Source organism: Stenella coeruleoalba, assembly GCF_951394435.1.
Source record: "Stenella coeruleoalba genome assembly, chromosome: 4".
Taxonomy (NCBI): domain Eukaryota; kingdom Metazoa; phylum Chordata; class Mammalia; order Artiodactyla; family Delphinidae; genus Stenella; species Stenella coeruleoalba.
Genome location: NC_137149.1, coordinates 20,014,491 through 20,086,579, shown reverse-complemented (window position 1 = coordinate 20,086,579; position 72,089 = coordinate 20,014,491). Strand labels below are relative to the sequence as shown.

The 72,089-nt window shown below is 39.4% G+C and overlaps 1 protein-coding gene and 1 pseudogene across 2 annotated transcripts; both read right to left on the bottom strand.

Annotated features, from left to right (window-relative positions):
- Nucleotides 1–28,327: 28,327 nt before the first annotated feature.
- On the bottom strand, nucleotides 28,328–51,813 carry QRFPR (pyroglutamylated RFamide peptide receptor; the record flags this gene model as incomplete). The annotated part of the gene is made up of 3 exons (XM_079920778.1): nucleotides 51,119–51,813; nucleotides 32,400–32,492; nucleotides 28,328–28,573 (listed from the first exon to the last, which is right to left on the bottom strand). Exons 1-3 carry the CDS (start codon nucleotides 51,569–51,571, stop codon nucleotides 28,328–28,330), a joined length of 792 nt encoding a protein of 263 aa, XP_079776904.1. The 5' UTR covers nucleotides 51,572–51,813.
- A 14,569-nt stretch (nucleotides 51,814–66,382) lies between these two features.
- LOC307185857 (large ribosomal subunit protein uL22-like) lies at nucleotides 66,383–67,021 on the bottom strand (annotated as a pseudogene). The gene has a single exon. The product of its transcript is annotated as a large ribosomal subunit protein uL22-like (transcript).
- Between the last annotated feature and the right edge of the window lie 5,068 nt (nucleotides 67,022–72,089).

Genomic DNA, 72,089 nt, shown 5'->3' with positions numbered 1-72,089 from the left:
CCATAAGTTGAATAGAAACAAAAACTTACTACTTAATAAATATGCAAAAATGTGGCACTCTTCAAGTAGCAAAAAATGAGCTATTTTTATCTCTTGTTATGAGTATTTCTTAAACCCAGTTCCACAGATAAAATGTCAAATGACTAACCTAGGTTACTCATAATCATAATTAAATAATGATGAAAACCAATTTCCCTAGAGGAGAAAATGTTTGAAAGTTTTACAGGATGCAGAACCAATCTATTGGAACGGGCTGCTCTGGGGTTGGTTGGTAGGTTGTCATGATCTAGAGAAAGGATTTGGCAGGATTTTCACTTTCAAATCTTTATCCTGTTGCCTACAAATATACCAGCTTCCTGAGAAGTAGTACACGGTTAGAATATATGCTAAACAAATGCCCTTGCTTGATTACTAGCTGGCATGGGTCCTTAATCACTATCTTCATGCCAGTCCTAGTGACACGTTCCTGTGCGAGCATGGGGACAGCGCCAGGTTACTCAGTCCGTGGCTGCATTTCCCCGATTCCATCTTAGGCCCCTCTTGGTCTTCCAAAGACCAAGCCAGCAACATAGTGGAGCTATCTGAAGGAGCATAAGTCCCTGCATGGAAGGGATTTCCAAAGGAGTGGGATTTGTCTTAGTCCAGTTTCATAAAACAACAAGTTCTGTCTCCTTATGTGGTTATCTAATTGAGAGTCCCTGAAAATTCTATTTTCTTTCACTTGGTTTTAGAGAGCATCCAACTGTGTGACGTGGACAGGTTTGGAAGGCTAAAGTGTGCCTCACACATGCCGCCAGAAGAACCTGGTTACAGCATCTGCCAGCTCGTCTGTTTACAGCATGACCCTGATAAGGGTAAGTAACAATAATGTTTAGATTCCTTATGCAACTGGTGAATTGAATGGGTTTATCTTGGGGAACAGTTGGGAATTGACTGCATTTTCCTCTCATCATGGCCTGTAGGCATCTCCATTGTCAGACATTCCTTCGAAATCATCTTAGGTCCTGTAGCTTTTAGTTATGCCTCTTTCCAGTAATTAGGACTTGCTTTCAGGCTTTAATCCAGCCCAGTCCAAAGCAAAACTTCAATCTTTTACTCTTACAGTCAATATAATAATCTTACAATGGCTTGGGAACTACAGTGGGGAGGAGGGATGGCCCGTTTTTCCTACTGCCTTTCCATCTCTGCTATTTGCTTGTCTTGCTTCTTTCTCTGGTGTGATGCAGCCAGAAGGTAGGAGGAGGGGAAAGACACAAACCTGAGTTTCTTCTGACTGGTGCAGTCATGGTCCGACGGCAGGTGCCTATGTGAGGCAGGAGAGCTAGATGCCCCTTGAGCACATTGTGAGTGTCTATGGGAGGCTCCCTCTGTAGTTTTCTGAAATGGTGAGTGACTCTTGGTTAATTTCCAAACATGGCAAAGCATTGGGTTGGCTAGAAACTTCTTTCAGGTTTTTCCGTAAGATGTTATGGAAAAACCTGAGTGAACTTTCTGACCAATCCAATACAATTCTTCCCTTTATTTATTCAGTAGCTGCATTCCTGAAATATCAGAGTATGTCAAAAAGGCACCAAAAATACTGGGTGTTTATGTGTGCAATGGAGTTAAGTTCTGGGTTCAGAGAAGTATAAAGAGGCTTTTCCCCAGTGGGACATTTGAAGGTTATGGGGGAAGTGGAACAATTCTCTGCTGTGTGGGATAGGCCGATGCACTGCAGAATGTCAGGCATCCCTATCTCCGCCCACTAAGCATCAAAGGCAGCACCCAGCCCCCCAGCATTGTGACAGACAAAACTACCTCTTCAAATTTCCAGAAACACCCCAACGGGGAATTGTATTGCCCTCATTGAGACGTCTAGCAGCTACTTTTTGAGCATGGGGACATATTACTGCCTGTTCTCAACTCTGAGCCTTTAGCTGAATCTTGAAGACAAAGGTCCTGATTCAGGAAACCACTACTAGGAGTTTGAGATTAAACTACACTTACTGTGCTATGCACTGAGAATACTGATTCTCACAAAATTGTGATAGGTTAAACTTTTGCAAGTGAGAAAACTCAGGGGAGTTCAATGATTTATCTGAGGTCGTTCAGCTAACAAATGGCCACATCAGAATTTGAATCACAGTCTCCTTTTTTTTTTTTTAACAGCTTTATGGGAGTATAATTGCTTTATAACGGCGTGCTAGCTTCTGCTGTGTAACAAAGTGAATCAGCTATACATATACTTATATGAATCACAGTCTTCTGACTCCAATGCATTAAAATAACTAAATTGGACTTATGTGAGAAAGAGCAAAGAAAAAACACAAATCACACTATAAAATGGAGCCAGGGATAAAGTTTATATTCATAAAATGCCTGCCGTAAAGTTCAATAGACTGCCTAAGGCTGGACCACAAATTTTGCCCTGAAATAAAAAGAGGGAAACATTTTCAGCTACATGATTCACAAAATCTAAAAGATAAACTAAAGAGAATCAGTATCCTTAATTTTCCTCTTACTTTTCTTTCTAACTTTTGTGGTCCTAATTATCTACTGCCCTCACTGAGCATTTAGTATGTTGTAGTTTGTACAGTTATTTACCTCTCTATGCATGTTTTCTCTCCCCACCTAATAATTGTAGACTCTTCAGAGCAGAGACTATTCCTTACTGCTTTGTATATTTTAGTGCACACATCATACAAGGTCTGTAATCCAATGAGTCTTTGTTTTTCATTTTGTTGTTGTTATCAGAAACTCTAATATAGAGCATAGAAAATAGAGCTGTCCTAATTGAAGCAGAGGTAGAGGTCCAAGCCCTTTTTCTTACCTTCCCCTCCACCTACCTGCATACACGCGCACACACAGGCACACACACGTCCCTTCCCCAGCCCACCCCTGCTGCAAACGCACCAAGCTCCATGGAGCACACTTTTAGGAGGGGAGAACTGGCAGTTTTAGCAGGATGAAGAGCAGCGGCGTTCCTTGGGCAGCCTCTTTTCCTGAACCCCAGGAATTCCTCCCTCCCCTGTCTTTTCTGGCTACAGGAAAAGCATTTTTCTTGTCTCTTGCTGTTTCATCAGACCTTGTTGGTTTGAACTCAGCCAGCTCCTCTCTAAATTGTCCCTTCATTAACTTCCCAACAGTCTTACCCCATGACTGTGCTATCTGCTTCCCGAGGGGCTCCATCTGACAAACAGCAATTCACCAAAAATCAATGAAAACCCGTTTGCCAAAAGCTAACTTGCTGACTTATAGAGGTTGTTATCTGCAAGATTTTCTCTTTGCTGTAGTTCCCCTACCTCTCCTCCCCAGTCCCCACTCCAACCCCTGCATCTGCCCAGCCTCTCTCTCTTCTGCATCTTCACACTGTCTTAGACTCACTTTACATTATCATCTGGTAGTTTGGGTGGAAACTAACTTTTAGTCAGCTGGCTTTAAATTTGCCTTTGGCTAATTGATTTTCAGTGAACTGGTAATTCGGAGGCTTGCTCTTTCTGAAAATTAGCTGTCTGTAAATTTGACTTATTGAGGACTTCCTCTGAGCTCGTTTTGAAGAGTATTGTAGAAGGTTGATTTTGTGAAGCGTGATGGTGCTGTTGATGACACTCTTAACTTCCTAACTTCTCTAGAGCCTGCATTCTCCTCTCCATCCTCAGCATTGCTCACTGGTATCCTGACCTATCTCTTGCCTGGCTCCAAACCATCTGCCACATGCTGCTAACTTCTTCTTTCTAAATGCAGATCTAACTATATCTCCTATCTGCTTAGACTAGTCCAACGGGTTCTTAATACCTAGAGGATCGATGCTAAATGCTCATATTTGGCAATAAACTCTTTTTTGACACTCTGGTTCCTGATTATTCCAGTCTAATCCCGTGCTGTACTCACACCCTGCATTACCACCTATTGAACAACTTGCAGTGCACAGCAACCTTTCTAGGCTTGGAGGAACTTGTTCATGCTGTTCTTCCTGCTTGGAATACCCTTTATACCCCATCCTCCTGTTACGTATGTCTTCCTTGTTTTGATCAGGGATCATTGTATTAGAGAGGTTTCAGTTGCTATAGGCTAGGTGATAAATAATCCCCAAATTTTGGTTGATAACAGCCATAATCACTTATCTCATGCTCTCAAGTCTGCAGGTCAGCTGGGGCAGCTCTGTTTCAGGCTGTGGCTTAAGTTTACATCCATTCCTCCTGTCTCTCATGATGGGATCTATGGCTACCCGGGGCCTAGTTTTCTCCTGGTGGATCGCAGGTCAAGAGAAGCACTCAATCAGTAAAGTACATTTAAAGGTCTTTAACATTCCAGTTTTCAGTGTGAGGCATATTGCCAAGCACAAAGTCAATGGAATGGAAAAGTTTACTTTGTCTGTTTGACAGTCAGAGTCACAGTTACGTCTCATGGAAAATGGTGTAGATGCATAATTCTGTTATAGAGAGGTAGTGAAGACCTGGGAACTATAATTCAATTGGTCCTAATCATCTTCTCCATGGAGCTTCCCCTAACTACCCCAGGCCCTCAATGGAAGAGCTGCTTCTTTCTCTGTGGATCCACTCCACAACAGACATAATTCTATGATAGCATCTTAACAGTAAATATCTGTCCTCTTCTATCAGATGGTAAATTCTTGCTTTATTCATCTTTGTGTTTTTAAGGTTTATCACAAACACTGGCAGACATTAATAAATCATTGTTGAATCAGTTATTTAATTTTGTCACTAGGTACATTGAGCAAAAGAGCACACATGAGTGTAAAGACTCTAAATGAACCATGTAAACCTTTGACCACAGAGAGAAAAACAAGCTGTAGGTCATTTAATCAAGTTCATAAAGAGAGGAGGGCCTCTTTTTACCCATCTGTCTTTGAGTACATGCAATGAAGATAGCCAAAGCAAAGAGGAGACTTTGGGGACAATGTACGTGGTTTCTTGTGAGCACGTGGGGCAAATGCTCAAGACTGGTTTAATCCAGACATGGGTGGACATGGTGGGAGAGAGGGACAGGGAAAGTGTGGTGAGGGGCTGTCAGGAGGAGGAAACCTCAGCTGAGAAAATAGTCTTGAGACCGTATTTATGAGAACATTTTGTGGAGCTCTTTAAATGGGGAAGTAGCTACTTTATAAGCAAAAATCAGGCCTCTGAAAAAAGAAAAAGGTTCATTGGTTATACGTTTTTTGTAGTTAGTGCAACAAACAAAAATATCTCGGAAATATTGTATAGTGTGTACTTGTAAGATGAGATTAAATAAATTTGTGAAACCTCATTTTAATTAATATAATTGATTATGTTTTAGAGAGGCCATAACATATATTCACATGAATGCAATTTCCAATGTTTACTCAAGCTCTTTTCTATGAGTATCGATTATAATTTCTGGTTTTTTACCAAGTAATCACTTATTATGTTTCATTTAGTTAAAGTGGATTGTGCAAGATGGGGGAAAGATGATTGAATCAAAAAGAAACTAAAAATTTTAAAATTAAAATATCAAACTCTTCTAATTACTTTATTCTCCACGATACTATTTTTTCACTCTCTGCCCCCCAGGTCCAGGAAAGGAGGCATAAGAGTGGGGAGAAATAACTTACTGTAATTCTCTGGATTTGGGGGTTTTTTTCATCATTTTTAAACTTGCAAGTTTTCTCTGTGGAGTTAGGTTAGAAGCCAAGAAAGACCTCAAAGTAAGAGTTCAGATTGCCTAACAAAAATCTATTTTCCTTTGGGCATTAGTTTTTAATCGTTTCTATTGGAAGACAAAAGCTCTCTTAACTTGCCCTAAAGTCCCAAACTTCTGGGAAGAGTTTGCTTGCTTTTAGTGTCTTTTCTTCCTGGCCTCAACCCATCTGGATCCCATTTCTACCACCTTCACTTGGCTGAATCTGCTGTCATCAGAATCACCACAAACCTCCTTGTCACTCTCCGGGGTCAGCACTTAAAACTCAGCGTTCCTCATCCACCTGGCTTAGCGTTGTTTTCTCCTCTACAGACTCTTTTTTCCATGACTTATCTGGACTCCCAACCCTACCGGCATGGCTTCAGTTTCCATTAAGACACCCTCACCCCTGGCTGCCCAGTCTCCCAGCCCCCCAGCTCCAGGTCAGTGTAGTCACAGGCAACCAGTCATATTCACGTAGTGGTTTTCAATGAGACTCAAATTCAGTTTGTTCCACACATAGTGATATCACCATCCACACATCTAACCAAATCAGAAATGTGGAAATCTTTCTTGACTCCTTTTTCTCCTTTGTCCATTACTTCCAATCAGTGATTAATGGATTTTCTTTCCTTAACATCTCTTGAATCAACCTGTATCTTTTTGTCTTAACTGCCTTTGCCTAAGGTCAGACTCTCATTATGTCTCACCTGACTTACTGCTACAGGCTTGTAACTGATCAGCTCACCCCCAGTCTCAGCAGCCCCCAAACCATGGTCTATGCTGCAACTAGGATTTTTTTTCTTTAATACAAACATGATTTTATTACATCCCTGCTTTAAGCCTTTCCATAGTTCCCTACTGTCCTCATAATAATTCTTAACTTCGTATAAAAGACCCTCATGATAACAACTCAAATATGTCCCTGGTCCCATCAGGTATTATGCCCTCCAAGCCATTTCCCACAAAAAATTAACTTCTCCAGACATACTGAATGGCTTCCATTTCCTAAAATGCATCATACTTTCTCTTGCCAGGCGTTAAATGTGCTGCTTCCTTTGTCCTCCACACACACCCCTCCCTGCATCAACTCAAACATCACCTCCTTAGGCTCTCCTTCCTGACTCCCACCCCCAAGGACAGCCCACCCTGAGCACCCTGCCTGATTATTTGTTATTATTCCTGTTACTCTGTAATTTCGGGCGAGGCAAGGAGGGTATCTTATTCATCACTGAATCTCTGGTGCTTGTTAAATATTTGATGAGTGAACATAAACTTGAGGATAGAAGAACAAGTTCGATATGAAGCTAGATGTATGAGGATGACGTTAAGCTATTTTGATTATCCTCTGAGAAGGAGAACATAGTGTTCAATAGCTTGATGGCTTCTATAAATGCTCTTTACCTTACCACTTGCAAAAGGTAGCTTAAAGAAGTCAATCTACCATTGCTTAAACAACACACGTGGTAAGCTGCTCTTAATGCATCCCTTTACTTTGTCTGGCTCTCTGTAAAATTTTTGCTTTCATTCCAGAGGTTAGATTAATCTTGTGCATTTATCTGTAGTACCTAAGTTTTGCTATTGTCCACTCTGAACTCCTGTGGTCCTCATGCATAATGGCTGTACGATGTAGTTAGTTAGGAGCACAGACCCTGGAATGGGGGTCTTGCCTTCTCCACTTATTGCTGTGTGACTTTTACCAAGTTACTTAAATTCCTGTGCCTAGTGTCCTCACCTGTGAAATGGAGATAATAGGATTGTTTGAGAGGTTTAAGTGAGTTACTAGATGTAAAGTACTAAGAACAGGATCTGGTACCTAGTAACACTATACACGCATTATTATTATTTATGTACAATTAATGCTGTCAATACAGTCTCTTATTCTTTAACTGTATTGCCTCTCTCATATTCAGCAGTAACTCCTTGTGGACAGGTACCATGGTTTAAACTTCTTTATACTCCTGAAAGCACCTAGACTAGGACGAGGTTCATAGTAGTTCACTAAATTTTGATTATGCTTTGATTAGTAACCTGGGTATACTCATTCACCAACTCAGGATACAAGTCTATTCCCACTTCTTAGCTGCATGCAGTTAATCCAGGCTCTTCTGTTTGCCCTCCGGGACTTATGTTATCCCAAAAGAGTCAGCTCCACTTCTAAACACAAGGCAGTGGCTACCCTGTGTCTACTCAGATCCTGTACACTCTGGCGGCTGGAATTGCATTAGCACAGGATGTCCTCGCTGGCCCAGATCCCTAGGCAAGCCTTGGTGGAGCCCATGCTGTGCCCCAAGGTCAGGCCTACACGCTCAGTTATTGTTCCCAAGGACTACGCTCTGGACAAGTCCGCAAGGGCTTCCTATGATGAACAAGCCTTGTTTAAGAATCAGCCCCAGGCCATGACCTTTGGTCCTCAGCTTAAATCATTCCTCTTTCCCTTAAGGACTCATAGATTTTTTTTTTTTTTTCTGCCCTCAGGTTCTGGTTAGGGCCACCTTGTTCCATCGTGGCCTATTTCCCTAACTTCAGTTTTTAAGGGAGTCAGGGTGATGGGACAGGGGAGGGAAGTTGACGCTGTCCTTTCCTTCCCCAAAGATTTTTGGGCTCATTATGCAAATTCATTCACCCCTTCCCTAAGCTTTGCACACAGAAGGTCGGGGCCACATTAAAAAATCAAATAAACAAAAAATCAGAACCTCCAAAAAACCAAAATTACTCAAAAGTTGAAAGACTCTGAATCTGAATCATACACTCGAGGGGCAAGGCATGTCTCTTGGCCATTCAGAATCTTCTCAACTCTCCCTCCCAGCAACCCTCCATCAGAGAAGTTCTGGTCAAGGTGACTTGGTAGATTCTGGAGTCAGTGAATGAATAGGTGGCTGCTAGACCTCCATTCAAGGTTATTTTTAACAGCCACCTTTTGAAAGACACAATCGTTCTGATTCTTTCCTTCTTTTTCCTCATTTAGTCTTTAATGCAACACAAAAGCAAGAGAATTAGAAGACTCTATAAAATGCTAAAAAGCAAAACGGTAAAACTCTGTTAGGACAAGTTGGACCTAGCAGGGACCATTCTAGTTTTAACAGTGTGAAATTAAAATGTAATTTTATTTCAGTTCTGGGTTTTTTTTTTTTTGTTTTTTTTTTTGCGGTACACGGACCTCTCACTGTTGTGGCCTCTCCCGTTGCAGAGCACAGGCTCACGGGCCCAGCAGCTCCGTGGCATGTGGGATCTTCCCGGACCGGGGCACGAACCCGTGTCCCCTGCATCGGCAGGCAGACTCTCAACCACTGTGCCACCAGGGAAGCCCCTGTTCTGGGTTTTGAATTAGTCATGATGTATACAAATGAGTATTGTGGGGAAAATATGCAAAGCAAGGATGCTGCCTCAAGCAGCTCTTCATCTGGGAGAGTCAGTGCCATCGTTCACCAAGAAAAGATACTGAACTACATTCACTCTATTCACTTAGGAGAATTGTAATTATTAGCATTGTTATTATTATTTGTATATCACTCACCTCTATCGAGCTGCACAGAAAACACTGGAATGTCTGAATATCAGTAAGAAATGAGTTTACAATATCAAGTTCCAGATTTGATGACAGAGGTAAGAAAAGTATGGAAAGGCTCTGTTGCCTGTTTCCACTTGCATGCAAGAAGAAGTAGGAAGTTTTCCTACTAGAGAAAGAAGGGCTTATAAGACAGTGCTGTGTGTGTATGCCTTTCCCCCTGTTAGTCACAGTTACGATGCTTCTGAGGTTGTCTCTGGAAAACCACATCATCATTTATTCTTCCCACTCACATGCTCATCTCCTCACTCCTGGAATTAATGTTGAAGCCAGGTTTTATGGGGGCCTTGTAAGTCCCCTGAGGAAGCCAGGGAAAGAGGAGGGGGGTGTCTGTGGACCCTGAGAGGGCCTGACTGAGCCTGGAGAGAGTGAAGGAGGGCACAGAGGAGATATCGGCAGTTACGTCCCACTCTTAGAACTGGGATAGTATTTTTAGAAAAATAGAATGATGTATTTCATTTCCTCCTTTGAATCCTGTTCCCTTGAAGTCCCTCAACTGAGTTCTGAAGCTCTGTAGGAAAGGAGAGGACAGATCCCTCCAAGAGCAGGAGGTCTGCCATCAGCCTTGCCTCTTAAAGGTGGATTCCTTCTGGCTAGAGCAAGACAACAGCGCTGAAGCACAGTCTTTATGAAAATGCAAAAAGATACTTTAACTCACTCACCTTATTTATTAAACATTTCAAAATCCTGGCCTGGTAGATCTGATCCTCCAGTTTTGGGGAAGGGAATTCTTCACCTGAGAGGAAGAGTGGGAACGTCTGACCCTTCCAGGGAAAGTCTGGCTTGTGGGAGAAAGATGAACAGAGAAGACTAGAAATGGGTAAAATGACACCGTTTCCAGGTGTCCTGTCTCTGAGCAAAAGTCCTGGGTGTAGAAAGAATGCTGAATAATTTAAAGGCAGTGCAACACACACACAGGCGCGCACACACACACACACACACACACACACACCACCACCACCACCACCACCACCACCACCACCACCAACAACAACAACAAATAGAGACTTTTGCACCTCTCTTCTTTGAGGAGCCACAAACTGGGTGACCATAGGGTCGGAGTGGAGGGTCTGAGTCCAACTTGCCAGAGTCCGCATCAAACTCATGGCATGGATGTATTTAAATCACCTTGAGTTCCCTGGGAGGGATGGGGAAGGTAGGCAGTGGTCCTGGTCGACCAGCTCAGGTGAAGGAGGGGTGTCACTGCAGGACAGGCAAAATGCTGCTGGATCCAAGGCCACAAACTTCACTCAAGTGGGAGTTACCGCCCGACCTCAGGAACAGAAATGGAACCAGTAAGAGTTGAGATAGGGCCCAGTGAGCAGGGAGAAGCGCTGAGGAAGCTCAGTTCATTACCTGAAGAATTTAGCTTCCTATTCCCGTAGGTTGTACAGTAATCAGGCGGAAGGGACACCATGTGGAAACCAGAAGAGCTGAGGGCCTTGCTAGTGTCTGTGCAGAGACCCTCCCATAACCCCCTTATCTGTTGCTATAAGGTTATGCAAGCTTTCCATTGCCCACTGTACGGGGTGGGGAGTCTGTCTGCCTGGTGGGGTCCATCTGTCTAGAGCCCTCGAGTGGGGGAGGAGGCCATTCCTGAAAGACAGTTATGTAAGAAAATATTGGTATTGTTAGATCAAGTTTGGCTTTCCAAGTGGGGCTCAACGTTTTTCCCTACAGCTCCGCTAAGTAGGAGCTCATGAGAAAGATCCGATGAGTTCTAGAAAAGGAAGAGATTCTATTGTGCTTGACTATCTTCATGAATCTGCACCTCTGCTACACGTCTCTGAAATACCCAGAAGGCAGTTTCTACGCTCTCTTAAAGTGATTGACCCTCCGCAGGTAACGGAATTTGCCTCCAAAAATGTCAGCTGGTGGATGGGTGTGCACAGTTTCCTCCAGGGAAGATAACTTCCTGATTGGCTGCTTTTCACTTCATATGCTCTAAATGTCTCTCCCTCTCAGACGCATCCTGTTTGCTAAAGGAGCTAGCTGTACTAGGGAGAAAAGGATTGCTACTAGTTCCACTGTTTCTTCAGTCAAAACAATGCAAAAGTCTTTAAAAAATAGTCTTTGGCCACTTCTCTGGCGGGAACTGATCGTGCTGGCAGGGAGGTAGCCCGGGTGGGGCTGGGGAGTCAGCGGCCCAGGCTTGTGCAGTCTGTGCTGGCTGCAGCCCGCCTGCAGCTCTGCTACTTGGGGAACTTTAGGGCTGTGGCTCGATTCCTCCTTAGTGACACCTGCTTCCTGCTGCTGTGACTTAATAACTTCTGCAGTTTAGTTACATTGCCCGTGTGTGCTTTCCTTTTAGATTTTTATTTTGTTTCATTAAGATTCAGCTCCTTCAGGCAGGTTTCATTTGACTTTGGTTAGTTGAGGAGTGAAACAAGATCAAGGGAATAGATTAAATACAGACCTATAATGGTCTTCATTTCTGTTTTTTTTTTTTTTTTTTTTTTTGCGGTACGTGGGCCTCTCACTGCTGTGGCCTCTCCCATTGCAGAGCACAAGCTCCGGACGCGCAGGCTCAGCGGCCATGGCTCACGGGCCCAGCCGCTCTGCGGCATGTGGGATCTTCCCGGACCAGGGCACGAACCCGTGTCCCCTGCATTGGCAGGCGGACTCTCAACCACTGCGCCACCAGGGAAGCCCTCTGTATTTGGTTTTTACAAAGTGTAGAGAAGTTGGGTCATGAAAAAAGCTCACGTTTGGAAAATTATTTGGGGGTAGGACATGCCCCAGTAATTGCCTGGTTATCACACTTTATCAGGGCTTGTTGTAAAATTGTGTGTATAAACGGTAATATGTCACTTTCTTTCCCTTCCTCGTCCCAATAATAAATAACAAGTTCTCCTTTGAATAAGATGCTCTAAGCGATTCAGCATACTAAGTCATGTATGAGTGACTGCTATTCACTCACCCCTCCCTCATGGACTCAAAAAGCATTTACTGAGCACCCACTATGTTCCAGGTATGTCATAGGTAATGGACCTGCAGAGGTCAGCGAAATCTAATTCTAGGCTTCAAAGAGTTCACAGTCTCATTAAGGAGAAAAGTGTTCCAGGAAAGATAATGAACATCGTGACTATCTCGCTACAGCCAAATGGTAAGACACATGTAAGCAATACAGCAGCCTACGTTACGTGCCATCTGCGTCTGTGAGCTGGAAATTTTCATTCTGGACAAGTTGTACATAAAATACAGAGGCCAGATCTGGATCCATGTCATAATGCCACTCCCTAACTTACGGACACCAAGACAAACCTTTTTGACTAATCTACAAGACGTTTTTAGATTACACAGAAGAAAACGTTGTAGGTGCCGGGGAACAAAGAATGTCAGGGAAGTTCCTCTAAAATATCATTGTCCAGGAAACGATCCAGGTGACCGTGATGCATGGCAAGAGTGACCCTAGTTGGTGACAAGTGACATGTGTTTGTTGCCTTTAGAGCTTCTTCTCAATTTTGTCCCCCTAATCCTCACTGTTGTCTGCCCCTTCCTTCCTATCTGTCTTTACTTCCTAATGACATGCTTTCTTCTTCCACTTCTAAACTTTCATCTAACTCCATTTTCCAAATTTGAAAATACATTTTTTATCTACCTCACTATCACCCACTTTTTAAATACCAGATTAATTTTTCCCCTAAACACTTCTGCCTCACCCTCCCTCCACTGCCTTGAATAGGGAGTCAGGAGAATTGAGTTTTAACATCAGTTCTGCTGCTGCCTAGCAATGCGACAGCTTTGGATAACTTCCTAACCTTGTGTGGTCTCATTAGCCCAATCTGTCAAAGAAGGGGACCTGCATCACTGGTCTCTAGGCTCTTTTCTGGGTCTATGATCTCATGGTTTCATGAATTTTCCTAGAAAAGTCCCAGAAGCTTTGTTAATGTTTTTTCAGTCATTCTTTGAAGTCCCTAAGCACATTTTCCTCTCTTTCTTTGGGTAAAACTTGCAAACACAGAACCACATGGATCTCTATGACCATTAATCTTTTGGGGATGTTGGCGCCCCAGAGCTAAAAAAGAGGAATGAGGGGTTTCCTAGATATTTTCAGATACACGGAAATATTCAGTACTGAAGTCTATGCTTTTTTTCACGGTCATACTTACTGCCATTCTCTCTGGCATTTTCTTTCTTTTTTTTTTTTTAACATCTTTATTGGAGTATAATTGCTTTACAGTGGTGTGTTAGTTTCTGCTTTATAACAAAGTGAATCAGTTATACATATGTCCCCATATCTCTTCCCTCTTGCATCTTCCTCCCACCCTCCCTATCCCACCCCTCCAGGCGGTCACAAAGCACCGAGCTGATCTCCCTGTGCTATGCAGCTGCTTCCCACTAGCTATCTATTTTACTTTTGGTAGTGTATGTATGTCGATGCCAACTCTCTCACTTTGTCCCAGCTTACCCTTCCCCCTCATGTTTTGTTTGCAAAAGAACACAACGATGTCATGAAAGATATGGCCATGTATTGTATTGGAAAAATCATTGCCATCATATTGATAATGCTAATAATAAAGCTAAAATTGATTAAGTTTCCTGAGTGCAGGGCATCACACTAAGCACTTTATGTGTAGTACTTCAGTTAATCCCGCAGCAGCCCTGCATCAGATGTGCTCGAGGGACATTGTAGGATCATATTTGTGGGAGGTCTCAATCTATCTACCAATGATACATTCTAATGATTTTTTCATGAATTTTCCAGTGATATACTTGAATGAGTCTCTGTTTCAGTGCTAGAAAATATTCTCATGAGTGTGGGTTACTGTATGTGGAGATTATAAATTATTGGTATCAGTCAGAAGGTAGATAGATGGAGTGATAATAGGTAGGATATATTAAAGACTCTCTCTATAAACCCTAAAAGATAAAGAGGAAAGGTTGCTAATTAAAAATTTTGTGAATCTTAATCTGATGACTGAAATATCAATCAGAGGAAAACTGTGTATAGTGTTAAATGAGAATTATATGTCAAGGCAGGGAACCAGAGTTTAAGAAGGTGAGTGGGTATTACTGGAAACCATTGGAAAAATCCCCTACATGGGTCTGAGGCCCTCTTGGCACTACTGTGTCCAACTTTTCCTTCTAAAGTAACAAGTTGGTTTCAAAAGGCTATGACTTTATCTATTATTAAACAAGTTGTGCCAAAGGTATCCATATTATTTCAAGAGCAAAGCTAAACCACACCAACCTTCTTTTATTACATATAAGTTTTATATTTATATAATATATATATATATTGTATTTTTCCCTGTGTAGTCCAAATATGACAGAAAAAAATTGCTTGGCTATCACCATGGGTTCACAACATGGCAAAGGTAATCAAGAGGGTTAGAAGACTACCATCTCCAACCATGTGTAAGAACAGATCCCTGGGACTTCCCTGGTGGTGCTGTGGTTGGGAATCTGCCTGCCAATGCAGGGGACATGAGTTCGAGCCCTGGTCTGGGAAGATCCCACATGCTGCGGAGCAACTGAGCCCATGAGCCACAACTACTGAGCCTGTGTGCCACAACCACTGAAGCCCGTGTGCCTAGAGGCCGTGCTCTGCAGCAAGAGAAGCCACTACAATGAGAAGCCCACGTACCACAACTAGAGAAAGCCTGCACGCAGCAACAAAAACCCAACCTAACCAAAACTAAATGAATGAATTAATTAAAAAAAAAAAAAAGAACAGATCCCCAGTTATCCTCACAGTGGATTGGCCTCAGTCTGTATTAGGGTGAAGGACCCATCTAGGTTCACACCTACTGACAAGTGAGTGATGCCACCTGAGGGCCTAGAAATGTTAGCATCAAAAAAGAATCCTCTCCATTTGTATGGCATTACATACAAAGGAGTAATGTAGGAATAAAAGGAAAATGAAACCTTTTTTTTTTTTAAAGATTTTTTTTGATGTGGACAATTTTAAAAATCTTTATTGAATTTGTTACAATATTGCTTCTGTTTTATGTTTTGGTTTTTTGGCTGTGAGGTGTGTGGGATCTTAGCTCCCCAACCAGGGATTGAACCTGCATCCCCTGCATTGGAAGGCGAAGTCTTAACCACTGGACCGCCAGGGAAGTCCCAAGAATCAAACCTTTTAACGAACCCCTTGGTATCTTACATTTTCTAAAATATGGCAATTGAAAATATCAACAGCCAATATAGCCCATAGGGTAGAGGCATCCTTAATTTTGGCAGTCTCTAAAACCGTGGGGCAGCTCCACAGCCCAGACAGAAGGTAAGACCCATCCTAGCCTAAGAGTCTAACACCTGGGATACAAGGTAGATACTATAAGCTACCACTATTTGACAATCTGACTGCACCCAATTGCGAGGCTAAATGTTTTGTGCAACACTTCACAATGGAAGAGTCAAATTACAACTTTTATCCTGAAATCCCAAGAATTTTCTCTGTCATCTTCTTGTTCATGGAGCTCAGAGATGGCCATAGACTCATTTCTCACCAAAGCATAAATGAGTATATGTAGCCCTCTCCCTCCTCTATACCTTTGGTTCTCTGGGTTCAAATGGACACCGAAGGAATAGGAAGAGGATATAATCAAGTCACTTAGAAATGAAAAACCCCAGTCCATTTTTCTTTTAGGTTTTCACCTTGACTAAGTTCTAGGTAAAAATCAAAATTAAGGAGGAATTCTAGGGAAATGTAATAAATACTGGTAGCTTAAAGTATCTACCTTGTATCCCAGGTGTTAGACTCGGGCTAGGATGGGCCCTACCTTCTGTCAGGGCTGTGGAACTGCCCTACTGTTTTAGAGACTGCCCAAATTAAGGATTCCTCCACCCTATGGGCTATATTGGCTGTTGACCTTTAGTTGACTAAAGCTCTATTCAAATTCAATGTAAAAAAAGATTATCACTCCTATTTTAGTTATGAGAAATCTGAAGCTTATAATTAAATTAATTTGCTAATCCAGACTTTAACCAAGGGTCTGTATTTATTCTAAAGTGAGTCCTCCAAACCACCCAAATTTTTGGCTCTTTTAGGGTGTATTTATCCCTTCAGCCTTGATGGTGATTTTGGCACAGAGTAAACATGGCAAATCGCTCTTTCATTGCCTCATCTACAGAACCGGGATAACACTCCATGTACAAGCTAAAGGCTGGGATTTGGCAAGTCCTTTTCTTGAGCACAAAGGCTAATATCACGAAGGATACCTTTTCCAGTACTTAGCTCCTAGATGCTAATCATCTAAAAGGCTCATCATCTAAAGCAAATTTATATTAGTACATATAACCTAAAAGGGCTCTAAAGAATAAATAAATCTGGGGTTATCATCTCCCGGAAGTTGAAAAGAATACTTATAGAAGAGAGGGTGCCTGTATAGTGAAGGCATATTCCTTTATGAGTCATTCCTAATAGTAAAGGTTTCATACTATATGATGGAAACAAAGAAAATGAATTGATTTTAAAATGTATGAGGCTGGTTTAAAATGGGTTCCAGTATTGCACTCTCTTGAATACTTTAGATTTATCTCCCTTTCTGCCCTAGAATTAAGATCGCCTCAGTGTTTGATTGAGGCTCTTCAAGTACAAAGCACATGTAACATATTCATGTCTCCGAAGGAAATTCAGCTCATAGCTAAATAACCGTTCTGGCATCAGCCTATAAATAAATAATATTGGTGTATCTCATATGGCTATGAAGTAGTTAAATAATAAAAAGTTATACTTGCAACAGAAGAAGTGGAGTTGATAAATTTGGGAAGAAAAGTATTCTATGTGAGCTATAATTTTTTGAGAGAAAATTAGAATCCTTTTCATGTTGGAACAAATCTAGAAGCTTTTCTTCCCTTTTTTGAAAGTACACAGTAAAATAAATACTCTTCTTGCCACTAGTAATAATAACGTCACAGAGAGAAATGTAGGCATGGATAAATGAAGCTACTCCTGACTAATAAGCTGCAGACAGCATTTGCAGGATATATTAAGCAAGAACAATCCTTAGATTCCAGCATTTCATCTTCCAAGCAGTGGCCAGACACAGAAATACAGTGTCTTAAAACACTATTCTTAAGGTGTGACTTTTCGTCAACTTTCTAATACAAAGAACTTAGAATTCTCTGCAATTGGTATTGAAAGCTATGTTACAAAAAAAAGTTTTCTTCCAACACAGACCTCATAAGAAACAAACGGTATAGGAAGCAAAAGAGAACCCAAAATACTATAAAAACACAAAATAAAGTGGTGGATCCAAAAGAGACATGAGATAAAGTAGCCAGTAGACACAAGCTTTAAAAGAATCCAGAGGTTGTATTTAGCAGGTAAAACTTTAAGTAAATATGCTTAATAAGTTAAAAAACAGAATGTAGAGGGAAATATGAACAAAATGGATGAAAAGATGGAGGGTTACAATAGAGAATTAGAATCCATGAAAAACAATAAAAAAAATTCTAGAAATGCAAAATACAGAGCAGGCTGAACATAGAAGACAGTATTTATACTGTCAAAATGGGTCAATAGAAAATATTCAAGAAGCACAGACAGAAGAAAGAAGGAAGGAACAAAATAAAACATATAGGAGATATGAGACATGATTAAAATGCCTAACTGACATATAACTGGAGTCTCAAAAGGAGAGGAGAGAGATTGGGACAAAAGAACTACTTGAAGACATTTTGGCCGAAAGCTTTTCAAATCTGACAAAAAATTACCCACAGATTCAAGAAATTCAGTGGACTCCAAGCAAGATAAATACAAAGAAAACTTCAGCTCTTATTATTTTAAAAAATAATAATGAGAAAATCTTTAAAACATAGGAAAAAACACACCACCATCAGAAAAATAACAGTAAGAAATACCACTGATCAAATCTAGATACTAGAAGATTTTATTAAAGAACTGAAAACCTAAACAAAATAATGCCTTCTAACCCAGGATTCTACACAGAGTGAAAACATCCTTCAAAAAAACGAAGAAGAAACTTTTTCAGATAACCAAAACTGAGAGAATCGTTGCTAGTAGATCTACAATAGAAGAAATACTGAAGAACATTTTTGACGTCGAAGGATAATGGTCCCAGATAATGGAATAGATGTTCAAGTGTTTATGACTTGGGTAGAAGAAAAAAATGTGACAGCAATAGCAAAAAATGATAGTAAGGGGATAAAAGGAGTTAAACTATTATAATCTCCTTGTAGTATTTAGGAAATAGTAAAAGTAGCCTGCAGTCATGGTTGCATTTTGTAATTGCAGGGTAATCTCTAAAATAGTGTTACAAAAATGTATAGCAAAAAAAGCTAATAAAGAAGATAAAATTCAATAATAAAATGTAATTTATTAATGCAGAAAGTAGTATCCTTAGTCAGGAAAGAACGAAAGAATCACATGACTCTGACTTTTTTTAAAATACAAGATTGAACTATTTGAACTAAGAGCTTCCGCTTTGGATGTTTTTATGTTATTTTAATACTGTTAGAAGCAACACTTACTTACTGCAGTGTTTATTTTCTGTCCCACTCCATATCAGTATGCACACAACCTGGGACTATTGGTCTCTTTCAGTCAGTTTAAATTATACACTCATGTGCATTTAGCTTCCACCACCTTCTCAATTCACTTGACACTTTATGTATTACCTAGTTTACAACACCAAGATGCGTAAGATAAGTATGCGGCACCTCCAATAGCCAAAGAGACAAGCTTATAAAGAATCTGGCCAGCACAAAATTTACTATTTGTTTTACCAAAATTATATCCTATTCCTCTACTAGATATCATCAGAAGGTGAGTATTATTCCTCTCTTAATATATTAAAAAGAACTTGAGAAAGTAATGTTGATCGAGGGACCATCGGAAGGCAGTAAAAGGATTTAAATTCCAGAGCTTTGAAATCCAAATCTCTACTTCTCACCCTAGCTCTTCCTTTTATTCATTTCCAAGTTTGTAAATGCAGAGGTTTTTAAATTGTATCCTAAATACTGGGAGTGTAGCCATGCTCTTTCTGGTTTCTAGCATCAATTTTCTTATTCCTTTTGTACAGGCCAAGACTTACCAAATTCTTGGAGGGATTTATAGAGCATTTATGAATATAGATTTTCAAGTCTTGTCTCAGAGCTAACTGCATCATAATCTTTGTGGGTGTGTTCAGTAATTTTTGTTTTGAGATACAGAAATCACTCTTTCAGGCTATGTTGTTTTTTAAAAAAAACACAAACAAGCAAATGTTTCTACCTACTGAAAATGTACTTGTGCTGTACAAACAATTTTCTTTGAAGCACATAGCAGATCATACTGTTGGAAAGACAATAGACTTCCGGCCCATAGAGTCATCACTGGGTGAGTCTCTACTAAGTGTGTCTGTTTGATAGGCCCAGTTATCTATCTATCTGAGTATGTTATTAAGGTGACTGCATACTTTCACAAATATGTGACTCAAACTGATTTCTAAGTTACTGGGGTTTTCTAGGAATTACTATTCTTGTACCTATTTTCAAATTTGCTGGAGGATTTGAAGAGTTGAAAGGAATGCAGTTACATTGTCTGGCTTTCTGAATAGGTCAACGAGTCTCAGAATTTATCTTTATTTGGGCTTTATTGCTCACATTCATAATCTAATTTTTCTTCCAAAAATAAAGTTTGGAGGGAATAATTTATTCCATGAAGCAAAAGTCAGAAAGAGACACAATGTTTTGTTACTAAGGTGAGAAAGGTCATCTGGGGCTTCCCTGGTGGCGCAGTGGTTGAGAGTCTGCCTGCTGATGCAGGGGACGCGGGTTCGTGCCCTGGTCCGGGAAGATCACACATGCCGCGGAGCGGCTGGGCCCGTGAGCCATGGCCACTGAGCCGGCGCGTCCGTGAGCCTGTGCTCCGCAACGGGAGAGGCCACAACAGCGAGAGGCCCGCGTACCGCAAAAAAAAAAAAAAAAAAAAAAAAAAAGAAAGGTCATCTGGACAAGAGGAAGAAAGATGATGTGTTTTTATGAAAATGAAAAACATCTCCTTCACTGTCAAGTCTTCCTTTCTCAGGCAGCTGTCCTCGCCCACCTTCCCACAGGTGAAGATAGACTCTTGAGTAGGGTGGCATGTTTTTATACCAGCCCAGGTGAGCCCTGAAAGGAGTGAAACAAGACATGAACGGGGCTGTCACGAGTATCCCACTGAACTGCACCGTGTCTCTTGCTAACAAATCCACTTGTGGATCGTGACCTCCAAGCTTGTTTTAACCTTTACTTCCCTGACAGTAGAGGCAACTTGCCGACATCTAAGCACAGACCAAACTTGAAAATACTTAGCTCTGACCCAGCCATAAGCCAGAGTTCCAGAGGGATCCTTAAAATTATACAACTGACCTGGCGCTGTGAAGCAATGGCGCCATCTACAGAGAAATGTGTGAAAAAAACCCCACACTTCCAGAGCTGGAAGTCTGATTTAGCAGGGAGGGAGAGGTATAATAATTTTTTTTTAAGTGTAACACTTTACAGTATATTTTATATGTGCATTTGGTAAGCTAATGGTACCATTACATTTAAAGGGAATCTGTGTATTTTTCATCATTGATAGTGTGTTTTAAAATGTGAAAAAGAGGTGTACAAAAATAAAATAGAAAAGATAATGAAGTTGGAATGAACACATCACAATCCATGTAGCACGTGGATCATGATAAATGAAATGGGGTCCTGAAGCCAGCAATGGTGTCGTTGGTCTCCTGAGTCCTCATCTTCCAGATTGTAGCAGAGGAAGCAGTTTCTAGTCAGGCCATTTATATCTTATGAGAGTAATCCCTGCAAATTCAGGCCACAGCCTCTTCCTCCAGCCTTTCCAAAATTGTTGGGAGTCACCCCAGAACTTCTAATTGACCTCTTTTTTTACATAAACTGACTAGAGGCTGTTTTGTTGCCTTCAACCTTACCCTAACTCTGTGTGACGACACACAGAGGTGAAATAGGTTACTGATGGAGTGAGGCCCGGGTCAAGGGGGCCTCTGCTGCAGCTACCACAGAAAACCAAATGCTCCCATGGCCCAGAATCCCTGAAGAGGCAGCAGCACTTTCCTGCAAAGGCAGCACAAGCAGCAGAAGTAGGGCCTCCTCTTCGGTTTCATTTATGCTCTTAGATGATTATAAAGTGACAGGAAGGTAGATAAATAGGTGTGATAGGTGTGTCTCCCACATCCCAGGCTGACGCGAGATCATGATGGGGCCTGACCTCAAAGGTGTGTGGGAAATGTAGTCTTTAGCTTCCAGACTACCGTGTGCAGTAAGGTCTCTTCCCTGTCGGTGGGAATGCAGGTAGTGAGCCAGTCTTCAGTGCTGGCCTCATGTGGTTTCAGCCTAAAACTTCTCTTTAGGCTTCGCCAAACTCCTCTTTGTTCTCATTTCAGAGGCAATTTTGTTTAGCAAGGGCAGCTGGTGATGTACCATGTTTTCCAAGCTTCACTCATTCTTGCACCACAGTCAGGCCTAATACTTGTTTAATGTTTTTAAAAGTCTCTGAATATTTTAACTTAAGCATTTTCCTACGCAAGTATTCTGAGAAATCACGAGCTTGACGTAACCATTATATTGTTTCTAGGACCCATTAAGATAAACCGCCCCAGATTCATTTTGTGTGCTACTGCTGAGCACCCTGGTGCATGGAAAGAGTGCAGACTCTAGAGCTAGGGCTTATCCTGCTCTACCTCTGTTAACCTCTCTAAGCTTTGGCCTCCACCTTCCCAGGAGGATCCAGTCAGAACACTTGTAAATGCTTGCCAGATCAGTCAGCCCGTGGCTCTGAAAATGATACTGTTAGGTATTTTCTAATTTTTCAAAGGCTCTACTATAGTCATTGATCTCTCCGGAAATGCAAAAAATAATCAAGTTTTGAGGTATTTAAATATATTCTATTTGACAGTTATTTTCTATACGATATCGTAGGATGTCACTCAGTAAGGAAACATGGGGCGTAGTTTATAATAAAGCCAACATGGTGTCAGAATAAAACATGCTAAGGGCTTCTCTTGTGGTGAAGTGATTAAGAATCCGCCTGCCAATGTAGGGGACACAGGTTCAACCCCTGGTCGGGGAAGATCCCACATGCCACGGAGCAACTAAGTCCGTGCGCCACAGCTACTGAGCCTGCGCTGTAGGGCCTGCGAGCCACAACTACTGAAGCCCATGCACTACAACTACTGGAGCCCGTGCTCTGCAACAAGAGAAGCCACTGCAATGAGAAGTTCATGCACCACAATGAAGAGTAGCCCCCGTTCGCTGCAACTAGAGAAAGCCCACGCAGCAACGAAGACCCAACACAGCCAAAAATAAATAAATGAAAAACAAACAAACAAAAAACACGCTAAAATCACTTTCATTCATCTAGCTTCATGCTTACAGCTGTGTACATTTCTCTATGTACCTTGGACACCAAAAAGAGTTTATAATAAAAGGAGAGAACTGACAAGACATTTCATACTTGGACATAGGTGGATTAAGCTAGAGAAATGACATATTTTACTGAAAGAATGCACAACAAATGCAGAGTAGATATCTAGGTAGAATGAAGAGAGCAAGAAAAAGATTTATACAATACTGTGTTCTGTGAATCTCCTTATAGAACATTATCTTCCAAATTCAAGAGTCTTTTATTTTGTACCATAACACAAACGGAAAATTACCCTTCATTCAAGGTTCTCAGTTGGCAGTTTTCCCCACTGATTTAAGTAAAGAGTATAGTTTTTGATTATAGATTTTTCCCCTTGTCACATGATTTTTTTTCTTTCCTTTTGGCTTCATGTAAATATTTGCTTCTCTAACATTATATCATCATAGACACAGACATTTTAAATGTAGACATTCTTCTTTCAAATACCTGGAAAATATAAGTACTTTGCATCTCAGAAATATGTAATGATGATGTAGAGAGGGAATTGAAGTAAACTTTAACTCAAGGAAGAAAATATGCAAACATTAGCAGTTATGTATACAAGAGTTATGTGAAAAGGAGTACAATAGAAAGTCTCTAAAAATATATAAAAGCTGAAAGAAACAAAGGACACATTTAAAAAGGTACCACTGGAGACAGATCTTTCCATCTAAAGAGAAACTTACTCTTAAAGTTTGTTTACATTTCTAAGTGGCTCAAAGTGGTGACTAAATAAATTATAATGAAAACACTAAGAAACCTGAGTGTGTCCCAGCAGTATCGCCTTGAGAATGAATAAAGGTAGGGTGGGCAAAAACCTGGATCCTGCTGGTAAAGATAGTCACAGAGGCATTTGGCTTTTCTGTGGCAGCTCTTACAGGGGTTCCACAGCTGAGTTCCTCATTCTCCAGTGTTAAACATAGGACATCCATTTTCATGGAATGGATCATGGTGGAAGTGGTGTGCTCCTGGAGCCAGCAGTGGGGGTTGGCTTCCCAATTCCCTACCCATCAATGTTAGGTGCCAAATATCTGGCTTTAAAAAAAAAAAGACTTATTTTGCTTAAACATACTAGGCTAGAGTCTATGTGTTCTGCATCTGGTAACTGAATCCCAACTGATACAGGATGACAGTGCAATAAATCAGATTAATAATAGGAAATGTGAGTAATTTAAAAAAATTTTTCTTGAGGAAGAATTGTGGTTCATTTCCAGAAAATTTAGAATAAAATCAACAACGATGTGCTTTTATGTTTTAGTGGATTCCTGCCTAGCACTGGGAAACTGAAGAAAATATAACTGTATTTAGTTCTAGAGGTGTATGTAGTAGAATAGACAGTGGAATATTACTGAGAATTTACAGAAATAAAAAGAATCATAAGAGAATACCATAAAAAGGGTATGCCCCAACATTAGCTAACTTGGTCAGAATTAACAAATTCCTAGAAAGACACAAAACTACTGCAACTGATTTAAGAAGAAATAGAAAAACGGAATAGACCTAATATAAGTGAACAGATTGAATTAATAATCAAAGAAAAGTCCAGGCCCAGATGGCTTCATTGGTGAGTTCTACTAAACGTTTAAAGAGAAATTAACATATTTGCAAATGCTCCTCAAAACAAAACAAAACAAAAACATAAGAGGAGGCACAACTTCCCAATGCATTCATGAGGCCAGTATTACCCTGATACCAAAAGCAGACAAAGACGTCACAGGAAAAGAAAATTACAGACCAATATCTCTTATGAATGCATATGCAAAAATCTTCAACAAAACACTAGCAAACTAAATTCAGCAGCATATAAGGATTATTTAATTATGGTAAGTGAGATATATTCCAGGAATGCAAGATTAATTCAGCACATGAAAATCATTCAATGTAAAACCTCATATTATTTGAATAAAGGACAAAAACCACATGAACATGTCAATAGATGTTACAGGAATAGAAGGGGACTTATCTAACCTGATAAAGGACATTAATGTAAAACCTACAATTAATATCATACTTTATGGTGAAATACTGAAAGCTTTCCCCCCAAATCAGGAACAAGACAAGCCGTCCATTCTTATTACTTCTATTCAACATTGTTCTAGAGGTTCTAGCCAAGACAATTAGACAAGAAAAAGAAAAGTCATCTAGATGGGAAATGAAAAAGTAAAACTACTTCTATTTACAGAAAACACAATCTTATACATAATACGTCCTAGGAATCCACAAAAAATATTTTGAGCTAATAATTCAACAAGATAGCAGGGTGCAAGATCAATATACAAAAATCAGTTGAATTTCTGTACAACAGCCATGATCAATTAGAAAAGAAATTTTTTTAAAATTTCATTTATAGTCACATCAAAAAGGATAAAATATTTAAGAATAAATTTTGTAAAAAAAGTACAAGAATAGTACACTGAAAACTATATACCGAAATAAATTAAGGAAGATATTAAATAAATAGAAAGGCATCCTGCGCTCATGAACCTGAAAGACTATTGTTAAGATGGCAATACTACCCAAGTTGATGTACATATTCAATGCAATCTTCATCAAAATTCCAATTACATTTTTTACAGACATTGACAAACAATCTAAAATTTATATGGAAATGTAAGGGACCCAGAATAGCCAAAATAATCTTGAAAAGAAAGAACAAAGTAGGAGTGTTCATGCTTTCAGATATCAAAACATATTACAAAGCTACATTAATCAAGATAGTGTGGTATGGGCATTAAAATTAACACATATATCAATGGAAGAAAATTGTGGGTCAAGAAATAAACCTAAACATCCTGGTCAGTTGATTATTGGTCAATGTGCTTAATCCATTCAATGGGGGGAAGAATCATCTTTTCAATAAAAGGCACTGAGACAACTGTGCAATTCCTTGCACAATTTCTTCATGTGCAATCTATATGCAAATGAAGGAATTTGGACTCATACCTCAAAATGGATTGAAGATCTAAATGTAGGAGCTAAAACTCTAAAACTCTTGGAAGAAAACTTAGATGTAATTCTGTTACATTGGATTAGGTGATTTTTTTTTAATATTATCACATAAAACACAAAGTAACCCAAGAAAATACAGATTAATTTGACTTCATCAAATGAAAAAAGACTTTTGTCTATCAAAGGACTCTATCAAGAAAGAGAAAAGATAACCTCAAAATGAGTTGAAGATTTGTAAATCATAAATCTGTTAAGGAGCTATATCCAGAATATATAATGAATTACTTCAGCTCAAAAATAAGAAGATAAATAATCTAAGTAAAATATGGACAAAAGATTTGAATAGACGTTTCTCTAAAGGAGATATACAAGTTGACAAAAAGCATATGAAAAGATGCACAATATCATTAGTCATCAGTGAAATGCAAATCAAAAGTACAAGGAAACACCACTTCATACTCACTAGGGTGTTTATCATTAAAACAAATTAGAAAGTAACATGTACTGGTGAAATTATAGAGAAATTACAACTCTTGAACATTGTTGGTGGGAGTGTAAAATGGTTCAGTTACTGTAGAAAATATCAATAGTTTGGCAGTTCTTCAAAAAGTTAAATGTAAAGTTACTTTATGACCCAGCAATTCCATCCTATGTATATATATCCAAGAGAATTGAAAATATATGTTCAAACAGAAACTTATATAGGGATGTTCATAGCAGCATCATTCATAATAGAAGAAAACCCGAATGTCCATCAACAGATAAATTGAAAAACAAGATGTGGTATATCCAGTCAATGGAATATTGTTTATCCATAAAAAGGGATGAACTAACATGTGACAACATGATGATACTTATAAACATTATACTATGTGAAAGAAACCAGACACAAAGGCCACATATTGTACGGCTTCATTTTTATGAAATGTCCAGAAAAGGCAAACCTATAGAGACAGAATATAGATTAGAGGTTTCCAGAGGCTGGAAGAAGGTCACAGTGGAGAATGACTGCTAATAAGTACAGTATTTTTAACTCAGGGCCATGAAAATATTCTGAAATTAGTTTGTGGCAATAATTGCATAACTTTGTGAATATATTGGAAACTACTAAATTTCATACCTTTAAGTGGTAAATTTTATGGTATGTGAAATACATTGCAATAAAAAAAAAAATCCAGGTCTCCTTTAAAAGCAAAGGCAAAACTTTTTGCTAAGCATTAAGAAAAATAGTTTTTCCTTACTGAAACGGAGTTTTCTCCATTAGTCCTGTAAAGGAGATTAATGTCTGCAAGAGATTTACACATTTTCAAGTTTACAAGGAGTCATATTCATTATTTATTATCTCAGCATAGTAGTCCTTTCTTCTGAGGAAGTGAGAGCTAAATCTGCAGTATGTCCCAAGGTGCTGAACAGTCCAGCACCCTGTACGTCTAGAGGGAGGAGTTCTTTATATAAACACTAGAGGTCGCTGTACACTTGTAGAAATGATAAACTTCATCAAACCACTAGACTGCTAAGATTTTGGTGTTTTTTAAAAAAATTTATTTATTTAATTTATTTATTTTTGGCTGTGTTGGCTCTTTGTTGCTGCGCGCGGTCTTTCTCTGGTTGCTGTGAGCCGGGCTACTCTTCGTTGAGGTGCTCAGGCTTTTCATTGCAGTGGCTTCTCTTGTTGTGGAGCACGGGCTCTAGGGGCACTGGCTTCAGTAGTTGTGGCTTGTGGGCTCTAGAGAACAGGCTCAGTAGTTGTGGCGCACGGGCCTAGCTGCTTCGCAGCATGTGGGACCTTCCCGGACCAGGGCTCGAACCCGCGTCCCCTGCACTGGCAGGCGGATTCTTAACCACTGTGCCACCAGGGAAGCCCCTAAGATTTTGTTTTTAATGGCCATTCAGTGTAGATTATAAAATAAACCATACGGCCCATGAGTATCATAGCAGTAAATTGTGTTTTTAAATTTCTATTAATCAATATGATCAGAAAGTAAAGCTTTTAGGTAAAAATAAAAATATATCAATAATAATAATTTTAAATAAAGAACATACTCTCATTTCCAAAGGATTTTCATACATATCATCTCACTTTTTTTTTTTTTTTTTTTTTTTTTTTTTGCGGTACGCGAGCCTCTCACTGTTGTGGCCTCTCCTGTTGCGGAGCACAGGCTCCGGACGCGCAGGCCCAGCGGCCATGGCTCACGGGCCCAGCCGCTCCGCGGCATGTGGGATCCTCCCGAACCGGGGCACGAACTCGCGTCCCCTGCATCGGCAGGTGGACTCTCAACCACTGCGCCACTAGGGAAGCCCCTCATCTCACATTTTTTAGCATCATCCTTGGGTGGGAGGAAGCAAGGATGGATATTATCATGCTTCCTGGTACACATGAGGAAAGCAGGGGCCTTGGGAGTAAGGAGACTTATCCACATCACGTGGCTGGTGAGGAGTGGCAGAGAGAGGAGAGTGCCACAGCCATTCCTACTGCGTCATATTGACATGCAGAAGAAAATATAACGATTTTCAAAATTCCGAGTAACTATTTATAACAGTGACTTCCTCTTTGATTTGGGAGCTGGTAATCACCCTTTCTTCCTGCCATACGTAAAATCTCAAAAGTTTAAAATCAGTCCATGTGTTAAATGTGAATTACAAATGACACTTTGACCAAATTACCCAGGAATTCTGAGATCTCTGGCAATGGTCTCTTCCAGCACAAATAATTAAAAAATATATATATATTTTTAATACAGCAGGTTCTTATTAGTTACCTATTTTATGCATATTTGTGTATATATATCAAACTAAAAATATTTTAAACAGCGGTGAATATTCCATTAAACAGACTTGGCAATTTTTGACATTTCTTTTCCATGAATAGTTTGAAGCACGGAGCCATCCCCCACTCTTTTCTTTATCCAAAGTTCATAGCCGATCTTACTGTACAGGATAAGCATCACCATAAGAGGCAGGAGGAAGAGGATGACAAGGATGAAGGTAGTATAGATTTTCTGGTGCCCAGGGCTGGTCCACTCTTCCAAGCAGCAGATGTGTTCTTTTTCATATAAGAAGTTATACTTAATCTTTAAAATAAACACAATTCAGTTAGAAGAGCCAGAGGCAGCATCAAAAGAACACAAAGCAGGGCTTCCCTGGTGGCGCAGTGGTTGAGAGTCCGCCTGACGATGCGGGAGACGTGGGTTCGTGCCCCGGTCCGGGAAGATCCCACATGCCGCGGAGCAGCTGGGCCCGTGAGCCATGGCCGCTGAGCCTGCACGTCCGGAGCCTGTGCTCCGCAACGGGAGAGGCCATAACAGTGAGAGGCCCGCGTACCACAAAAAAAAAAAAAAAAAAAAAAAAGAACAAAAAGCAGCCAAATACTACTGTAATGCAGCATTTTTCAGATCCTTACATATTTACCGTGGGTACATATTTCAAGTGAGATACAATTTTGATTGTTCTTTTGTTGGGAGGTGTGGGGTTTTTTCCACTCCACTGCTTAAATTCTTAAGAGGTTCATATTTCCTTTTTTATTTTAAATGGAATTGAGGTCCATAGCCTGTTCACTTTTTTTTATCTTTCTCATCTTTTTACATGATAGTCGTTAAGTTTTTAGTTGGGTGAAAGAAAGAACACTACAATGACCAAAGTATGTATGAAAAGAATACTTTGTACTAGCATGCCAGCTAATTTACTGTTACATTATTTTGCTCCCTCAGTTGTTGAAGAGACCAATTCTGACATGGCATCAGACTTCTTCCCATTGAATTCGTACTGCAAGTCTGTATTTTGTTACTGCTATTTCAGATTGCAATGATCAGGTTGCTTGCAAAGATTTCAGAGAGGCAAGTGGTAGCTTGTAGATTCTGAGATGAATGAGAAACTGGGATTCAAACTATTGCCAATGTATGAATATTCAGACCAAATTATAAGCCTTTGAGCTATATATTTTACAGAAAGGCAATTTCTAATTATTAATACTATTTCTAACAGACTGATCTCATGGGTTCAAAAAATTAATAATAACAGTATTAATACAGAAACTAACACAGCATTGTAAAGCAATTATACTCCAATAAAGATGTTTAAAAAATATTAATAGTAATAGAAAATGCTAATAAGGGACAAACCAAACATTTAAAGCATATTCAAAAGTCACACATCTGGATAATAGGAATTAAAGTTAGAGAATTTATGGAAACTGTTGTAGTTTGAGTCACTCTGGAGCTTTCCAGGTGAAGAATACTTAGGTCTTAAGACATATTTCTGCCTCCATTCCCAGAGGATTCTCACCAATCTTCAAAGTCAATTGAATGGGGGAAACAAGCTTTCTGGTATAGTTATCAAAAGTATGAAAATTCAAGTTCTGATCTAGGTGTTATTTTTCAAATACAACTAAGAATGAAAACACTTACTGAACAATAATTTCAAGATCCACGCTCTCTGAGAAGAGGATATTATGGTGAAACTCATTCTGACTCCATGTAGGCAGAGCCCACCGGGCCAACAACCATGGGGGCCACGTATTGACACATTCTAAAGCACAAGGCGAGACTGACAGTCTCTGAACAGGTGCACGTTCCCCTGGGGACAAGCAAAGGCCTTCTGAGGGCACGCTCAGGTGGTTTCATGGGAACCAATCTCAGATCTTCTATTTCCAAGCACATACTTCTCTAAAACTCCACTGCCAAAGAGAAGGCCTGGGGTTGAAGTGTCATGCTGAGTGTACATTCTCAGTTCCTCTTTCATAATCACCCTTCCTTCAATTTTCACAAGTCATATCTCTCACCCAACCCCAATCTCACTATGGGCCCACCAAAGCAAGACGTGGTTCAAACCATTTGATGTCAGTGAAGCCACCTTGATCGAGGCACCATAAATCCATGACGGGGCTTTGTGCCTCTCCCTGTATTTCTATTCAGGGGAAAACTTGGCATTGGAAAAAAGGTATTTTGACAGGTGATGACATGTTGTGAATTCCCATTTTCTGTACAGTGAAGGGGCTGAAGTAATGGGGCAACTTTAACCTAACCACCTCATTGCTTCCATTCCCTGAAAGTTGTCAAATACATCACTCCGGAGAGAGAGCCAGTGACAGCAAAGCAAAGAGAACATCAGTGGAAATGGTGAAGTTAGTGGTGCTTCATTTCATCCAACTGAGGGATTAAGGCTTTTTGTATGCTCGCACTCTCGCTAATAGGACTTAGGAATGAGAAGGTGGCTGTGGGAAAGCATGTTAATACGTTTATTTGATTTGCAAAATGAAATCGTACTTTTTCTTGACAGAAAGCAAATCTGATTAGGCTGATCTGTGACAGAGAGGACTGGCTTTGCCAATTAGATTTTATGCATTTTCTACAAATGAAATGATTTATATATTTAAAATATATAAATATATAAATTTTATATATTTTTATATAAAATTATTTATATATATGATAACATAATTTTATTTAAAAAATGGACACATCTCCTTGTGTTCTATGGGTCAGAAATGGACCCCACGTGGGAACTGGGTTGGGTCATTTATAAAAGGGCTTCATTGGTGTGGGTTTCCTGCTGGAGATAAGGGCAGCCTCAGAGAAAGGAGCTGGTCACGTCCAGTTGTGTGTGGAAGCTGAAAGGTCTTCACTAGCAGCTGGCTAAAGGGAGTAGCCGTTGGAAGCCTCAGGGTTGTTATTTGTGAGAAACCCATGAAGTAAAGAATCAGTCGTGGGAAACGGTCATATGCAGAATAAGGGGACAGTATCCCCTCTGCATACTGTAGGATTCTAGGCCTAAAGATGGCTCAAACTGGGGGAAGGAAGACGTTTTAAATTGATTGAGGGTATGGACTTTTGTGATTGTGACACTGGACTAGACATTTTGATAAGGGAACTAACTCTATTCAGTGACCCGTCACTGTTCTTATGACTGAAAGTGACCAGAGGAATTTTATTCTCTGAATGACCGCAAGAGTTACAGGGCCCGCTCAAGGCTTCATCCACCATATTTCATCTGAGGACTGGAAAGACTGCATTTTTGTAGGTGGCAAGGGATAGAATAGAACTGCCTTCTGCTCTTACCTGTGGAGTCCAGCTCATTCAATATACCAGTTGCATCAAACGTCAAGCCACTTTTTAAATGTACCCTTGCCTGAGGGCTCATTTCATACCCTTGCCAGTGGATACTGAGTGCCCAGTAAAGTTTCACATTTGCTTATGTCAATTTAAAAGGTACAAAAGACACGTAGTTTCAAAAATTATCTTAGAGGGTATGTGAGCAACCCCCTAGTGTCCTTAATGACTACTGTCCACGCTAGATCTTCCAGGCAGGACGCATTCAAGTACACCCCAATGGAGAGACCGGGTCACCAAAAATGGTGCAGTGCTTCCTTCACTGTGAATTACCAGAAGCCTGGGCCCATCTGACAAAGATGTTGGGGAAGCAGAGAGGTTGGAACATCCTTTTACATGTTCCAGTTCAGATTTCAATTTGTCAATGAATAGGCAGGCAGGTGAGAAACGGCTTACGAAGGAGAATCAACCAATAAGTAGATAAGAGGTTACAAATTTTTCATGTGTCTTAAAAATAAAAGAAAAGTCTAGAGCGAACATTGAACTCTTAAAACATAACAAGACACTGAAGAACACTAGGAAAGCCATGTTCTGCTGGCAGGAAAATGTAGAATGTGTCCCTGGTACATTTTATTTTAAACAATAAAGTCTTAACGATGTAAGATCTGGATAAAGCAGAGGAAAAAATCTTAAAGCAAATTATTTTATTCCACTTGAGAAACCTCCAGTGAAATAACTGAGATCATACAAATTTGCTGTAACACTCTTGCAGGAAGGAAAATGATTATAATTAAGAGGGGAGGGAAGACATTTCAATTGTGTGATTGATTACCAATCCCAGCCCCGAATCTACCTCAAGTCGTTGCACATGCCACATGGGGGAGCCTATGATGACTGCCACCAGCCAGACCATATGTGCAAAAACGTTAAAATCATCAGAATACAACTCGGCAAAGCCAAATACATCTGTGCTTAATTCTCTAACCATAAAGACTCCTTATGTTCAATGCACCCCATCACCTGTACCCTGGAGCAGTGCAATCGTTTCCTCATACATTCTCACCTCCACTCCTTCACTACCCTCAAAATTGCTGCTGGAATAGTCTTCCTGAAATACATTTTAAATGTTAAAATGTGCCTAAAAGATAAAGCCCAAGTGCCTTAAAATGGTCCCCGTGGTTCTCTGCACTCTCACTTGCCTGTCTGTCTTTAACATTTCTGCCCGTGTTCTTCATGCCCGAGTCCTCTGCTGAGGAATTTACAGAGTTGCTTTCGGTTCCCATTTCCCAGAATACATTGTGCTGCTCCACGCCTGGATGCTGTCACCCTGGATTGGCACCCTATCCCCACTATCGAACTGTGGACCCATTTTCTAGGACTTGACTCAGAAGTCATCTTCTTTTGGAAACCTTTGAAGGCCACCACCATTTTCAGATAGAACTGACCACTGTTGTCTCCATGTGCCCTCCAGAGTAGCACCTTTGTTGCCCTTCCTGGTTTCTTCTCAACTTCCTCTGAGCAAGGACAATGCCATTTATTTTTTTGTGTTTGTTTCCCCAGATAAAATTCCCAGGGAAATTCCTGGCCCTCAGTAGCTGTCGATCAAGCACCTACTGCTTCTTTGTTGAATGGATGAATAACTTAAGCATGGTATAGAGAACCTTCTACAGCATCTTAAAATTGAAAGCACATTTATCTTAAGCATAATTATGGGAGCATTATTTTATTGTTTACAAAACAAACACTTGTAACATCAGAAACCAGGGTGCTCTTTCCAGATTTCCTGTCTTCCATGAGTTTGTTGAGAGGATTACTTTAATGATGCATCCCTGAGCAAGGAACAAAAGAGAATCTCAATGGATTAGGGAAAGGCCAGAACCAAGAGCCCCAACATGGATTTTGAAGAAAATTTCCCAGCTCAAGCACTGCTTGTTCTTTCTATTTTGAGTGGAAGCATTAAGAAAACACTGTATTAAAAAAGAACAGGGCTTCCCTGGTGGCGCAGTGGTTGAGAGTCCGCCTGCCGATGCAGGGGACATGGGTTTGTGCCCCGGTCTGGGAAGATCCCACATGCCGTGGAGCAGCTGGGCCAGTGAGCCATGGCCGCTGAGCCTGCGCGTCCAGAGCCTGTGCTCCGCAACGGGAGAGGCCACAGCAGTGAGAGGCCTGTGTACCTCAAAAAATAAATAAATAAATAAAATAAATAAAAAGAACAAAATAATGCCATTTGCAGCAGCATGGATGGACCTAGAGATTGTCATAGTGAAGTAAGTCAGAGACAGACAAATATCATATATCACTTATATGTGGTATCTAAAAAAAAGGGTACAGATGAACTTATCTACAAAACAGAAATAGAGTTACAGATGTAGAAAACAAACTTATGGTAACCACGGGGTAAGAGGGGGAGAGATATATACAATGGAATATTACTCAGCCATATAAAAGAACAAAATAATGCCATTTGTGGCAACATGGATGGACCCAGAGATTGTCATATGGAGTGAAGTAAGTCAGACAGAGAAAGACAGATATATGATATCACTTATACACAGAATCTAAAAAAATGGTACAAATGGACTTATTTAACAGAAATAGAGTCACAGATATAGAAAACAAACTTATGGTTACCACAGGGAAAGGCTGGGGGACGGATAAATTGGGAGATTGGGACTGACATATACACGCTACTATATATCAGATAGATAACTAATAAGGACCTACTGTATAGCACAGGGAACTCTACTCAGTACTCTGTAATGACCTATATGGGAAAAGGATCTAAAAAAGAGTGGATATATGTATATGTATAACTGATTTACTTTGCTGTACACCTGAAACTAACACAACATTGTAAATCAACTATACTCCAATAAAAATTAAAACAAAGAAAAGAAAAGAAAACACTGTACTGCCATGGGTTTCAAGGAACTGAGACTCAGTCCCAAATTGGGGTTTATGATAAAGATACAAATGAACTGACACCACCTATAGAAAGTCATTATGAATCAATAATTCAAGATAGTACTATGGCTCACAAATCAATGTCTCTGTCTCTGTCCCTCTCTCTCTCTCTCTTCATCGCTATACACATCTATTCTCTTCTAGTCCAATCGTTATTTTATTGTATTATCTCATATCCAATCATTTTTCCAATCTTTAGTAGAAATTCTGGAGGAATTGAGTCCAGTTGGCTTAGCTCATTGCCAGAAGGAACCTTAACTCCTGCAGAGTGGAGGGACAGGGAGAAGATTCTTACAGTTTCCAAGTGCCAAGAAGAAGACTCAATAGAGAGACTGCAAGAGGAAACTGACAGCAAAGAAGATGAGCCATTTTTCTCCAGAATTCTTATTAGACTTAGGGAAGGAGATGGAAGCTGCCCAGCTGGCTCTGAGAGGAGGCATGTCCATTTGGGCTGCTATAACAATGTGCCGTGGATGGGGTGACTTATAAACAACAGAGATTTATTTCTCACGGTTCTGGGAGTTGGAAGCCCGAGATCAGAGTGCCAGCATGGTTTGGTGAGGACCCTCTTCCGGGTTGCAGACTTCTCACTGTATTCTCACTTGGCAGAAAGGGCGAGAGAGAGCTCTGTGGCATCTCTTTTACAAGAAGACAAATCCCATTCATGAAGGCTATACCCTCCTGACCTCTCATTTTTTCTTTCTCTTTATCAATTGAAAATTTTATGAGATAATTATAGATTCACATGCAGTTGTAAGAAATAATACAGAAAGATCCCTTGTATACTTTGCCCAGTTTCCCCCAATGGTAACATTTTGTAAAACTACAGTAAACTATCACAACCAAGATATTGACGTTAATACAATCCACTGATTTTATTCAGGTTTTCCAACTTTACCTGTACTCATCTCAGTGTGCGTGTGTTCTATAGATTTTATTAATAGGTTCAAGTACCTGCCATCACAGCCAAGATACTGAACACTTCCAACACCACAAAAGCCCCTCCTGTTGCCCTTTTATAACCACACTCATATGCCCCTCCCACCTCTGCCCCTCCCTGCCCCTAACCACTGGCAACCACTAGTCTGTTTTCCATTTCTAAAATTTTCTCATTTCAAAAATGGCATATAAATTGAGCAATATACTAAATAATCTTTTGGGATAGGCTCTTTTCTTTTTTTTAAATTAATTAATTAATTTATTTTTGGCTGCATTGGGTCTTCATTGCTGGGTGCGGGCTTTCTCTAGTTGCGGCGAGCAGGGGCTACTCTTCATGTGGTGCGCAGGCTTCTCATTACAGTGGCTTCCCTGGTGGTGCAGTGGTTAAGAATCTGCCTGCCATTGCAGGGGACACGGACTCCATCCCTGATCTGGGAAGATCCCACATGCCATGGAGCAACTAAGCCCATGCTCCACAACTACTGAGCCCATGTGCCACAGCTACTGAAGCCCGTGCGCCTACAGCCTGGCTCTTTTCTTTTAGCAGAGTCCCCTGGACATGCATCCAAGTTGTTGCATTTATCAAGTTTGTTCCTTTGTATTTCTGACTAATACTCCACAGAATATATGTACCACAGTTTGGTTAATCATTCATCCACTGAAGACCATCTGGGGTATTCCAGTTTTTGACTATTACCGAAAAAGCAGTTATGAATATTCACATATAGGTTTGGGTGTGAACACAACGTTTAATTTTTCTGGGATAAATACGCAAGAATGGAATCCCCTGGCTGCATGGTAATTGCATATTTAGTTTTATAAGAAATTGCCACATTATTTTCCAGAACGGCTGTGTCATTTGATATTCCTGCTGGCAATGTATAAGTGATCCAGTTTCTCCACATCCTTGCCAACATTGTGTTGTCACTATTTTTTCTTTTAGCCATTCTGATAGATGTGTATTGATATCATGGTTTCAGTTTTCATTTTCCTGATTTCTAACAATGCTGAACATCTTTTCATGTGTTCGTTTGCCATCTGTATATCGCTTTGATGAAATTTCTCGTCATGTGATTTGTCCATTTTCTAATTGGACTGTTTGTCTTTGCGCTGCTGAGTTTTGAGAGTTTATATATTCTATTGATAGATACTAGTTTTTTGTCAGATATATACTTTGTACATATTTTCTCCTTGTCCGTAGCTGGTCTTTTCATCTCTCCACATGGGCTTTAACAGAGCAAGTGTTTAATTTTGATGAGGTCCAAATTATCAATTTTTCCTTTTATGCATTGAGCTTTTGGTGTCAGTTAAGGACTCTAAGAATTCTGTGCTCAGCCCTGATAATTTTCTATGTTTTTTCCCCAAAGTTGCATAGCTTTACATTTACTTTTAAGTCTACAATCCAGTTTGAATAAATTTTTGTATAAAGGGTGAGATTTAAGTTTTTGTTTGTTTTGTTTGCTTATTTTCACCTATAAATGTCAATTGCTCCAGCACTATTTGTGGAACAGGCAATCCTTCCTCCATTGAATCACACCTTTGTCAAAAATCCTTTGAGCATATTGTGCAGATCTATTTCTAAATTCTCTATTCTGCTTCATTCATCTGTGTTTATCCCTCTGCCAATACCACACTGTTTTGATTACTTTATCTACATAGAAGCTTTGATATCAGGCAGAGGAATTCCTCCCACTTCTTCTTTGTCAAGATTATTTTAGCTATTTTAGGCCCTGTGCCTATTAAAAAGTTTTGAATAAGCTTGTCTATGTCTTCAAAAATCCTTGCTGGGATTTTGATAGGAATTACATTAAACCTATTGATCAATTTTGGGAGAACAGACATCTTTAATATATTGAGACTTCCAATCCATTAACACAGTATGTCTCACCATTTCTTTATGTATTCTTTGATTTTCTTCACCTGCATTTTGTAATTTTCAACGCACAGAACTGAAAACTATGTTTTGTTTACTGTATACCTAAGTATTTCACTTTCTTTGGAGTAATTATAAGTAGTATGGTATTTTTCATTTCATTTTCTGCACGTTACTTGTTAATATAAAAATACCACTGAGTTTTGTGTGTTGATCTTATATACTTTGACTTTGCTGAATTCACTTATTCTAGGAGATTTTGTAGATTCTTGGGATTTTCTATGTAGAAAATAATGTCTTCTGCAAATAGAGGTAGTTTTCTTTTTCCTTTCCAACCTTTATATCTTTTATTTCTTTTCTTTGCCTCCTTGCAGTGGCTTGAACTTCAAGCACTATGCTACATAAGAGTGGTGAGAGCAGACATCCATGCTCTGTTCCCAATTTGAGAAAAAAAGCACTGTCTTTCACCATTAAATATGATGTTAGCTGTAGGTTTTTGTACATGCTCTTTATAAAGCTGAGAAAGTTTCTCTCTATTACTAACTTGCTGAGAACTTTTATCATGAATGGATGTTGGATTTTGTCACATGTTATTTGTGTGTCAATTGCTATGATATGAGTTTTCTTCTTTAGCTTGTTGCTCTGGTGGATTACATTGATTTTTTTTTTTTTTTTTTTTTTTTTTTTTGCGGTACGCGAGCCTCTCACTGTTGGGGCCTCTCCCGTTGCGGAGCACAGGCTCCAGACGCGCAGGCTCAGCGGCCATGGCTCACGGGCCCAGCCGCTCCATGGCATGCGGGATCTTCCCGGACTGGGGCACGAACCCGTGTCCCCTGCATCGGCAGGTGGACTCTCAACCACTGCGCCACCAGGGAAGCCTTTACATTGATATCTGAATATGGAGCCAGACTTACATACCTAGGATAAATCCCACTTGATCATGTGTGTAATCCTTTTTATACATTGTTGGATTCTGTCTGCTAATACACTGAGAATTTTTATGTCTAAGTTTGCAGTTGAGAGACATTGGTTTGCAGTTTTCTTTTTATTGTACTGTCTTTGTCTACTTTGTCAGAGTAAAAATGGCCTCATGAAGTGGTTTAGGAAGTGTTCCCTTCTCTTCTATTTTCTGGAAGAGTTTGTGTAAAAGTAGTGTTAATTCTTCTTTAAGTGTTTGGCAGCACTCTCCAGTGAAACCATCTGGCTAGGAGATGATTTGGGGGGGGGCAGCTTTTCAGTTACAAATTTAATTTGTCTCTTCCTTTTAAAAATGTCTTTTTAATCGAAGAATTATGAGCAAATCATTCAGAATCGGAAGGGCTACGATAAAAAAAGAATGGGTCTCTGCCCACCCCCTCTCACCTGCTGTCCTACTCCCCGACATCTATTTGTGTTTAGTTCTTCTGCCAGGTACCATCACATTGCTAAACAGGTTGCTTTATATTCTTGATATCCTGATTTTAGATGGTCTATATTGACTTTCTTCTCGGATAGATAGGCTTTTAGTTCATTTTTATTACCTCCCACCTCTGCTTCTCCCCACATCTTTTAGTTTTCTTATAGTTATAACAATTTCTTCAATTGAAAAGCTTTAGAGAAGTGTGTTACTAAATTCTTGCACGTGGTTTCCTCTATCTTTGACTCATAAAGTAATATACTTAACACCCTTTTCCTTGGTCTATCAGCTTCCAACAGTTTATCTTGTCCCTCACTTTGTAAGATGATGATACCTCACCTCCTCATGTCACCTCCTTCCTCCTTTTCTTCCTCTCTTCTTCCTTCCAACTTCTTTCAGCTATACCTTTATATTTACTTTATCAAGACTGATAGCTTTGCATTCTGTTCCATTGCCATGTTAAGTCTTCTGTACTTGGCCTACATTTTAATTATAAAAGATTAAAACTATAAGCAGCATTTTCATTATTATGACTACTTAAACATTATAACTACAAAACCAATATACATGTTCCAAATACATTTCTCTTTCTCTGAATTTATAGTAATGATCCTTGTGAATTTACTCATTGCTCTAAAGTGTGCCATATTTTAATGTGCTTTGTATCCGGGCCATGACCTTTTGTAGAGTATTTTCATTTATTTAATTTTTCCTGGAGTTTTAATTTGCATTTCTTTTGTTCCAGTTTGAAGAAGAAACAGGTACCTTCTTCAACACAGTATAGCAGTTTAGAGTATAAGCTCTGGAATTAGACTGCCTGGGTTTGGATCTTGGGTTAACCACTAGTTAATAGTGTGACCTAGAGACAATTACCTTACTTCACTGTGTCTTGGGTTTTCTTATCTATAAAATGTAGATGATGAAACAATACTTGTCTCATAAGACTCTTGGAGGATTAAATGAAATCATAAATGCCATGTGTTTAGGACAGAGCCTGGCACTATGTGAAAGTGCATTCATGAGTGTTAGCTACATTTATTGCTGCCGTAATCATCATCATCATCATTATTTTTACTATTACATCTCAACTTTTCACATAACATATACACAACTTGGAATCAATTCTAGTATTTGTTCTTTTAAGACTTTCTTCTGGAAGACTACTGACTTCTAAGTTTGATGACTGTGTTTATTTATTTATTTAAAGATTGTTCTATAGCCATGTTCTTGAAATTCATTTAGAATGGATTCCTTCTCCACTGTTCCTTTTATTTCATGGCTTCTTATTTCTTGTATTTCACCCTTGTTTTGCATGAATCTTTTTCAAGTAAGTTCTTCAAATTAATGAGTTTAAAGTAAGCTCCTTAAGTTCTTGCTTATCTGAAAGTGGCTATAATTTGACTTTAAATTCAACATTATCTTCCTTTGGAATCTTGAAGATCTTGCCTTGTTGACCTCTAGCATCCACTTTTGGTGCTAACACATGTATACCGTCCGACTGATTTTTGCTCTCTTATGAGTATCCTGGTTTACTATTTGGAAGCTTTTATTGATCTCTTTGTAATTGTACTTCTGAAATGTTATGGGGATATGAGTTGAAGCCTAGACCATTTTTTATTCTTTTGCTCTTTGTGTGCCTTTTGAATTTGGAGGCCTCTGACTCTCTTATCTCTGTGTTTTATCTCTGTGTTTTGTGCATTTTTTTGGTGGAACTCTTATTAATCAGATTTTGGAATTCCTGGCTGTATCCCTCATGTTTCTATCTTTTGTTTATACATATTTTTTGCTTTATAAATTCTCTTTGTCTTTTTTGGTCCACAATCCAGAGATCTTCTTCTCTTTATCTTCTAGCTCTTATAATTTATATATAAGTTCAGCAATCATATTTTCACTTTTAAGAACTTTTTCTTATTCTCAAATGTTCCTTTTCAGAGATGCTTACTCTTGATTTATGAAGTCAATATCTTCTTAAATGAAGACATCTCCCACTTACCATTAGTAACTCATTCATGAAAATGAGACATTCTGTGTGAAAATGTGCACTAGTAGCCTATTCCCCGTTATTTAAAATGCCAAATCAAACTCCCAACAGAATTCCTGAAGTGTAACTAAAATATAGTTAAGTCATCATTTAGTATGTAAAATGTATAAAATATTGCTCCCAATTTCCAGAACAAGAATGGTTTTTATCAAATGGTTTGTGTGCATGTTGCTCTGTATGCAGCATTTTCATGGTGCATCATGAATAATTTTTTCCAACAAGGCATAGCAACCAGCACACAGAAATTAATAAATATGTTAGAAAATTTCAAATATAATTTGCAACAAAAACAGGACAATTACCTTGGATGACCTGATACCCATGAAGAAAGGAACAGACTGGAAACTTGAAGAAAGTTGAAAGGCGAGGAGGGCTGAAATGTAATCATTGTCACTGGCTGTGGAAAGTGATATCATGAGTAAGTTGGCTTGCAAAGGTGCAATTTCAGGCAAACTATAAAACTCAGAAGCTTTCAGTTTTGTTTTTTTTTTAATCACTTTTGTGCTCAGGTAGGGACTCCTGAAAGAATCTTCAGGGGATGTAGTTGACTCTTTAGGATGAAACACTACAGAATAAAGCTTTACTTACTCTCCTGTAGTATGTTTATAGAAGTATTTGCATGGTGATATAAGAGATATCTGGCAGTAATATCTCCACCAAGTTCAAAGATAATGATTATCATTGTATCAGCAGAGCCCACAAATAATTTTCAGCAAGCAATGTCTAGTGGTTTAATTGAATACCTTCTGGTTATCACTGTGATTAACTTTTTCAGACTGATATCCTGAACAACTTTAGTACTTGCTAATTTCTCATCATGCATTTAAATAATTCTTCAACATCTTTTTCATTGACCTCTTTGCAAAGCTACTCTTCTTTTCAAGAGTAACAATTGCAAAGAATGGTTCAGTCGCAAAGAATGTGTAAAATGATGTGATGCTTCTCTTAGTGTCAGCAACATTCAGTACACACATCCCATTGTGAACACTAGGCATGCTTTTCAAAATATCTATTTGTGATTTTGATGTTCTACCAAATGTATTTGGAATATAGCTGGATAATTTTTATTTATAGATAAATCATTTGGTTTAAAATCTTTTCTTAAGTTTTGGGACATACATTTTTCTTATGTAAAATCATCTTAAAAAGTGTTGTATTGAATGATACATTTATTGTAGAAGTTTGAGACTAAAAACCAATAGGAATTCCACTATGAAAATATCAAATGAGGAGACATTCTTCAGAATATGTCCATAGATATGAAAATACCACTTAGAATTTTTTCTAAAGAAATCTATAAATCACCCATTTATGCTAGTTTCATTTATCTGTTTGTTTGTATTCCCTTTTATTCTGCAAATTTTCTTCAACTGCCTAACAATCCTTGATTGCCTTTACATATTTAAGAATGGGGCAACGTGAAAGACTTCTGGCTTCTCTGTGTACATGGGCTGGAGCTGTCCTCAGAAAGATTTTGATTTAGGATGAGTGGCCCTCCACAAGGGGCCATACAAATTGCGAGACCCTGAGGTTTTTCTTTGTGGAGCCAAGCTGATACTAACTGTAGTTCTGCTCAGAGTGCTTCCTTCAACTACTTTACAAGAAGAACCTTCTGGGTGCATATTTGTGTCAGAAAACAAGTTCACCAAAGTAAAATTATGTCTCTTCTGGTATTTCTCTTCCTATTTTCATTACTCTAATAGCTACAAATACCATTTTAGAAAAGTAACTGAATTGTTTTTTTACTTTCCACTAATGGCAATAATTAGACTTTCAAATAATAGAGTAAAATAAGCCCAGGTTAAACATTAGGGTAATAAAGCAGAAACAAGGTGGTTTCATTGTGCTAAAAATCTTAAAATAACTCACTGTCAAATAATATAGGAGGGATTTTTCTTTCTTTTCTTTTTTTTTTTTTTGTATACAAGGAAAGAAATGGAGAAGGTCAGGTTAGCCATTAGGAAAAAATTCTCGAATGTGAAGGTTATCAGGCAACAAAATGCATTATAAAGTGTTCTTCCCCAGAAATGTTTAATAAAAATTTTTAACTATTCATGTAATTTATGTACTCAGTTGCTCACCAAACATAAAATAACCTCAAATTAGTGTAAACTAATGCCAAAAATAGCGGGATGGCTAAATAAAATATATGTCAATATAATGTAAATTATTAAATCATCTTTCAATGGATGTTTTAAAATGAAAACTAACTGAAACAAGCAGTAAACAAGTGATATACACATGTACACACACATGCACTCAAACACTAAAGGGTTTCTATTTTGCTAAAAATATATTCAGGAGAAAACTAACTACTAAATGTTACTAATTTTAGTAACACACTAAAATTCTCATCATAATTACCTCTGGATTTGGAATACATAATTTTTATTTTCTTTGTATTTGTTTGTTCTATATATTAGTTAGATGTTTTGGACTGCAAATAAAAGAAAATTCAGCTCAACTGGCTGAAACAATAAGGGAAATGTACTATTTCATATAAAAGTGATTCCAGAGGTAGAGCAATAATGGGGCAGTAAATTCTACAGCTGAATGATTTCAGCATGGATTGGCATTCTCTCCTTTGGATTACTTCGTCCTCCTCAGCATGCTTTTGTTCTTAGGATTCGAAAGGAAAATATACGCTTTTCTCAGTCCCTTTATGAAAGTGAGGAAAACCTCAGACTCTATGGCCAAAATGGGCTGCATGCCCATTTTAAAACTCATCGACAAGGAGAATGAAATTTAAAATATTGACCTACATTAATGAAATCCAACTCCTAGAGCTAAGAAGTATCCTAACCTCCCCTGAAGAACATGCCCACCCAATACGTTAACACACCAGGTTTCTGTCTGGAAGGAATAACATCCAACAAGACCTAATTAAACAGAGTCATTCTATGTGTAAGAGGTGATTGTATTAGTTCTCTACTGCTGCTCTAACAAATTACTACAATCTTAGTGGTTCAAAAGAACACACATTTATATCTTATAGTTCTGGAAGTCAGGTGTTTAAAATGGGCATGCAGAGCTGCATTCCTTCTGAAGGCTCTAGAGAAGAATCTGTTTCCTGGCCTTTTCCAGTTTCCAGAGACTGCCTGCCTTCCTTAGCTCAAGGCTCTGCGTCACTCTGACTTCTGGCACGGTTGCCACATCTTCATCTCTGCTCCTGACACTCCTGACTCCCTTTGTAAGTACGCTTGCGATTAATAGGGTCCAGCTAGATAATACAGGATGGTCTCCCCATCTCTAGATCCTTAACTTAGTCACATCAGCAAAATCTCTTTTGCCATGTAAAGCAACATAGTCAGAGATTGTAAGGATTAGGTTATGGACATCTTTGAAGGACCACTGTTCTGTCTTATCACATAGGATTAACATGACAATATTGCACAGTGACTTATCATTAAAATGTCAATTATCTCCAAAACAGCAGATAAATTGAATACAATACCAATCAAAATTCCAGGGGGACAAACTTATTTTTAAATGCTTATGGAAAACTAAAGGTCCATACATAACTAAATCAACTCTGAAAGAGAAGGTCAAAGAAATGGGGGACTTTCCCAATGCAATATTTAGATATGCTAAAAAGCCTTTGCAATAAACACTATAGCACTGGTGTGGACTTAGACAACTAAGCAATGTTTCAAAATAGACAGAAAAGAAGATGGGAAATGGATTTATAATTAAAATAGCACCACAAATCAAGGGAGAAATTATAAGTTGTTTATAGGAAGTGTAAAAAAGACTAGCTCTCTACATGGAGAAAAATAAACCAATCTGCCTATCTTGTATCACATACAAAGGTGGACTCTAAATACATAAATTATCTGTTAAAAATAAAAGCATTAGATAAACACAGCAACATGGAAAGATGTTGGAAACAGCACTGAGCAAAGTAACAACGCATATTTATGCAACATATGTAAGAAGAATACAAACAAATTTAAAGGTACATATCAAACACATTATTGTAGCCACCTTTTCAGGGGGAGATGAATTATAGCAGGGAATGGGGATTTAAGGGAAAAAAAGAATATAAACATAATAAAACAAGAGAAGGTTATTGTCCAGAATGATAATAATATCATATTATTAACTCAACGCTATGAACCTGAGATCCCAAAAGAGAGCACAAAAGCAAGAATGAGAGAGAGTTGTAGGATGGAAGGTGAAAGAGAGAGAAATTTACAAACAGTTTTTACAAGATGGAGAAGGTGAAATGGGAATTTTTGTTTGCTTGTTTCAAGCTATAACTAAAACTTTAGGCCAGTCATATCTGAAGATGGAAGCAGTAACCATCAGTTACAATTCTCAGCAGTTACTCCTAGGTGGATATTCAGACACCCTTCCCAACAACAGAAATGTGTACACTGGGAATTCCAAGACCTACCCCAGATTCCAAGCCCTAGAAAGCACTGGTTCTCAAACCTGGCTACATGTTGTAATAAGCTGAGGATCTTTAAAGGAAATTGATACCTAGATCTCTGGGGGGCTTGGGGAGGGCTTAGGAGGATATCTTAGTCTATCACACTAATTTTTCATGCTATAGTCTGTCTTCTCATTCATTCGTTTGTTCATTCGCTCACCTATGGATCACATATTACTGAAGGCTCTGACTACAGACCGAGACAAAACATAAACACTCCCAGCTGTTCTTCACGGAAGGAGAGCAGGAGTTAAACAATATCCCACAAATAAATGTATAATTACAAAGCAGTATTCCAAGAAATTCTGTTTGAATGCATACAAGGATAAAGTTTAAAAAAACAAAAGTAAAATGCTGGATTAAAGTTGGTTGAGAAAATGACCATATACATTAAAGCAATGGTGGTGAGTAATACCTAGAATATTGATGATTGATTATCTTGTACATTACAAGGGATACAAGCAGTGGTGTGCTAATAAATGTTAACAACCAGCTCCCCAGGTTAAAAAAAAAGTTTCTGATCATTAATTATTTGCTAATTTCCCTGGTATAAATATGGTCACCATGGCCAATCCCAAACTACCAAAAGGATATCAATAAGTGTGGAGCCTGGAATAGATGTATACACAGTTGGTTATCATGAGTTGGTACAAATTAGCTCTAGCACACCATTGGATACCTAATTATGTTCAAAAAAATGATAGCTAAAAAGAATGCCAATCTATGTATGTTTTATGACTTCTTTTATTTTTTGGTTTTGTTTTCTTCTTCTCTGTTCTTTCTCTCTGTGTATCTAAAACACTATTCCTGAACAGACTAGTTGTAAAAGAAAGTTTGTGTTTTAGATATGACTTCTTATGATAGTTAATTTTTTTCTTCTTTTTTCCAGTTGTATTGAGATATAATTGACATACAACCTTGTATTAGTTTAAGGTATAAAATATGACTTGATACAAGTATATATTACAAAATGATTACCACAATAAATGTAGTTAACATCCCATCACCCCACATGGACCTACTGTATAGCACAGGGAACACTACTCAATACTCTGTGATAGCTAATTTTATGTGTCAACTTGTATTGATAATGGGGTGCCCAGATGTCTGGTTAAACATTACTTCTGGTTGTGTCTGTAAGGGTGTTTCCAGAGGAGATTAGTATTTGAATCCGTGAACTGAGTAAAGCAGATGGCCCTTCCCAGTGTGGGTGGGCATCACCTAATCTGTTGAGAGCCCAAATAGAACAAAAGGGTGGAGGAAGGTGGGAATTTGTTCTCTGCCTGACTGCTTTGAGCTGAGAAACTGATCTTCTTCAGTCCTTGAGGCCCCTAGTTTTCAGGCCTTCAGCCTCAGACTGGAATCTACAACGTTGGTTCTTTGACTCTCAGGCTTTTGAACGACCACTGCCACCTGCTTTCTGGGGTCTCCAGTTTGCAGACAACAGATTGTGGGACTTCTCAGCCTCCATAATTGTGTAAGCCAATTCTTCACAGCACATCATACATATACACACATACTATTGGTTCTTTTTCCCGGGAGAACTCTGACTAATAAATATGCTTATCTTTCATCTCTTCCCCTGAGCTGCTCTCATTGACTTCTGTGGTTCTGCAACATCATGAAAGTCTATCTCTGCTCTCCTCTGTTCTCTCTTTTCTTTTGTCCCTGTTTATGCCTTATACCTGCCAGAAGTGTCCTTTGTCCTGACTGAGCCACAATGATGATAATGTTCAAAGTTAAAAGACTAACTTCCAATCTAGAACACTTTTTACCATTTACTGTGTTATAATCAGCATTAACTCCATAAACTCATAAAATCTGCTTGGAAGCAACACCATAAAATATGTATTGTTATGACCTCCATCTGTAGAAAGAGATGAGAAATAAAGCAACTTACCCAAGGTTGTTCCTATATGCCATAAAATGATGGCTCCAGAGTCTATGCTCTCAGCCACTGTGAAAAACAGTCCCCAAACCACAGGTTTTCCATAATTAGTGTGGAGAAGAGGTCTTACAAAATAAGTAAGTATTTAGGGTATTCAATGGTTTGGAAGCATCAATCCTATTTCTTTTAAATTACGTTTCTACTTGCCAAATTAGTATAACTCTATTCTCTACCTGTCTCTATATTATGACTTGGAAGACAGCTGATTATCACTGTTTTCCTTCTTTTCTACATCTCATCTCTTTATCTTTCACATTTCCCTGCTTCCTTCCCACCCTGTTTTTCTGAACACCACTTTGCAAATCTTGTCGGGATAACATTTTTCTAAAATTTATTTGAGTAGTGGGTCTCCTACAATTTTGTAATCTCTACACTTAACACAGTTCGAGGATTAAAATATATTATTCTGAGAGACTACACCATATATTTTTCAAGAACAGCTCTGATTTTACTGCAGTAATAAAAATAGTCAGAGGGCTAGGTGGCCCTAGGCAAAAATCATGTGTATAGCTGTTCTTCCACACGCCATGACTTGCATCTTTTGGTATAATCTCGTCTAAACAGTCTGCCTTTGTCACAGTCTCATCCACACCCACACATTCCAAGATGAATAAAAACTTCTGCTTTATTAGCAACCAGCCACAGGTAAATCAATTTTTTAATTATCTGTGTTCCTTAAAATTGCATCATCAATTCCACCACTTTAGTAATCGAATTCAGAGAGTTGGCTGTAACAAAGTACTGCCACAGGGTAGCAATGGAACATAACCATGGCTGATGAATTCTGATGGGTTTAATTTGCTTATGGTCAACCATACTTGCTCTAACTTGACTCCCTTTATACTAGTGGTTTTAACCATGATCCACAATAGGAAATACCTTTACATTACACACACACACACACACACACACACACACACACACACACACACACGTAATTTAAAGATATTTCTTATTGCATGTGGAGATACATATATATACACACACAACCAAACTTTTACTATGTAAATGCTCTCTGAAATTCTCTATTCTAATATATATCATTTTTTTAAAAATTGCTAATCCTGACTCACCCAATGACTCATGACTAATTAATAGGTTGCAACTCCTAGTTTGAAATTCATTGCTTCAGATTAGTGATGCCTCTGCTTCAGAATAAAATTCAAACTCCTTAACATAGCACTAGAAGGCTCTTCATGATTTCTCTTCTTTTCTCTCCAGCTTCATCTCTCACCACTTCCCCTTTGAATGCTAAACTCCAGGCCTACAGAACTACTCACATTCTCCAGGAAAACTGCTGTCTTTCCTCAAAATCTTTACACGACATACATTGTGTACTATTCACCCTTGTATTTGAGTTCAGCATAACGACTAGCATATATTAGTCATTCAATAAATAGTTGAATCAGTAAAGGAATGAATAAATAAACAAATGAAAAATATTATATCAAAGTCTATGCAAAGAATGTACTTTGTCAATAACATCCCATAGATTTCACTCTGAAAATGCAGGTATAGGCTACAGAAGGGAGAAAAAACACCCAATAACTTAGAGATTTATTAAGGAAAATTGTAATTTCTGGAAACCGGAGTAAACAGCTTCATAATAGCTTATTTACTTTGAGGAAATTTTTACCCATTTAATTTGGTTCAGCTGGATTTTGGTCATCAACAAATCAGGCAGACAAGTAAAGTTGATTGTGTATTAAATTCCACACCCTCCTTGGTATAATTATGACTTGGAAAAATAAGCTCTAATGGGAAAAGTCCTAGTTATTGTAGTAACGGCCTCTATGGTATAACAGACAATCAGAGAGAAATATTTAGCCTGTCTATTTGCTAACGAAAAGTGCTCAGTGGTGGCCTATTACCATTGGTCAAAATAACCTGTCCCCAAAGTGGAACACAGCAATGGTGTATTAGAGACCAATGAATCTCAACCTTCCTTGTGAATTTGGACCACATAGGGAATTTTGTTAAAATGCAGATTCTGATTCAATAGGTCTGGAATGGGGACTGAGACTGCATTTCTAACAAGGTTCCAGGTGATGCTCATGCTGTGGGCCCACGGCCTAGACTCTAAATAGAAAGAAAAGTACACAATTTATTGAAGACATTCTGTTTTGCTCCTAGGAAGCATTATTTCCTAACTCAAATATTTCTGTTACCAAGGTAACCGGGCCACAAGCAGGTCCTGTGACCACTTGACCTAATGACTTGTGCTGGAGGAACTGTTTTAGCCAAGCAGCAGCCTCTCCTCCCTCCACAGAATTTCAAATTAAAAGGAACAAGTACTATTTGTCCCAGAATAAGATATCTTCTAGTTACCAGTGAAGCAGCCCTTTCTCATTTACCTCTTTACATCAAGGACTTCATTGCCGACAACATTCTGCATTGCCGCTACCTAGAACTGAAGCATGTTGAAAAGATGTACAGAAGCCATGCCGAAACCAAATAGCTCAGTATATTATTTTGGCGCTTATGCCTCTCACTTAACAATTGTTTTTCTGTTAGATTTCCTTCAGGTTTTCAGTGGAAGATAATCACATCCCATTCTCATATAGTCAGCTTCCCATCTGTCAGTAACATCTGTAAGTCAAGAGTTTCTGACAATAATAGAAAAATGTGGGTGCTTTTTTCCCCCAGTTCTTCCTTTTTTAAACAATTTTTTTTTTTTTGCTATATACCTTTTTCCAAGAAGAGAAAAAAAGGGGGACATGTACAGAGTTGCTTTAATTAAAGGGAACGCTCCTGTGCCTTTTTCTCAAAAAATAAGCCATATGTACTGGTCAAAAGTTTTTCCATTAGTTCTGTGGCGTTAGTTGCACTGGGCAACTTTAAAATGCCCAAGTATAATGATTTCATCAGAGTGCATAAAAAAGTCAATAATCCATAAGTCAATTTATGACTGCATTATGTGTCACTTTCAAGCTAATACTATGTGCTCTAATGTTTAGTGTATTGGGGGAAATATATATATCATAGATGGGATGGGAATCAAAGATTTTAGCAACCTGATCCACTAACAATAAACCCGGCGCAAATTAATGAAAAAAAGCAATGCCAGGGACTTAATTTGAGGATCTCAAGTTGGTAATGGTAGGATGAAAGAAACACCCGCCATGAGAATAAAAGGAATTAGCTAAGGAAGGGGTGGAAATAGCAGAGTTTGAAAGCACAATGATTCATTTCTCTCACATTCTCCCTATATTTCCAATCACTTTCTATGAATTTTGAGATGGTCACAAGAGTACATCCACCCATGAAAACACAGGTACAATCAATGTTTCCTCGTCCCCAAGGCACTCCATAAGCACTGGTGAGAATACAACCCACTACTATTTATGGGTTACAAAACACGCTCTCTAGTCATGTCTCTTTGGAAAGACTGCATCATTTAGAGAAGTGCAGTGTCTTATTTTTTTCCCACACACTGCTCCCAACAAAGGCTCCAAATGATTCTCTGCCATTTCTGCTCCCATTCTAAGGAAGAGAAATTAATCTCTCTTCCTTTATCAGTCAAGAGGACATATATTTTCTGTGTTCCTTCTCCAAGTGTGACTCTGTTCATGTATTTTTTAAAAAGAAGGACTAGATTTTTTTTTCTGCAAATGCATTATATTTGTTTTAAAGTTTTAAGTCCATATATATACTTGCAGTACAAATACCTGTCTGGAAGCCCCATGGGCAACTGGGGAGTGAAGCTGGAGGTTAGAGGAATGAGGGGATGTTGAGGTTTTTATTATTTGAATTATTTTATCTTACTTTTATTTTAAAAATAGGAAAAAGTCTTGGTAATTGTGGAAAAGGGAGCTGAATTAACTGGTGCCACTTCCCACCCCACTGCGGTGAGACTCTCCTAAGCATTTCCCTAATTTGTGTCTCTAAGCGACACGGAGAAAAATGCTGGAACGGAATCAAAAGGAGCAAAAACTTATCTCCAAGTGAGGGCAGGTGAGGAAGTTCTAAGAAAGGGTACTGGATTCATTTGGTAAAGAGAAAAATGGAAGAAAGTCAGAAGAGTAGAGTGTGTGTTGTGGAGGGGGTCCCCTGGAAGGCTGGGGATTAGGGGAGAAGGAAAGCGCGCGGACTCACCCCCCAGCCAGTTGTTGAAGATGTTCTCGAGCATAGTGACCGGGATGCAGAAGGAGATGAGCAGGTCGCTGAGCGCCAAGGAGCAGGTGAAGATGTTGGTGACGGTGCGCATGGCCTCGCTGAGGGTCACCACGTAGACCACCAGCGCGTTGCCAAAGAGCGCCAGGACGAAGATGAGCACGCCGGTGAGCACGAAGGCCAGCTTGGCGCGCCCAGGTAGCTGCGGGGTGTAGACCAGCGGCCGCAGCCCGTACAGCGCGATGAACTGCGCCCGTGTCGGGTTGTGGTCCCGCAGCAGCCGGGAGAACTGCTCCGGGGTGATGTTGAGCGACTGCATGCTGCGCGCGCCCCGCGTGCCATCCACCTCCCAGGGCTCGGACTCCCGCGCGGCAGGGCGCGGGCTACCGGGGGACCCGCGCGGCGGCCGCCTCCCTCCCCTGCAGGCCGGGACAGCCTCTGCTCTGGACTCGGGCGCACGAGAGGGCTCCCGTCAGCACCTCGGGAGGTTCTGGAGAAGGAAAGCAGTGCAGGGTTTTAACTCACAATCAACAGGCAGGAAGCCAAAGCGAGGGAGACGATCCCGTTGACCAAAAATGTTCGTAGTTCAAAGTCTTCCGCTCCTCTCTGAGGCCCGGCGCTGTGGCCGTCCGGAATGCCGGAGCGACAGTGCCCGTGCTTCTCACTCCCCAGCCTCTGGCCACGCGGTGAAGACACCGCACCGGCTCCGGGGGCGACGGAGGGTGGGTCTGGAGCTCGGCTGCGCGCCCCTCACTCCCGGCTTCGGCAGCGGGGACCCCGCCTCCGAACCCTCTGCGCGAGGGAAACTCCTCCCGGGCTCCCCAGTTTCTGCCACCGAGCCCCTTTCTCGTGCCTCAGATCACGCTTATGTGTAAAATTGAGTATTGGGGTTTTCCACAGTCTCACGGTTTCTCCTCTTAAGAAATAATGTGGGCCACAGCTAGCCAAGGCAAAAGAAGATTTATTTTTAATTATTTTTCTGTATTAAAAATCAATTACAGCGCCTAGGAAATTACACAGATAGTACAGAGAGGTCCAGTGCACCCTTCGTCTGGTTTCTCCAGTTGATTACATCTTATTTAACTATGGTACGATACAAAACCAGGAATTTGCTATGTGTGTGATATGTGTGTGTGTAGGTCTGTGTCATTTTATACCAAGTGTAGATTCCTGTAACCGCCACCAAAATCAAGATAGAAAACTCTTCTATCACCACAGAGGCCTCAGTGCAGCTACCCCTTTACTGTCACACCCAGCCTGTCCTCCCACCTCTAACCCCTGCTGATAACTCATCTATTCTCCATCTCTATATTTTGAGAGGTTGTATAAACAGAATCTTACAGTATATAACCTTTTTTTAAAACATCTTTATTGGAGTGTAATTGCTTTACAATGTTGTGTTAGTTTCTGCTTTATAACAAAGTGAATCAGCTATATGTATACATATATCCCCATATCCCCTCCCTCTTGCGTCTCCCTCCCACCCTCCCTATCCCACCCCTTTAGGTGGTCACAAAGCACCACTGGGCTGATCTCACTGTGCTATGCTGCTGCTTCCCACTAGCTGTCTATTTTACATTTGGTAGTGTATATATGTCCATGCTACTCTCTCACTTTGTCCCAGCTTACCCTTCCCCCTCCCCGTGTCCTCAAATCCATTCTCTATGTCTCCGTCTTTATTCCTGTCCTGCCCCTAAGTTCATCAGAACTTTTTTTTTAGATTCCATATATATGTGTTAGCATACGGTATTTGTTTTTCTCTTTCTGACTTACTTCACTCTGTAGGACAGACTCTAGGTCCACCCACCTCACTACAAATAACTGAATTTCGTTTCCTTTTATGGCTGAGTAATATTCCATTTATATATGTGCCACATCTTCTTTATCCATTCATCTGATGATGGACACTTAGGTTGCTTCCATGTCCTAGCTATTGTAAATCGTGCTGCAACGAACACTGTGGTACACGTATCTTTTTGAATTATGGTTTTCTCAGGGTATATGCCCAGCAGTGGGATTGCGGGGTCATATGGTAGTTCTACTTTTAGTTTTTTAAGGAACCTCCATACTTCTCTCCATAGTGGCTGTATCAATTTACATTCGATACTAATTCTTTTTCTAGTCAGCATCATGCTCTGCAGATTCATCCAAGTTGTTAGGTATATCCGTAGTTCCTTTTTATTGCTGAGGATGTATCACGGTTTAACCAGTCACCCATAGTAAGATGTTTTGGTTGTTTCCAGTTTGGGGCTATTACAAATAAAGCTGCTATGAAGAACCAGGTACAGATTTTTGTGTGGACATGTTTTCATTTCTTTGGGAAATGCCAAGAAGTTTGGTTGTTGAGTCTATGGTCTGTATGTTTAGGTTTTTAAGAAATTGCCAAACTACTCTTCAGAGTGGTTGTTCCATTTTACGTTGCCATCAGCAATACATTGGAGATTCAGTTTCTCCACATCCTTGCCAGCATTTGGTAGTTTCATTACTTTTATTTTAGCTGTTTTAATAAGTGTGCAGTGCAGTGATATCTTATTGAGTCTTAATTTGCATTTCCCTAATAGCAGATGATGAATATCTTCCCATGTGTTTATTTGCCATCCCAATATCTTCAGTGAATTTTTTTTTTTTTTTGCGGTATGCGGGCCTCTCACTGCTGTGGCCTCTCCCGTTGTGGAGCACAGGCTCCGGATGCACAGGCTCAGCGACCATGGCTCACGGGCCCAGCTGCTCAGCGGCATGTGGGATCTTCCCGGACCGGGGCACAAACCCATGTCCCCTGCATCGGCAGGCGGGCTCTCAACCACTGCGCCACCAGGGAAGCCCTTCAGTGAAATTTTTAAAAATATAGTTTACCCACTTTCTAATTCAACTGTTTGGCCTAACTGCTGTTGAGTTTTGAGGGTACTTTTTATATGCTAGATGCCAGTCCTTTGTCAAATAAGTGGTGTGTAAATATTTTTCTTCTGTCTGTACCTTGTTATTTATCCTCTTAACAGAGTCTCTCACAGATCAAAGTTTTTAATTTTGATGAAGTTCTATTAATTTTTTTATAGGTTATACTTTTGATTTTTTTTATAGGTTACACTTTTGATGTCCAGTCTAAGAACTCTTCACCAAATGTTGTGTCCCCAGATTTTTCTCCCATGTCTTTTTCTAAAAGTTCTATGGCTTTACATTTGACATTTTGAGCTCTCTATTTTGTACCATTGACCTAAGTGTTTCTTTGTCCTCCAATACCTCACAGGCTTGAATACTGCAGCTATGTAAGTCTTGAAACCAGGTAGAGTGATTTCTGCCACTTAATACTTTTTGTAAAATAAAATAATTTTGTACAAATTATTTTAGATATTCTAGGGCCAGCGCCCATTCAAATAAATTTTAGAATATATTTGTGTATCTCTACAAAATGCCTTGCTGGGATTTTGATAGGAATTGAGACCTTTCCTATGTTGAGTTTTCCAATCTGTGAATCGAGTAGGTCTCACTGTATAGTTAGATCTTCTTTGATTTCTTTCATCAGCGTTTTGCAGCTTTCAGCATATAGGTCCTGTATATATTTTATTAGATTTGCACTTAAGTTTTTTTTTCAAGCATTTGTGCATGGTATAGTATTTCTAATTTTCAGTTCCACATATTCATTGCTAGTACATTGAAATGTGATTATTTTGTATGTTGATCTTGAAACTTACAATGTTGCTGAATTCAGTTATTAGTTTTGGGCAGTTTTTTTTGTTGTTGATTTCTTGGGATTTTCTATGTAGACAATCATGTCACTTGAGAAGACAGGAAGTTTTATTTCTTCCTTTGTGACCTGTATGCATTATATATCCTTTTCTTGCCTTATTGCAATGACTAGAGCTTCCAGTAGTATGATAAATGGCAGTAATGAGAATGGATATCATTGTCTTACCACCAGTCTTAGGGGATTAGGTCCTGTTGGTTGATGGTGTGGTTGAGTTCTATTTCCTTGCTGATTTTTTCTCTACTTATTCTATTACTTGTTGAGAGAGGAACTCCAACTAAAATTGTGGATTTGTCTATTTATCATTTCAGCTTTATTAGTGTTTGTCCTACATATATTGTAGCTCTATTTCTTAATGAATGCACATTTAGGACTGATATGTCTTCTTGATGCATTAACTCCCTTATCATTATACAATGTCCCTTTCTGTACCAGGTAGTTTTCTTTGCTCTGAAGTTGATTTTATGCTATAATAATATAACCACTCCTGCTTTCTTTTAATTAATGTTTGTATGATATTTCTTTGTCTGTCCTTGTACTTTAAACCTATCTATATCATTACATTTAAGTTGAGGTTGTTATAGAAATAAATCTTTGGGTCAATTAAAAAAAATCCACTCTCCAATCTCTTTTAATTTGTATATTTAGACCATTTATATTAAATGCAATTGTTGCTATGTTAGGATTCAAGTCAACCATTCTATTTGTTTATTTGTTTGTTTTCTGTTTGTTCTTAGCTTCTCTAATTTGTTTTTCCTGCCTGTGGGTTATATAAACATCTTTTAGCATCTCATTTAGATTTAACTGTAGTGGTTTTGACTGTATCTCTTTACGTACCCATTTTCTATGACTGCTGTATGTAAGTCACACTGCTTATGGTATTTTGTTATGGCAGCCCAAGTAGACTAAGATACCTACATTTTTCTAATTTTGCCCCAACTCTTTCCTTAATTTGACATGAACCCTGTAGCCATTGTTCTCTATCACTAACTTTCATGATAATAAAAAGCTGAGAAACATAAAAGACTCAGAATATAAATATTCAGAAATACACCTGCTAACCTACATCTGGTATTGGAAATGAAGTAGTTATCTAAATCTAATGTTGGCATCTACCCACATGTTACTGCAAACATCTAGGAATTTTTTTATGGTAATTTTTAAAAACAATGCAACAGTGTTGTGCTATTATATTTTAAAGAATCTGGCATTCCAAAAAAGCAATGATAAATGAAGTTCAACATTGTAACTATTGATGGAAGCCTAAGAAAGGAAGATGTCCTAATGGTTGCAGCCCACTGAAACCTCCTTGTAGAATTGATAGCCCACATCTGTGATCCTGATTCTCTGGACTGTGGGTTGTAGATTTGGGTCACAGAGGATAGCCCTCAAATAGTGCAGAAGTCACAGAAATTGAAGACCTGCCCCACCTCTCCCTGGGCCTTGGTACTGGGACCAAAGAAGGCTAGTAGTACAGCTGCACACCAATCCAGAGAAGAAATCTCAGGATCTGTTAGAAGCTGGAGTGAGTCTGGTGTCACCATATTCAATCGCCTGCGCTATGTGGACCCATGTTACTGTGGATAGCGGTGGTACTGACCTGGATGCCTCAGCCCTAGGTCTACTCAGCAGTCTTCAAACAGATAAAGAGTATTAGAAATCAGGGAGGTGTGAGAAGCAAAGATTAGCTCTCAGTGGCTCCCTGAGATATATTCAAAACCCTGTGGAGCTAGAGTAGGAGAATGTTTATTGAAATAATACATGATTCATGTTAGGGTTGGACTAGAGCTAAATATGAAAAAAGATGAAATTCATCTTCAAAGTTTCAAATTCTGTGTTTGTTATTCTCCCTACTGATACCGTACAAGTACTCATTTCCACCACTTATTCACACCTCTTCGACCATTACTCCCCCATCCTCCCAACCCACTCCATCTCACCCATCTACTGCCAATCCCCACCCAAGTGAAAATATTCCTATGAAGACAGCCCAAGTCTGATCTCACAAGGCACTCCTGACCTCCTCACCCAAACCCTGAAAACCCTAAGTGATCCAGTTCTTCAGATCTCTGCTTACTGCTAGAAAACTGAAAAACTAAATGAACAGTTATCTCTCTATCCAATACCTTTTTTGGATGGCAGTAGCAAACCATGCACTATGTTCATAATTGTGATGAAGAAACAGACATATCCCCTGCCTTTAAGAGGTAACTTCTGATGGACAAAGCACCATGGCATGCACACAGTGGCATAAAACACAGCTCGGACTTTAGGCAGTTCATACTCTAGTTTAGGGGGTCTGCGAACTACAGCCTGGGCCAAAGATGGCCCACTAATTGTTTTTGTCCTGCCCATGAACAAAGAATGGTTTTTACATTTTCAAATGGCTGAAAATAATCTTAAAGAGAACATATTTCATGACACATGGACATTGTATGAAATTCAAATTTCAGTGACTATAAAAACAGAAAAATTTGTTCAGAACATAACCATGTTCATTGGTTTACATATTGTCTATGGCTGCTTTCATACTACAACGGCAGAGTTGAATATTTGCCACGGAGACTGTTTGGACCTCAAAGCAGAAAATATTTACTATCTGACCCTTTGCAGAAAATGTTTGCCAACCTCTCATCTTCTTGGAGAGGCAGGATGGACACAAGTATTCATAACCCAGAGCAAGGTGATATGTGCCACATCCACACACAGAAAAGACATGTTCCAAAAAATGCAAGCAAATCTACAAATGCTGCATAGAGAAAGTAGAGTGTGACCCAGGCCTAGAAGGAAGGGAGAGATGAAAGAAAGGCCACCTATTTCACACTGAGGGAACTGCCTCCCTAAAGGCACTGAGGTGGAAATGATTATGCTAGAGATAGGGGAAGCTGGAAAAGGTAAGGCAAGGAAGGTAGGATCGGCTTCTGATATTTGTTGACAATAAAAATGACTAGAAGAGGACTTCTCTGGCTGTCCAGTGGTAAAGACTCCACACTTCCAATGCAGGGGGCATGGGTTCAACCCCTGGTTGGCGAACTAAGATCCCACATGCCCCATGGTATGGCCAAAAAAAAAAAAATGACTAGAAGACAGTAGTGAAAGAGGGTTCCTTTTCTGAAAGAAACAAGCTGACCAAATGAAGGAGAAGCAGTGAAGAACTCTCTACTCCTGAGGATAGAAACATGGGAGAAATTATTTTGATAAATGTAAAAGAAAAGGCAAAAGCAATTATACTCCAATAAAGATGTTAAAATAAATAAATAAATAAAAATTAAAAAAAAGAAAAGAAAAGGCAAAGGTACTTTATGGGAATGTTCTAGAGTTTATCTTGCCAGTCAGAGGGTGTAATAATCAAGTCTTTCCCAGAAAAGATTACAAAATTGTCCGAGATGGGGGATTAACTAGACACTGACTGAAAGTATAAGTAGTCTAAAAACATAGTGTATGGTGAATGTTTTCTTCACTTTGCTGAGAATCTTGTCACTCAGAAGGAAGAAGTAGATTCCATATATACATAGGGGCAGGACAGGAATAAAGACGCTGACGTAGAGAATGGGCTTGAGGACACGGGGAGGGGCAAGGGGAAGCTGGGATGAAGTGAGAGAGTTGCACTGACATATATACACCACCAAATGTAAAATAGCTAGTGGGAAGCAGCCACATTGCACAGGGAGATCAGCTCGGTGCTTTGTGACCACCTAGAGGGGTGGGATAGGGAGGGTGGGAGGGAGATGCAAGAGGGAGGGGATATGGGGATATATGTATACATATAGCTGATTCACTTTGTTATACAGCAGAAACTAACACAACATTGTAAAGCAAGTATACTCCAATAAAGATGTTAAAAAAAAAAAAAAGAAGTATCTGGTAGAACTGGTGTTTTGTTTTTAACTCTGACCAATGTGGAAAGAGTTGATGGTATGACGGGAGTGACAGAAAGTTTGGGATGATTTTTGCTGTCAACTCTGAGTGTGAGGTGAGGTAGAACATATATATGTATATATATATATATATATATATATATACACACACACACACAAAACAGACACAAAAACTTCTAAGAAGAGAATAAACTAATGTTTGTGATCATGGTAAAAAAGAAAATGGAAGAAACAGAGACAGAGAGCCAGAGAGAGAGAGAAAGGCTTTTTTTCTGTTTGAGAGCAAGAAGTTGAACAAATAAGAGCTAGGTTCCACTAATTTGGGTACTAGATCATATAATTTTATATATTGGATATTTTATATCCATATTAATTACCATAAAAGAGGATTAGCAATAACTTATATTTTAAAAATTGCACTTAATGATCCCACAAAAAATTGTAAAAATAAACAATTTAGCAAAGTTGCAGGATACAAACACAACCCACAAAACCAGTTGTGTTATGTTTTTATACACTAACAATGAACAGTCTGAAAAGGAAATTAAGAAAAACCTCACATATATGGTCAAACAATTTTCAATATGGGTGCCAAGACCATTCAATGGGGAAAGGACAGCCTTTTCAACAAATGGTATTGGGGAAACTGGATATCACATGCAAAAAACAATGGACCTTACTTAGATACAAAAATTAACTCAAAATGAATCAAAGACTGAAACATCAGAGCTAAAACTAAACAACTCTTAGAAGAAAACATAGAGAAAAAGCTACAGAACATTGGATTTGGCAATAATTTCTTGGATTTGACATGAAAAGCACAGGCAACAAAAGTAAAAATAGATAAACTGAGCTACATTAAAATTTAAATCTTCTGAGCATCAAAGGATATAATCAACAGAGTGAAAGCAGCCTATAGAATGGGAGAAAATATTTGCAAGTCATATATCTGGTAAGTGGTTAATATCCAGAATATATTAAAAACTCCTACAACTCAACAACAACAAAAAAGCGACCTGATGAAAAAATAGGCAAAATACTTGAATAAACATTTCTACAAAGAAGACATACAAGTGGCCAACAAGTACATGAAAAGATGCTCAACATCACTAATCACTAGGGGAATGCAACTGAAAATCACAGTGAGATGCCAGCTCACACCCATGAGGATGTCTACTATTTAAAAAACAAAAACAAGATAACAAGTGTTGGTAAGAATGCAAATAAATTGGAACCCTTGTGCACTGTTGGTAGGAATGTAAAATTCCAGTCACAAAAGGACAAATACTGTATGGTTTCATTTATCTGAGGTACCTAGAGTAGTCAAATTCATTGAGACAGAAAGTAGAAAGGTGGTTGCCAGGAGTTAGGGGTAGGAGGGGATGGAGAGCTGTTGGGATATACAGCATTTCAGTTTTGCAAGCCGTGAAGAGTTCTGGAGATTGGTTGCACAACAATGTGGATGCACTTAACACTACTAAACTGCACACCTCACAATGGTTAAGATAGTAAATGTTATGCTATGTGTATTTGAACACAATTTTTTTTTTTTTTTTTGTGGTACACGGGCCTCTCACTGTTGTGGCCTCTCCCGTTGCGGAGCACAGGCTCCGGACGCGCAGGCTCAGCGGCCATGGCTCACGGGCCCAGCCGCTCCGTGGCATGTGGGATCTTCCTGGACCAGGGCATGAACCCGTGTCCCCAGCATCAGTTGTTGGCTGACTCCCAACAACTGCGCCACCAGGGAAGCCCCCTGAACACGGTTTTTAATAAAGGGAAAAATTCATTAATAATATCATTTGAACTATACTTTACCTGCATTATTTTATTTTCACAACAACCATATGAGGCAGGTGCTTTTATCATTTTCATTTTGTAAATGAAAAAGGGAGGGATAGAGAATATTACGAAACTCAAGTTCACACAGCTAAAAACTGTTAGTCTGTTTCTCAAAATTCCAGTGAGTCAGGCTTTTAAGCCCATGCTCTCTTTACTACTCAGCAAAAAGCTATAAACTTATCAGGACAAAACAAAAAAATGGTGAGGCAGGGGCTTGAGGCATGAAGTTGGTAATGAAGGAAGCCAAGCAGGTATTTATACTAGTGAACCTAGATTACAGGAACTACAGCAACTGAGTAGAATATTTAGATACCAGCTTCCTGACCAGAAGGGAGTCAGGGCCAGGAGAAAAATATAAAGTACTGCAATCCTCATTACTCAAAAAAGAAAGGAAGCATGCTGGTATGTCAGAAGAGACCAAGCTCTTTCTGGCTCTGAACTCTTGGGGGCGGTGACGGGGGGTAGTAATTTACCACATCAGCCTTTATAGAAGAAACATTGAAGTACATAATGGATGGTGTCTTCAGTACTGGTAGACATTCTGCATGTAACCATAGCAAACGATGCCAGCTGTTGGCATAATTCAAGTCATAGTTCTATAAAATGATGTGTATGGAAAACCAAAATAATAAAATGCAGGTATGGTGCTTTCTGGTGATTTGATTCCATGGGAAAAAGCTTAGGGAATGTATTACTATTCATGTCTCATAAACTACCAGCCCTGAATATCAATTCTATTTGTCAGGCTTTGGACAGGAGCTGTATAGCAAATGGCTCTAAATTGAGATAAATGAGATACATTTTTCTTTTTTTTTTTTTTTTGCGGTATGCGGGCTCTCACTGTTGTAGCCTCTCCTGTTGCGGAGCACAGGCTCTGGACGCGCAGGCTCAGCGGCCATGGTTCACAGGCCCAGATGCTCTGCGGCATGTGGGATCTTCCCAGACTGGGGCACGAACCCGTGTCCCCTGCATCGGCAGGCGGACTCTCAACCACTGCGCCACCAGGGAAGCCCCAAGTTACTTTTTAATAAGACTAAGATTTTACACAATATATTGCTGAAGGAATAAGGTATGATTCAATTTAATATATGCAATAATGTGTGGTCATAGTAAATGGAGAGATGATAAAGGTTAGCGGTGGTGGTATAAGTACAGATGCTTTTTAGTTACTTTGTTTTGATTAGAAGTATTTTCCATTTTTTCCTACAATGAGTATATATAAAAACGGGGGAAATATTTTGAATTTTAAGATGTAGAGTGATCAGGAATGTCAAAATCTAAAATTTTTATAATAGGATGAGAACATGCTTGGAATGTATTTGTTTAAATTTTCTAGCCAGTTGAGTTTAGTGGATAGAAATCATAGCATCCAGCCTTAGGAAAAATTTGTAAACACATTTCAGAATGTCCATTTATTTATTCATCAAGCACACATTCTCCCCAAGATATGCCACATGCTGTGTTATATATTAGGAGTAAAATGATAGGTTAGATAGAGCATAATTCTGGGTGGCAGAGCCTCTTGCCCTTCCTAGAAAAGAGCAAAGCCTAAATTTTCCTAAGTCAGAAGTTCTCAGGTTTGGAGGCACATTAAAATCATCTGAGGAGCCTTTAACATCACCAATGCCCAGGCCCCACCTGAAGAGACTCTAGTTTAATTTAAAAGTGACTCAGGTGACTCTAATATGAAGCCACAGCCTGAAGAATGGGTATTGAAACCGACCGTTGAGGGATATGAGGAGGGGCGTGCAGGGATGGAGGGAAGAAAGAGACCGGGTAGAGGCTGGTCAGTGATGGCAGAAGTGGATGAGGGATGCGGAGGACATGGGAAAGAATGATGCCCAGTGATACCCTAAGAAACTTCTGTGCACCTGCTTACAGGTATGCCCTGTGTAAATGTGTTTTTTAAATGTTTTACTAAAAAGGACCTGGCCCCTTTAATAAAGGAAAAATCTGTGCCAGCCATCCTGAGACAGGTGGGGAAAACTGCTAGAAGCCTGTGACATAGCTCAGTAAAAACAAAATTCCATGTGCGTATAAAGAATTTATCATAAACCCCAGCTCCAGTGGAGCGAAGGCTGTCAAACCTCAGCTCAAATGGCACTTGCGGTGGGTCAGACTAGAAAAAAACAATAATCAGAAACACATCAAAACCGCAGGCGCAGAGAAGGTCACTGGGACAAGTCTCAGCAGTTATTGACAATAAAGCAAAGAACATACGGGGAGACTGACAAACGGATTTCAAGAGGCCTGGCAACAGTCCTAAGGCCATGAAATCAGACTGTGGATATCAGCAAGATACAGCAGCAGGTGGCCGGCCTAGGCTGGGGCAGATACTTGGAGCTTGAACTACAGACCCCAGAGGGATGAAAGGGAATAAGAAAGGGTGATTATCTCAGGTCGGGGCCTGCATCAGAGGCTGCAAGGTGAAGGTGAGCGTGGGCAAGAGAAAAACAGAGACACATTCTTAAAACTAAGATATAAAGAAGGATATGACCACAGAAGTAAGTCAACAGCCTATTTGAGAGTGGACTAAAAGTCAGACTACATCAACGGCTATGTATGGGCCAACTTAAGCGTGACGTGGCGCCTTTCATTAAGGGAGAGTTCAGGGCCCCCAGCCAGGCTCAGCTGGCGGCAGCTACAGTTAAGTGGCTCCAGCTGCAGGACCTCTTATGCGCAAGCCCCGCCGGTTATCGCGAGGCAGACTGGAAATAGATCCAAGGAGAAGGGGGCAATCAGAGGGCCCCCTTCCTAAGGCCTAAGGCTGGAAGAGCCCCTCTCTCCCTCCCACTGCACATCAGAGAAAGGTGAGTTCTCCCTGGATCTTGCGGGCCCCTGAGCTATTTATTTCTGTGCTGAACTTGGCTGTCAGAAACGCTGAAAGGGGGTAAACAAGGAATGTTGGGAAGGCAGTTAGCGTGGGGTAAGAATGCCTGCAACACGGGAGAGGGCTACCAGGGAGGACTTTACACGTTCTGTAATGATGCGGCTGCAGGCGAGAGCAAAAGAGGTGTGTTTGTTCATTTGTTTGGGGAGGGGAGAATCACTTTTTTAAGAGAATGAAGGGAAGACAATTACATTGAGATTTTCATAGCAATACACATTGTTAACAAAGGGTTTTAAGCTTAAGTTCCTGGTACATAGTATATGGCTTAATTTCAGTTGTATAACATTGGAAAAGAGGTTCGTCTGAATGCAGAACAATTAAAAAGAGAATTAGATTAAGCAGTTACAAATAGGAGCTGGCATTTAGGAAGTTTTGCATTATTATCAACGTATTACTTCATACAAAGCACTTAAAAGTGCTCTGAGTGCCTGCTGCAGCTACTCTATTTAAAAGCGTAAACATTTAATAGGCAGAATAATGGTTATGAGCCAAACCGATGGCACAAAAATCATGTTCCATCAACGAGAGTGACTTTGGATAAGTCACTTAATTCCTGTCCCTTATTTCCATCAGCTGTAACATGGAGACAACAATAGTACCATAGGGTCATAGGGAAAATTAGGTGAGTTTATATTCATAAAATGCTTACAGCAGTGCCTGGTACGTAGCAGGTACAATATCACAAGTGTTTTCAATTATTATGTCTAATTAAATAATATAAAAAATGTTAAATCTCCCTGTAAATCAGTAGTTCCCAAACTTAGCTAAATGTTGGAATCTCCTGGAGCACTTTAAGATGTATGACACCTGGATCCCACCCCGAGTTATTATATAATGGAAGCTCCCTAGATGATTGTAATGGATAATTACGTTTGAGAATCATTAATGTAAATAATGACTCCCTTGCTTTAAGTAATGAGTCTCATTTAATTAAATAGGTCATTTTATAATAAATGAGTCTAATGACAGCTAACCAAACTGCAGATATAAAACCAACTGAAAAGAATCAGCTTTGTGACCCAATTTGGGAGGTACTTGCACTGAGTTCATAATACTTGTTTTATGTATTACATAATTCTAGTACTATGAGAAACGCCGTAAACACTGTGAAAAACAATAAATAATTGCCAAATCAATGGAGCAAGGGATCATTTGAGCAGGTGCTTTATCAAGGGAGCCACAAGGGGAAAAAGGCCTCTGTCCTCAGGATGGTGTATGAACTCATGCAAAGACTATACTCAGAAGCTTTTATTATTCCTGTGGATTTGTTTACGATGAGGGTAACACAGAATTGCTGATGTTCCCAGGATAGTGTAGCCCACATGCTACTGGTTTAAACAGGGATTTTCCCCCAGGGCCACTAGTACAAAAATGGTAACTGATGCTACATTTTCCAGGAAATGCCAGAGTATCATAGAATGAGAAATCAGTTTTTATTTCAGAGTCTGAGTAGCAGATAGTTCTTCGGGCCGAAGGGAGGTTAAAGTGTGTGTCGCCTGTTAGAAAGGCAGAATCCGGTGATTGCAGAAAGACCACAGCCACAAGATCACTGCAGACCCGGGGGTATTCAGATTAGAGAGTTTGGGAGCTGTAAAATTCCTGAGGTTGGTAAGCAAGGCAGGCAGCCAGAATTTTGTGCAGTGTTTTGGAAGGAAACAACATTTTCTGAAGAAATTAATTGCATGCTGCTTAAAGACTAAATTTGGAACAATAAACAAAGGCATAGAAGTTCTCTATGATTTGTATCAGGAACTCTGAACTGCATAGGATGTAAGGGAAGAGTCCTTTAGCTGCACTGGTCAAAGGCAATGGATAGTTTTTGAGTGAAGACACAGAGACCATCCACACCTACCATATACCCTTCTTATATAGCCCATGTATGCTTAAATGTGTATAATTCCCATCACAGGATAAATTTACAGTCAGTCTCAGCAAGTCCACGTGAGAGGTAGCACGGCATAGCACAGCACAACACGACTGATTCAGACTTCCCAGGTTTGAATCCTGGCTCTGCCATGTACTCACAGGGGAAGCTTGGGCAGTTTTTTCATCTGTAAAATAGAGTCCATAAAAGTACCTTCTCTCAAAAAGCTGTTATGTAGATTAAAAGAATTCATATTTGTAGACCACCTAGAAGAGTGCCTTCACACTGCTATAGAAATGCTTCCGAAATAAGTAAAGCTTCATCAAATCTCAAATTAGACATTCCCTTCTGACTTTATTATGTGTAGTCATGTTCCTGGATCAGGTGTCTATCTGATAATCAAAGTCCCAACTCTGGCATACAGATGTGCAGAAAATAAGATAAGCCATACTTCTTTTGGAAACGTGTTTTTCTGGGATTATCTCTACCTGAATGAGCACTGTGTTATAACACCCACTTCGAGGGTATCAGGATGACAGACAGGATGCAATTTAAGAATCTGAAGGCATCATTTGTCTATTACTCTCATATCAGGAAATAGGATGTAAATAAACTTCCTTGGATGTCAAGAATACCAAACAGCGCATGAGATTCAACCGTTCATCCTCAAAACTCTGCCCAGTGTTTGTATTTGTTTGGCTGGTTGGTTGGTTTGCTAGTTTGTTTGTTTGGTTTTTATGTTTATTATTCAGCTTTTTTACAGTCTGGAGAAGAGACGTGAAATTGCAGAAGCCTATGCTTCTCGGATTTTCTGGGGTTGGCAACGCTCAGGGCAGAGACAGCTCTTTCAATTATGGGTCTCGGTCAGTGTCGGCCACAAGGAAAAATGAATGGCCACACAGTCCTAAGGGGCCAGTATTTCTTTTTTTTAGTTTTATTTGCATTTATTTTTTTGTGGCATTTATTGCCAGGCCATAAGTTTTTTGTTTCTTCAGTTTCTTCTGGGTTATCCTTTTCTTCTGTGCAACCCCCTTTTCTGGTTTAGGAACAATCTGTTCTTTTTCAGTAAAGATCATCTCACTGTGGCAGGGAGAGCTCGTGTATGGGTTGATCTGACCACGAGCTCTGTAAGTCCTGTGCTGCATCTTGGGGATTCTGTTCACCTGGGTACGCTCCGCTCAATGACCAGAGAATCTACATCTAAGCCCTTAAGTTCAGCATTACTCTCTGCATCTTTGAGCATGTGCAGTAAAAATTCAGGAATTTTTTGGGTCACCAACCCTGCATCCAGCCCCACTGTTTGGCCTGGGCACACCTACCAACTCGACCACTGTGACAAAGGAATGGCACACACTGCTTCTGTAAAGTGACATCCTTCAGACACTTGGTAGCTTTTCTGCTCTGCATACCCTTAATGGCCTGGGCAGTTTCACGAGTGTTCTTAAAGTGAACATGAAGATTTGAACCTCTTGACTTGCATGATTTTGTAGGGTTTTCTGGGCCAAGTGAATAGCAAACCATTTTTAGAGGTCACCTCAGGCCACTTACCAGAAAAGCAGGGGCTAGTATTTCTATATCACCTAGAAGCTGAAGCCCAAATCCACCGTATCTGCAGCATGGACTCAAAGAAGCTACCCAGTGACACTCTGCGCCCAAAGTGCTCTGGCTAACTGGTTACAAGCTCTATCTTTGACGGGCCAGTGACTCTCTCAGCTGGTTTAGTGGCAAAACACTGTTGACCCTCAGCCAGTTTCTACATGGCATCATCATGGTAAAAGGATGACTCTAAGGAGCTCCTCTGGCCATACCTGCCCAGAGCGGGAAAAAAGGAACGTATGCCAGCACCGTGCATCCTGAGTGGCATAAACAGCTGACACCCTCCCACTTGGGATTTTAAGTTTTTATCCTTTTTAATGTGTGCAAGTGTCATAAGACTTTGACACCTCTCCCAGAATTTCTCGGGATCTTTCCCGAAGAGCATTTGGCCTAGAGCCCTATTGCTACAGACTGTACCTCCTCTCTCTTCCTCTGCTGTTCTCTTTACAGCTAGACTTGCAAAGTAGATTTGTGTTAAAACACTTAAAAATGAAGATCATATATATATATATATATTTTTTTTTTTTCTTTTTTTGCGGTATGCGGGTCTCACTGTTGTGGCCTCTCCCGTTGCGGAGCACAGGCTCCGGACGCGCAGGCTCAGCGGCCACGGCTCACGGGCCCAGCCGCTCCGCGGCATGTGGGATCCTCCCGGACTGGGGCACGAACCCGTGTTCCCTGCGTCGGCAGGCAGACTCTCAACCACTGCGCCACCAGGGAAGCCCGGAGATCATATTAATACAGCTCAAAATTTACCTTATTTTGTTCAAAAAAAAAAAAAAAAACACAGAGTGAATTGTCGAGTTTGAGCTATGAATGAAGCTTTGGGTAGATTTCAAGGCAATAATGCCAATCGACCTACTGAGTTTATCCCAAAGTGGACTGAAAGTTTGAGGAATCTGGCTGTGCTACTTAGATTGCCTAACCCATCCCATTAAATATTATTTTCTAGACCCAAAATTTCCCTTTTAGATTATTATCCATTGGCTGTTTTCTTGCCTGTGGTAATTACTGGGCTCCTGCCCCACTGGAAGTACAGCAGAAACATGCAACACAATCTTTTTTCTATTATGCTCCTAACCCTGTTTCTAAGTTCCAAGCAAACTTTCATCATCCTAAATTTACACACTCCTCTTCTTCCTTAGAGAATGGTATGCATTTCTATTACTAAAATAATATAGTGGAAAAATATTTGCAATAGAACTTGTTTTTTCCTCTTAATTTTTATACAATTTTTAAAGGTTTCACTCCATTTACAGTTATTACAAAATATTGACCATATTCCCCATGTTGTACAATACATCCCTGTGGCCTATCTTACTCCCAATAGTTTAAACTTCCCACTCCTCCACTCCTATTTTGCCCACCCCGTTCTCCCCAAGGGTAACCACTAGTTTGTTCTCTATATCTGTGAGTCTGCTTCTTTTTTGCTATATTCACTAGTTTGTTGTATTTTTTAGATTCCACATATAAGTGATATCATACAGTAGTTGTCTTTTCTGTTTGACTTATTTCACTTAGCATAATACCCTCCAAATTCATCCATTTTGCTGCAAATGGCAAAATTTCATTCTTTTTAAAGGATGAATAGTATTCCGTTGTGTGTGTGTGATATATATCACATCCTCTTTATCCTTTCATCTGTTGATGGACACTTAGGCTGCTTCCACATTTTAACAATTTGTAAATAATGCTGCTATGAACATTGGGGTGCATATATACTTTTGAATTAGTGTTTTCATTTCTTTGGACATATATACACAGGAGTAGAATTGCTGGATCATATGGTAGTTTTATTTTTGGTTGTTTTTTTTTTTTGACACCTTTATTGGAGTCTAATTGCTTTACATGGTTGTGTTAGTTTCTGCTGTATAACAAAGTGAATCAGCTATATGTATACATATATCCCCATATCCCCTCCCACTTGCATCTCCCTCCCACCCTCCCTATCCTACCACTCTAAGTGGTCACAAAGCACTGAGATGACCTCGCTGTGATATGTGGCTTCTTCCCAATAACTATCTATTTTACATTTGGTAGTGTATATATGTCAATGCCACTCTCTCACTTCTTCCCAGCTTCCCCTTCCCCGTGTCCTCAAGTCCATTCTCTAAGTCTGCATCTTTATTCCTGTCCTGCCCCTAGGTTCTTCAGAACTTTTTTTTTTTTATTCCGTATATATGTGTTAGCATACGGTATTTGTTTTTCTCTTTCTGACTTACTTCACTCTGTATGACAGACTCTAGGTCCATCCACCTCACTACAAATAACTCAATTTCATTTCCTTTTATGGCTGAGTAATATCCATTCATCTGTAGATGGACACTTAAGTTGCTTCCATATCCCAGCTATTGTAAATAGTGCTGCAATGAACATTGTGGTACATGACTCTTTTTTAATTATAGTTTTCTCAGGGTATATGCCCAGCAGTGGGATTGTGGGGTCATATGGTAGTTCTATTTTTAGCTTTTTAAGGAACATCCATACTGTTCTCCATAGTGGCTGTATCAATTTACATTCCCACCAACAGTGCAAGAGGGTTCCCTTTTCTCTACACCCTCTCCAGCATTTATTGTTTGTAGATTTTTTGGTGATGGCCATTCTGAGCAGTGTGAGGTGATACCTCATTGCAGTTTTGACTTGCATTTCTCTAATAATTAGTGATGTTGAGCATCCTTTCATGTGTTTGTTGGCAATCTGTATATCTTCTTTGGACAAATGTCTATTTAGGCCCTCTGCCCATTTTTTGATTGGGTTTTCTGTTTTTTTGATATTGAGCTGCATGTGCTGCTTGTCTATTTTGGAGATTAATCCTTTGACAGTTGCTTTGTTTGCAAATATTTTCTCCCATTCTGAGGGTTGTCTTTTAGTCTGGTTTATGGTTTCCTTTGCTGTGCAAAAGCTTTTAAGTTCCATTAGGTCCCATTTGTTTATTTTTGTTTTTATTTCCATTCCTCTAGGAGTTGGGTCAAAAAAGATCCTGCTGTGAGTTTTGTCAAAGAGTGTTCTTCTATGTTTTCCTGTAACAGTTTTTATAGTATCCAGTCTTACATTTAGGTCGCTAATCCATTTTGAGTTTATTTTTCTGTATGGTGTTAGGGAGTGTTCTAATTTCATTCTTTTACATGTAGCTGTCCAGTTTTCCCAGCACCACTTATTGAAGAGGCTGTCTTTTCTTCACTGTATATTCTTGCCTCCTTTATGAAAGATAAAGTGACCATATGTGTATGGGTTTATCTCTGGGCTTTCTATCCTGTTCCATTGATCTACATTTCTGTTTTGTGCCAGTACCATACTGTCTTGATTACTATAGCTTTGTAGTATAGTCTGAAGTCAGGGAGTCTGATTCCTCCAGCTCCATTTTTCTTTCTCAATTGTGTTGACTATGCGGGGTCTTTTGTGTTTCCATACAAATTGTGAAATTTTTTGTTATAGTTCTGTGAAAATTGTCATTGGTAGTTTGATAGGAATTGCATTGAATCTCTAGATTGCTTTGGGTAGTATAGTCATTTTCACAATATTGATTCCTCCAATCCAAGAACATGGTATTTTTCTCCATCTGTTTGTATCATTTTTAATTTCTTTCATTTCTTTTGTTGCAGTGGTAAATGGGAGTGTATCCTTAATTTCTCTTTCACATATTTCATCATTAGTGTATAGGAATGCATGAGATTTCTGTGCATTAATTTTGTGTCCTGCTACTTTACCAAATTCATTGATTAGCCCTAGTAGTTTTCTGGTAGCATCTTAGGATTCTCCATGTATAGTGTCATGTCATCTGCAAACAGTGACAGTTTTACTTCTTCTTTTCTGATTCAGATTCATTTTACTTCTTTTTCTTCTCTGATTGCTGTGGCTAAAACTTCCAAAACTATGTTAAATAATTGTGGTGAGAGTGGGCAACCTTGTCTTGTTCCTGATCTTAGTGGAAATGGTTTGTTTTTCACCATTGAGAATGATATTGGCTGTGGGTTTGTCATATATGTCATTATTATGCTGAGGTAAGTTCCCTCTATGACTACTTCTGAAGAGTTTTTATCATGAATTGGTGTTGAATTCTGTCGAAAGCTTTTTCTGCATCTATTGAGACTATCATATGTTTTTTATCCTTCAATTTGTTAATATGGTGTATCACATTGGTTGATTTGAATATACTGAATAATCCTTGAATTCCTGGGGTAAACCCCACTTGATCATGGTGTATGATCCTTTTAATGTGCTGCTGGATTCTGTTTGCTTCTATTTTTTTGAGGATTTTCACAACTATGTTCATTAGTGATATTGGCCTATAGTTTTCTTTTTGTCACATCTTTGTCTGGTTTTGGTATCAGGATGATGGTGGCCTCATAGAATGAGTTTGGGAGTGTTCCTCCCTCTGCTATATTTTGGAAGAGTTTGAGAAGGATAGGTGTTAGCTCTTCTCTAAATGTTTGATACAATTTGCTTCTGAAGCCATCTGGTCCTTTGTTTTTGTTTGTTGCAAGATTTTTAATCACAATTTCAATTTCAGTGCTTGTGATTTGTCTGTTTATATTTTCTATTTCTTCCTGGTTCAGTCTTGGGAGGTTGTGCTTTTCTAAGAATTAGTCCATTTCTTCCTGGTTGTCCATTTTATTGGCATATAGTGGCTTGTAGTAACCTTTCATGATCCTTTGTATTTCTGCAGTGTCAGTTTTTACTCTCCTTTTTTATTTATAATTCTGTTGATTTGAGTCTTCTCCATTTATTTTCTTGATGAGTCTGGCTAATGGTTTATCAATTTTGTTTATCTTCTCAAAGAACCAGCATTTAGTTTAATTCATCTTTGCTATCATTTTCTTCATTTCTTTTTCATTTATTTCTGATCTGATCTTTATGATTTCTTTCCTTCTGTTAACTTTGTGGTTTTTTTGTTCTTTCTCTAATTGCTTTAGGTGTAAGGTTAGGTTGTTTACGTGAGACTTTTCTTGTTTCTTGAGGTAGGATTGTATTGCTATAAACTTCCCTCTTAGAACTGCTTCTGCTGCATCCAGTAGGTTTTGGGCCATC